The sequence below is a fragment of the Merops nubicus genome, unplaced genomic scaffold (genome assembly GCF_000691845.1).
Source record: "Merops nubicus isolate BGI_N331 unplaced genomic scaffold, ASM69184v1 scaffold14627, whole genome shotgun sequence".
NCBI classification, from domain to species: domain Eukaryota; kingdom Metazoa; phylum Chordata; class Aves; order Coraciiformes; family Meropidae; genus Merops; species Merops nubicus.
Window position 1 is genome coordinate 1 of NW_008618448.1, and position 57,662 is coordinate 57,662.

At 39.5% G+C, this 57,662-nt stretch overlaps 1 protein-coding gene across 1 annotated transcript; it reads right to left on the bottom strand.

Annotated features, from left to right (window-relative positions):
• Positions 1-4,908: 4,908 nt before the first annotated feature.
• Positions 4,909-55,022, bottom strand: INPP4A (inositol polyphosphate-4-phosphatase, type I, 107kDa). The gene is made up of 25 exons (XM_008943462.1): positions 54,962-55,022; positions 52,087-52,305; positions 51,204-51,248; positions 49,734-49,852; positions 49,502-49,618; positions 48,379-48,458; positions 45,664-45,775; positions 44,595-44,685; positions 43,799-43,946; positions 40,148-40,278; positions 39,704-39,808; positions 38,816-38,924; positions 37,137-37,154; positions 34,366-34,549; positions 33,493-33,711; positions 32,217-32,355; positions 28,589-28,621; positions 24,171-24,343; positions 22,619-22,742; positions 21,993-22,119; positions 19,581-19,721; positions 18,152-18,249; positions 13,951-14,063; positions 13,447-13,601; positions 4,909-5,535 (listed from the first exon to the last, which is right to left on the bottom strand). Exons 2-25 carry the CDS (start codon positions 52,190-52,192, stop codon positions 5,403-5,405), a joined length of 2,820 nt encoding a protein of 939 aa, XP_008941710.1. The 5' UTR covers positions 52,193-52,305; positions 54,962-55,022; the 3' UTR covers positions 4,909-5,402.
• Between the last annotated feature and the right edge of the window lie 2,640 nt (positions 55,023-57,662).

Sequence of the window (57,662 nt, forward strand, 5' to 3'; positions counted from 1 at the left end):
GTTCCTCAGATATTCAAGAACCTTGTCTTTGCTGACTGTGGGAGGGGCTTTTTCTTGCTGGTTCCTGCCTCATGGGCCATCCTCTTCAGAGCTGCAAGAAGTTCCCATTGAAGACTGAAACAGAAAACTTGTTCAGGACCTCGGCCTTCTCCTCATCCATTGTCACTAATTCCCTGTTGCTGTTCCTCAGGGAGGGGATGCCTTCTTTAACCTTCCTCTGCTGGTTAATGCACCTATAGAAGCCCTTCCTGTTTTCCTTTGCATCTTTTGCCACGTTCAGCTCCATCTGGGCCTTGGCCTTCCTCACCTCATCCCCACACAACCGGGCGGTGTCCCTGTATTCTCCCCAGGGTACCCAGGCAGAAGTCTGGGTGAAACACAGAAAACATCAGAAATCATAGGACCAGACTGGCAAATAACACGCACCTCAATATCGGCACAACTTAACAGCAAACTGGGGTGCTTGGCAGGGATACCAGGTTCTTACAAACTGTTCTCATGCCATCAACTGATCACATTTGGGCACCACTGAATAAGGTAGGACATGGCTCCACGTGTCACTGTCATGCTGCTAGAGGGAGTCAGGTGCAATAAGCAAAATATTTCATTAATTTGGAGCAGAGAGTTTGCCCAGCATTTAAAATAATATGAGAAAAAGATGCTGCTGTTGAGTTAAAGCTTTCCCATTCACAGCCTGGAAGTCTTGTCATTCGTCAGGGAGAGCTATTTTAAACAAACCTATATGCAGTCAGCAGCAATATATGGATAGAAAATTTATGAGGTGGGTCTTAGAATTGTTTAGGAATTCACTAAGTAGAAAACACTTTTCAAAAACCTTACTCAAGTCACCAAAATTACCTAAAATTTCTTCTGATGAGGATGATTTTTGTGATTTAAATGAGTGTTTTGCTATTTTAACTGGTATTCTTCTTGGTTTTCTATTATCTCAAGCATTTTTTTGTGTGGCATCTATTGCAATTTCCTTTCTTTTGTCAGAGTGAATGTTTCAAACTTTCAGGCATTACACCTGCAGCATCAGGTAAGCCTTTCTGAAGCTCAGCTAGCACCTGCACCAGAGCTCAGGTCCTGCCTGAAGGCTGTCCATGGTTGCCTCGGGTTTGGAATGGAGCAACCTTTATGGAGACATGAACGATAGCTTCAAGCAAATGACAATTTCTCTAGTAGTTCTGAACATCTCTTAAAGATGCTAACCCTTCAATCTTCTTGAAGACACCTCTTTTTAAATTAAAAGAACGAGGTAGATACGTTTTGGAGACAAAACTGAAATTTTTGCAATACTGATATGCACATACACACACGTGTATGCATATGTATTCTGCTTTTGCAGTTTAGGAATTCCCACCTGTCAAGCATCTTCTCTTCCTTTACTTTGAATCTCTCTGAAGTTAGCAGCATATTTTTGCAGACTGTCTGCCTCTAGCAGTGGTAAAGCTTGACGCTTACAGTTACTACCAAGGACTGGTGTGCAGACCAACATCACAGCTAAATCTCGTGTGCCACGCTGGCAGTGCAGAAAGTATCTCCTGTGGGGAGGAGCAGATGGGACAGGACCCTAAACTCACCAGCGAGGGATTCCATCCCATGTGTGTCATATTCAGTATAAAGCTGAGGGATCACAAGGGTCAAGCTGTCGTCTTCAATGGCCGGCATCCAAGGACTTTGTCCATTCTGCCTTCAATCCCAATCCATGTCTGCCTGAATCCAGTTCTGGAATCCAGCTCCTGAATCCAGTTCCCTTCTGCTGCTGAGTCCAGTCTGGGACCTCCCCAGTGCCTGCTTCACAGCAGTAGAGGTGATGATAGAGCTGCCATCGCAGGGGTGCGTTTGATACTGGGTTTGTATATATTCTATTATTATTATTATTATAGCAGTCTCAGTTTTCCCATCCATAAAACCTCTCCTTACTCCCTTTCTCTTCCCCTTTGGGAAGGGAGAGGGGTTAACAGAGAGCATCCATCACTCGTCTAGAGCTAAGCCAATGACTAGACCTTGACAGTCTGTTTAATTCATATAGAACTTATTTAACCTGACAGCAAAATGACAATCAACAACGACAACCTATCACTGCTGAAAAGACAGACAAATGCTAAAGCTGCTGGAGGGAGGAGCTGCCTGAAGGAGAAGCAGCAGCCAGGAATGAATTCTGCTAATGGAATGAAGAGTGAAAAACACAGAAAGAAGCTTGGGACACTCTTACAGAAGGTTAATGGAGAATGTATATAAAAGGAAAAAAAACCCAACATCTCATACTGCTTCTTTGTTTACTGTTGCTGCTCAATGTATAGCCCATGGGACAAACTGGTGCGTGACTTAACTATAGAAGATTGAGAGCAGCTGTACTTTAGCAGCCTTCAGGGGTAATTACTTCCTGACTTGCCTATCTGTGTGAAATATCTCCACACACTGCTCAGCTGAATACCATCTCCAGCAGATACAGCATATCAAGTCACGGAACCTGAAAGTGTTTTTCATTTGCTGCATTAAAAGTAAGCCACAATTTATTACTCTTGTCAGTTCTTTATTGGTTTTCATCCTAAAGACTAGCACATTTACAGCATACGTGGATTGGATGAACTAGAATATATAAAACAGTAGCCATATGTTTATGATATATTAATACTGCCCAGAAACAAATAAATAAAAATATTTCAATGCACAAAGCTTGGCAAATACAGTTGTGTTGGGACAAAACAGTGTTGTATTATACAATAATTTTACATGTATAAATGAAACAAAAGGCAACTGTGCTGTAGGTACTTTCACAGAACATACACAGAACATACTTGGCAACAGTTTTTTTTTTACCTTTGTATGTTTTATAATTTAAAAAATGTACTCAAAAAAGAACATTAGACAGAACTTCATTTTACAGTAATCCCTAAATTCGCCTCTCCTGTGCAACAGAAAAGCTTACTCCACCCTTGTGAAGCGTCCTATGTGGATTTCAAGTTTCACAGTTTTCCTTTTGGATGAACTCCTGGAGATCTGAGTGCTCCTCACGCCCTTTACACAAGCCCATCCGTGTGCATGTGCTGACGATGGCGTAGATAGAAAATGTTGCTGGACAACAGTGTTGTACATGTAAGCATAATGAAATCAGAGCATCTTAAACAAAATAACGTGGTACTTGAGACTGGTATTCCACCACTTTAAAAAGGCGAGCAAAAACCATGCACATAGAAAATTCAGCAACTTTTTCTGATTACATTTTCTCTGATTATATTGGTATACAAAATAAATAAGGATCCCTAAGCTCTAGAGTGGATCTAACGATTGCTGGCCACAGTCAAAGAGAGTGGCTCTGCTAACTGTTACAATAGACCTCTTGTTGTTTTCTTCTGAAGCTGAACATTTGGAAGATTTTTAGTGTAACAACACAGGACTTAAAATATAATTAACTATGTTTGAAATATACAAAATAAAATTATCAACCCATAAAAACTAAAGTATATAAAGAGTATAGTTCATACAAAAATAAATGTAGCTTTTAACAATGGGCCAGGGACTGAAGGTTGAGCAGAACTAATGGAATAACATGTCTAAAGAGATCCCATTGAAAAGGTTTTCACCATACATTTGTTTACATATTAGCAATAAAATAAAATCAACATTAGTTTATTAATTGTCAAACAAGGTCTGTAAAGTTCCCAAGGGACTGTGGTACTGTAGGTGATTTGTTCAGACCTGGGATAGGTACTACAATACACTGATTTTTGCACAGAATTCATTGTTTTGTTATCCTAGAGGAACTGAAACAGTGGTAACAACCTAGCTCAGCAGAACTCTCTGACCTGGCTTTGTAACATGCTGCTCAGTGTGAAACTGCCAAAAGCAAAATGCAAAAACTGCTGGACCTGGAACCCCCAAACCTGCATGGGAGCAGAATGAACATGACTGATTGATAGAGCAGTGACAGCACAGACAAACATCAGTGTGAGGGAGAAAGAAGCCAAAAATCAGCCATATACTTACCTGGCTGTTGCTATCTCACAAGAATAAGTGAGAAGATTTTTCTATTCTAAAGCTTATATCCTTAGAAATCGAGAAGGAAAGGGCAGTGTGCTGAACAAAGCTAGCTAGAGATGATTTAAAATGAGAGCTAAAATTTGGAAACTAATGTTTAGCTGATTTTTAAAAAGGTATCTTAGCTTCAAAGGCATTTGTTGGGAGACTATTTTTGAGGAGATCTGTTGAACGTTTTTTATGAAATGTTATCAAACTGACCACCTTGGTCATTAGCTGGAACACGTCTGAGGTTCTCATGCAGTAGCACATGAGCACTTCCTTTCTATCAACATGGGACATCACTACTTTCCTCAGAAATACCCCAAGAAGAGTCACACGTACCCCCCAGGATTCTGAACCTCTGCCCAGGTAAAATGCAAAGGTAAAGAGAAACCAGTTTGGGTTATGGAGTAACAGAGATGCGTTGGGCACTTGGAGAATTTTTGTATTAATGTATAAAATTAATTTGGGGAAAAAAATCAAAAGCCAATCAAAAAAAGGTAACCCCACCGAGATGCTAATGCTTGCAATCCAGAGGTGATATCAAAAGCCATGGGTAAAAACGTGTTGATTAACACACAGTACCATGAACAGACTGAATGTGTCTCGTGCAACATCAGCAGCCTGCTTGCTGCACTTGCCTTACGGGGGGAAGGGAGGGGGAACCCTTGCTGGCATTGATGGTTAAGCATCATTATAAATCAGTTAAGATGTGTGCCCAAGTCCTTATCTGCCAAAGAAGTCAGGAGTTTGTTTTATTTGGACAGAAGTAAAAACTAGACCCCATATACCTGGCCTTTCATGTGTTAATTCCATAGAAGAAGATGGCATCCTATATACAGTAACACATTTTCTACTCCTGGCTTTTATTGTGATGATTAAGTCAAACTTCTTTTTCTTGATTGTAATGATGCATTCTACAGTTATTAGACTGTCTAGAATCCAATCCCTTTTTATTTACAACTTTTGAGTTCTACTCGAAGTTTTAAAAAGTTTATGAAAAGCTCAATCTCAAGTCAACTCAGTATAAAAAGATGTTATGTGAAACAGCTGCCTCCATGCCGTTCCGGGAGTCCTTGCCCACCCAGGAGGTACCTGGCTCTTTGCATACAGGTCATTAGTAAATAGCACAATACCTCTTCCTTTTACATACACTGAAGGCTATTTAAACGGGCAGAGAGTCATCACACTATTCTCAAGCTAAGGTGTCAGAATAATTGTTACTATAGATTCCAATTCTGCAGGTAACATGCTCTGTATAACCTAGTGAAATGTACAAAAAAGGTTATTTGTCTCTTCTGGATGACAAGATCATGGATTAATCTAGAGTGCATCCACATGTTTTAATGGAACAGCAATTAAAGGACATAGTATGCTTAGGTTTCAACTTTTCCATAAGTTCCTTCTGGAGGCCTGTAATACTTTGGGAAAGCCTTCAGCTGCAGGGAATTAAACGCATACTTGCGACATCCAACATTCTTCATTGTATTTTCTCGCCGACAACCCTCACTGGGGAAAAAAAACAAGCACAAAAAATGACAGCAGTAAAAAGGAAAAAAAAAAAAAAAAGAAGACTTAAACTAAGATGAAATGAACTGGTTATTTTATAGCATTAACAAAAAGTTGGTTATATTTAATGAGCGTTTCATTAATTTGCCACTGCAAATATTAAAACGATGGCTCATCATACAATGCTAGTAAGAAGCACACACAATGGACACATGCTATGTCTGATTGCTAGTTTTGCATTTCTAAACAGCAGCAGTGCATCTACTGAGAAAGTCCTCTCGATGGTTTCATGTATTTCAGGGCACACTCTCGTGGAGTTCACATGCCGCTTCATTGCACAAGGGATCCCAAGAGATCGCTTACAAGCAGTTCTGCTAATTTATTAGTATATTAAGCTGAAAAAGAAAACTGCTGTTCTTTCAGTAAGAGCTTGAAAGTAATTTTATTGTTCCCTGTACGTCAGCTTTATCAGTAATCACTTAAAGATCTGATACAAAAATAATGACTTTCCAGTTATCTCTGCATGCATAAATCGACTTGAAAACCAACGCAGTCTAAAATAAAATACCTTTATCATGAAATAGCAGCTTTGTGTGGGTGCAAAAAAGAATGGCTGAGTTGAGTTACCACCCCAATGAAACAAAGCTGTGAAGAATTTAATTTTTACCCAGTGTTTTGGTGCCAATTCCCCACATTACAAAGAGGTTCTGTGCTACAATAAAAAAACCTACTCCACTTATAAGGCTTTTTGAACACTGGTAAATCTATTTCAGAGTTCCTTTGATTATATCCAAAAACAGACATACAAAGAGGAAGCACTATCTTTTAAATATAGATTATAAATAAATGTAGGCTTGCAGGAGAATGTACTTCCCTGATAGAGAACTAAAACCTAAACAATGACTTAATAGCAGAGCTTCATGGCAAAGTGTACAGTACAGCACCTCATGGTGGAAATGTCATGTTATTCCTGCCCTGGAGATGGCTGCAGCATCTACCAGCTAAACTGTGGTCATTGGACTCAAAAGGAGAGTTTGGATTCTGGTTCAGTTTGAAAGATCTCTGCTCTGACTGACCTCACCGTTCTTCTGGTTTTGGTGAACTAAAGTGACTGTAACTGTGTTCTGTCTGTACCATTCAGTGTGACTTAAACCATCTTACCTTTTTGCTCTAAGACACAGTTAAAATAAGTTTGAAAATTAATTTTCACAAATTATGGTTCAGAGTACTAATAAAACCAGTAAGTTTAACTAGCAAATACGGGGTGCTGGATGAGCATTTTCACCCCAAAGTGAGTAACACTGTTCATAAGTAATTCCACAGCATCTGGTTAGTGTCCACACCCCTCTGTGGCACAGGTGGGCCACAAACCACACATTTTCACACACCATTTCACTTGCCATGTTTCTCCTGCTGGAGGCACAGAGGCAGCATGCAGTACGGCATTTTAAATCTGAACGCCTGAGCAGAAGCACTGACCAAGCTAAAAAAGAAAGCTGAAAACTTGTCCCAACCAAAGTTTAAGGAAAAAAAGGAGAAAATCTACACTGTTTTAAAATAAAACTAGGCTTTCCTTCTAGATGGATTTAAGGCTGCAACCTTAATGATAGTAATGAGCAAAGCCTTCACACTTTATTTAACAGATTATTAATCTCAGGGAGTTCAGTGGAGATAAACTAAAGTTACTTTCACATGCTGTTAGCTTGAACCCAGGACACTCATCCCATTGCATGAACAAGGCCACAGTCCAACCTGACTTTTGTTCACTTTGTAAAAAGGTAGGTTTTGGTACCCATAGCAAAGGAACCGGTGTTAATCAGAAAGAAGAGATGATTTGTATGGAGACACAGTGGTACTAGGTATCAGCACAGGACAAGGGTATGTCCAGTACCACCTACCATGATTTTAAATGTCATCAGCAGTAATGATTTACCTAAATTCATTGCAACTAAAAATAAATAAGATACATGCTTAAATATATGTGTTTAAAAATATATCTATCTATATATATATGAAGAATAGTGAGGAAAAATACTAGGAGATAGTGTACTGTACAGTCTGATTTCATGAAGACATAAATATAAGCACATACTTTTCTTTTTTATTTAAAAGTATTTACCAAATTTAGGGTTTTATTCTAATATTTATTCTAACTGTGCTCTTCTGTTTTTAAGCTTATATGTCTCAGTTTTCAAACTTTAAAAATAAAATGGATAATAGAAGCTATAGCTACCTATGTTTCTTGAGCAAGTTAATAATAGTAGAAAATAGAAATCACAGTACTAGAAGAGTTCTCCTCAGAAGCCCAATTTTCTGTCGTTTCAGGCACCAAGCGAAGTAAATCCCTTCATGAATTTAGCAAACTACAATAAATGAGGTTAGTTTTTTTGATCAGCTATTGCTATTGACAAGCTCAGCCAGACCCCTGCATCAACAAAATCTTTCAGTTCAAATAAGCCTCTCCCAGCTTGATGTGATATATAAATGATGATCAAGTTTCATCTGCAATGATTCTGCGTTACTAAACTAGATAAGCCACTTCAGTCTCACCACTTAAATGTATGTTAACTTACCATCATTTATCTCTAAGCCACTATCAACATCATAACTTATTAAAGCCGTCCAACACTAGGAAATAACATTAATATTTAGTCTAGTGTCACTGAAACAAAGCCCAGTGGAAAAGCTCAAACCAGCCTACTGAAGGAGCTAACTGGTATCTCCCTCTTCTCGCCTGAAATATTAAAAGACCCGTATCTTTAACTTCTAGGATGATAATGACCCTGTTTCAGACTAAGTTCTACAACAGAGCATCTGAAACAGACAATGGATCATTAGCAGGCTAATGCCAATTACATCCCCTTCCTAACCACAAGGCATTCTCTTGATGTCTTTAATACATTACAAAATGCAGATCTACAAATAGAATGAAGTAATTCTGCATGCAGCGCACCGCAAGTTCTTTAGTGAGCAGGTACACTAGTCTATTAGAACATACTTAACCATGAGAAAGGAACAGGACTATGGTTCTACAAACTGTTCAGTAATGTAATTTGGATATTATGCTTTGAAAGGAAGGTAGATATTTGTTTATTTCTTTAAATAAATTTCTTACGATTTCTTATAAACCCCACCCGTGTTTTTATTTTTCTCTTCATACCTCGTAAAAATGAAAGGCAAGATTAGCATACGCCTTAAATATACAAAAAGATACAAATCCTTTTTGGACAGAGTTCCTTTCTCTGGAATACATGAAACAAGTAACACAAAACTGTATTTGGTAAGAGATCTTCAGGCCGGCTAAAGTAACGAGGTAACAGGCCAATGTCAGACTATGTTACAAGCACTGAAAGCAGAACAGTAATTTAAAGTTTCAATACAATTCTTTCTGATAAAATAATTTGATGTGTATTTACAGTTTAGTACAATAGTAACGTAAAATTGTAAGGCATAATAATAATTCTTGGCAGACAATGCTATGACACATTCCTTTGTCCAGCAGGTACCAAGTGGCAATATACATTCAAGCGCTTTTTTGTTTTTGTTTGTTTTTTAATCTTATCTTCACTTGCAACGTAATCTGGCCACCAGGTATGCTATGCTCAGAAACAGCCACACAATCAGTAAATTGGGGCTGAGAGCTAGTAAAGGAATAGAGTAGAGGAGGCTGGGATCTAGTCTGAAATCTCGGATGGGCACCAAGCCACTCAAGTTCTTCTGGGTGACTATCTCCCGTGTTCCAATGCTGTGAAAAGGAAGAAGGTTGGGAGGAGGGAAAATAAAACAGAAAGGAAGATGGACATGCAAATGAATGTATAAAAAGAGATGGCAACACAAGGTCGTCAAGAAAATGAAAAACCATGGAAGAAAGCACAACAAAACCAGAAGATGAAGTAAAGAAAGAGTGGGAAAACGTCTCAAAAATATGTATCAGCACAATTAGAAATAAAGAGAGGGAAAGAGAATAAAAGAGAAAAATAAGAAAGAAGTACTGTAGTCTACTGAAAATAAACACATGTAGGTTGAACATAAATGGTTTTCCATGTTCATTCTTTCAGATTACCAAGCAATAATATCCCATGCTGCTCTGCCATGCTTCGGCATGCTGCAAAGAAGTGGAGCTCTGAAAAGCAAGCTGAACATGAATAACCATTGTAGTATTTGACCCTTTCAAACATCTTTCCATGTATACTGCAGTGAAACAATTTAACCTCGCAACTACCTGCTCCCAAACCACCCACTTATTTTTCTGCTTCAGCATGAATTCAGGCGTGTATCAATACGCCTCCCGAACACACGTTTCTGAAGTGCCTCAGTTTATGCAAGACGTGCTGTGCAGCCCACCCCACCACGCCCCCGCCTCCTGCATTGCTTTGAACACTAAAGGCCTGCAGTGGAGAACACCTCTGCAGGTAACCCAAGGCTCTGTAGGGTGCTGTTTTGTTTTGGATCACATTTATACCCTGTGCAGTTCAATTCTATTTTTAGTTCACAAAGCAACAACTAAATGGAACCTGTGAGCCTGATGCTGTTAGAACAAGTGTACTCACTCCATCTGTGAAAGGTGATAGATAACCTTGCAGGTTGCATAGCAAGGTTAGGTAACCAACAGACAATGTCTTGGAAGACAGAAGAGATACTCTGGAGATAGTGAAAGAGAAAAAGAGTGTTCAAATGCTGAGGACACTTCAAATCAAATGGAATTAGGTGGGCAGTGAACTAAACGAACGGTATTTCTGACCTGGATTAACACAACCAAATTGGTGATCAAAATACGCTTTCACTTCTGGTGCCCACACTAGATAGGGGTAGACTGAATCTGTGATGCCTACAGATCATAATTATCTTTGTATCAGCAGGGAGCAGAGTGTGTGAGTGGCCAGAAGAACCAGTAAGTACAAAGCTAATGTTGAATGGATAAAGAATCAACAGAATAGTCTGGTATAAGAAAAGTGTTTTAGAATATAGATAAGTAAAGCACCGGGAGAGGTAAAGAAGGAAGAGACTCAAAATGACAAGGTGCCATTCTGACCACCACATGCCACATTCCTAGCATTAGAAATCAGCATCAAGCTACTTGGTTTTACAGAAAGACATATGCACAGACACATACAGTAGGAATGGAGGCAAGAGCTGGGAAGTGCCTTCCTTTCACTGTCATCTCACATGGATGCTTCTACTTGAGGGATGAGAAGCCACCTTTTGGAAATACCAAAAATAAGCTGGGCTACCTTAAATTTGTAAAGGACTTGGCTACCCAAGCTGATTTTGATTGAAACTGGATTAGAGCATATTCACAGAAAAAGCTTCACTGGTCTATCTGACAGGACAGTGATCTAGCAGGGGGAAAGAGGGCAAGGAGTCACAGCTCTAGTGGGAAGCACTGGCACTACTGCAGATGGAAGAAGCTATGTCATCCAGCTGGGCTTCGACTCTTGAGCTGCCTTCCTTGGCCAGGTAGTAACTTCTCCTGTAGCTTGGACTTCCAGACATATCATCATGATTTTACTATTTGTAGGCTGTGAGTTACCATATATTTGATTTGGGACTGGAAAAGCTGTGACTTATTTATAGAAAAGTGAGTTTATTCTGATAGGATACCAGTTCCTAAGGCAAAAGCCACAAACTTGCATATGTGAATTTCTACAAGAATCTACAACGAGCACTCAGTGTTCTCTCCCTGATGCCCATGCTCACTGAACATATTATGGATAGATAATTATCACAAGACCAGGAAGGGAAGGAAGTCCCTGAGGACAAGTAACTGTGAACTAACAGGCCTGAAGACCAACATCACATGGAAGAAGAGGGTGCTTTCTTAATCTTTCAAGAACAGTGTACGTAGGATGCTTTACTTCTCTGGAAAGTTACCAGTAGAGAAGAGATAAAATACTTGGAGTCCCACAACTTAATAGTGCTACTTCCAACTGCCCCAGAAATTTCAAAAGTTTTCAAGACTGAACCAAGACTACTTTCTCCAGTACAGTTACACAAATAAAAGATCTAACTTAAAAGAAAAAAGCCAAGTTTTCTGAATGCTCTGGAAGTAATTTGCTGCCTTTTCACTTCTTATGTCTGTCATCCAGGTCAGGTCACCCTGTCCAGGCTGAAATGGCTTAGGCTGGAGCTGGGCTCCTACATATTTGTTCTGTAATCCTACCGTTTGTTGAGAGATATTGGCACAATTCTGTGCCATTGTTCCTGAGCAGAATCTGCAAACAATTATAAAAAGACAACCACCTACCCCAAAGAGTGATGAGATCTGAGGAATAAAGTGATGGACTTGAAGAATGGTCTAATCTTAGTATTTCTTCAGGACTAGTCAGTATTTGTTCTACAGTATTTCTCTTAGTCGAGGATTTAACAGAAGAGAAAGTCATATCCTTGACCTGTCAGAGCAAGTCCCTGATGTTGCTAGAACACATGACCCAAAGGTTTTGATTGAATTGGCTCTCTTTCAATACCTCTGTATAGGTCAGCATAAAGCAATGCATTTCTTGGGTCAATTTTATCCTGTGTTATATTAAATCGATAGTCTGAAGGTCCAAACCAATGTTATTATTAACCTCTGTCTCTACTGTGTCCACAGCTGCATAAAACCCCCCAACATTAACTCAGTTAACTCATTTAAAGCAAGCAACAAGATTCCTACTATTATCCTAATTCAGATCTTATTCTAAGTAAACAATTGTGCAATAACCCTTTTTTTCTTTCAGGTGTCTAAGTCAAGTTGCGTAATTTAAATAAAGCTACTTGAGAGACACTTAGCTCCATTTTAAGTTGGTAACTTCTCCCTCATAAAGCTGTTCCAAGTTTTATGTCTAATGGCAAGGTTTAATTAGTTTCTGAATACAGTTTTCATGTACTGTACTAACTCGATAACAATGCAGCAAAAAGTGCAAAAAGATAAATGAAAATAAAAAAGTCCAGTGATGTCCAAAGAGATGCAGATATAAACCCCAAATTATTAGTGTAAGAGGCTGCAAGTGTTCTTATAGGACACATTTTCCTTCTAGGCAACTGAAGAGTAAGAAAGGGTCAAACAGCAAAAACATACAGAAAGGATAAGAGAATTAAACACTCTAGAGAATTTGGTGAGAAGACACACAGTACAGTACATTCAGTAAGAGTGAATGTTGAAAAACAGGACTGAACAGCATTGTTGAACTACACTGATAAAGACTAAAGCTAGATTTCTTATCCTTTCTTTTGGTATGTGAGTTACGGAGTTTTCCAGCAGTGCTTGAAACAAGGCATTGAACAACAGTAAACAGATTTTCTTTTTTTGTTCTTTAGGACAGTATCTAATTCTGCAAACATCTCTGCTGCTTCAGAATACAGAACATCATTATATTGATAGGACAACAGCACACTGACACGTTGTGATGGAATTTGGTTGCTGTATTGTGAAACACTCATAGTGACATTTTGCCTAGTGAGCAGTGTTTCACTGCTAAAGAATACACGTGGTGAACCAGTGCAAACTGCAGGTGTCCATGTTTCCAAGAACAAAAGACAGATCATCCCGGAGAAATCTGCCTGATCTAGCAGTAAGAAACCCAGTGCTATGACAGTTCAGGTAGCCACAACATTAAACAACTTTCACAGGAGCACCAGTTTCCTGTTCTGTAAGCTCAGCATTAATTGAAAACATGTTTTTACATGCTTCTCTGAAAACTCCCCGTTCACTACTGAGAACTAAAGTCTATCTGATGCAAACCTGGCAACAACGCAGCTTTAGCATATGCAACTCACTTATACATGCAAGGGAGGGATGAATTCTAGCAGTCAGTTTTGCAGTTTTCTGACTTTATCCTACTTTTCTCCCTTTTGATAGAAACAGAGACCGCTGCTCCTCTGCAGTTTGCATGGTTCCTCATTTAGGAATAAGTGACACATTCAAATTCTTACCTCCTCATACACTCCAGAGCCTGGGTGAAGACCTGTGGAGCCATTCCGTGCTCATGCTGTAGGATCAGACACTGCTCCAGGGTGACTGACATGGCAGTCCTGTCCTTGGCGCTCTTGCAGCTTGTAAATCGAACACCGTTGAGTCTGCGGCACACCTAGAAAGGGGATATGGAATTCATCCTTCCTGCCCCACACACAGCCTTCTGCCAGAGAACACACCTGTACTGCTCAGACAGACACAAACGTGGCGCAGGACTCTGCCCAAAGTCGTGATCTTTGAGAGAGCAGAACTTTGTTCCCTGAGCTGTGGGGGAAATACTGATGTGGAAAATAGATTTCATCTCCCCATGTCTCGTTCTAGGGGAGGCGTCACCTGGCTGCACCTCCAAGCTTCGTGCAAGCGCACGAAGCAATTCAAACATATTGGTAATAAAAAAGGGGAAAATACATATGAACACAGAAAATGAGCTGAACTATGCAGAAGTGCTTAAGATTGATAAATACCTCAGCAGCTTGCCAAAGGATATCAACATTCTTATTTTTCCTTGCATGTACATTTTGTCCCAGGAATCTTAACAGTTCAGGCAGGCACGTCTGACTACGAGATCGAGGTAGACCTATAAAACAAACAAAACCAACCCCACTTATTTATTTGTGCTCAACACTTCTACAAAGATAAATTACATGGGAAGTGTTCCTATATGCCTGTTATAAAAGCAATAGTATTTTCTTGAAGCTATCAAAGCTTACAACTAATCCAATCCTTAATGACTTAGTAGCACCAACAAAACAAATTTAATTAAACTAAGTTAAACTCATTCGGAAATATACTATCAAGTTACTTAAAATTTCACAAGATCAGAATCTGACAGAAATATAACAACAGGATGAACAAAGGAAGCAAGACTGGTGTAGTATCTTAGTTTGTGTCTCATGTACTTGCTCTCACACACTGCTCAGAAATGTATGCAAACAGGGACCTGCCTCTGATATCACCCCTAAGAGGTGACAGGCTATCATGCATGTCTCTACAGAAATTCTGAAGATATTTGATATTCTGCTCACATTTTCAATTTTAGATTTGCAAGTTGGCCAGTTTTCAGTTACAAGAAATGCTTACTCTGACAGAAGACTGCACTGCCACAATCTGTTTCTTAGGATTTTACTAAGTGGAAATAAATAAACGGATTTTTTTTTTTTTTTAATATTTCAAAGTCCTTTCAGTAGTCATATATTTCAAGCATTACAGATCATCTCTTACATAGGTAGTGAGATACTTAAAGACAACCAATAACAAGTATTAAATAGGTTGACTTTTTTGTTTGTTTGGTTTTGTTTTGTTTTTTAAAGGGCTAACTACAGAGGACACCAACTAAAGCTGCGACTGGATAAATAAGGATGTACACGCTGTTAAAAATGACTATGTGACAAAGAGAACCCCATATGGATGATGTATGAGGTTTTATTTTTGGACCACGCATCTTCTCACAGCAAACAGTATGTTAGACTAACCTAATCTTCCTTTATGCCAAGGTGACGCACTCAGTGGACAGGAGAAAGGCTGTGGATGTTGTCTACCTAGATTTCATTAAAGCCTTTAACACTGTTTCCCACAGCATTTTCTGGGACAAACTGGTTGCTCGTGACTTGGACAGGTGTACTGTTTGGTGGGTAGAAAACTGGCTAGATGGTCAAGCCCAAAGAGCTGCAGTGAATGGAGTTAATTCCTGTTGGTGGCCAGTCACAAGTGGTGTTCCCCAGAGCTCAGTACTGGGGACACTTCTGTTTAGTACCTTTTTCAATGATATGGATCAGGGGATTAAGGGCACCCTTAGTAAGTTTGCAGACAACACCGAGTTAGTTGGGTGTGTTGATCTGCCTGGGGATAGAGAAGCTACACAGAGGGTTCTGGATAGGCTGGGTCAATGGACTGAGGCCAGTTCTAGAAGCTTCAACAAGGCCAAGTGCCAAGTCCTGCACTTGGGTCACAACCCAATGTAATGCTACAGGCTTGGTGATGAGTGGCTGGAAAGGTGCGCAGCAGAAAAGGATCTGGGGGTGTTGGTTGACAGCCAACTGAACATGAGCCAGCAGTGTGCCCAGGTGGCCAAGAAGGCCAGTGGCATCCTGGCTTATATCAGAAGTAGTGGGGCCACCAGGACTAGGGAAGTGATTATGCTCCTGTATTCAGAACTGGTGAGGCCACATTTCAAATTTCCTGTACTCAGAACTGGTGAGGCCACATTTCAAATACTGTGTTCAGTTTTGGGTCCCTCACTACAAAAAAGACACCAAAGTGATGGAGCACATTCAAGAAGGGCAATACAGCTGGTGAAGGGTCTAGAGAAAAGGTCTTACAAAGGGTGGATGAGGGAACCGAGTTTGTTTTGTCTGGAGAAAAGGAGTTGCAGGGGAGATGTTATCTCTCTCTACAGCTACCTGAAAGGAGGTTGAAGAGAGGTGGGTGTCAGTCTCTTCTCCTATGACCTCCAACCCAACCCATTCTATCATTAACAATACTGTGCATATGCTGCTCTGCTTGAACTCTATACCTAGAAAGAAAATAGTTCCTATAAACAATAAGAGGGCACAGACCATCTCTCCAAGTATTTCTACAGACAAGGAGAGATAAAGGAACAAGAAGCTAATGAAGCTATGACAGTAATTCACTTCTTAGAAATTCTGCAGTGCTTACAATTAAGAGCACAGGGACAAGGACAGTGGATCAGGAATGAACTTTCCTCATACATTGTTCCTGAAGTGAACATTTCCTATAACCTGCCAGCAGATACTTCACTGGGCCTCCTGTCTCCTAGAATGCTCTGTGTTGTTTTTCTTTTACCTCTACTTACCACAGACTACACCATTGGCTGGTCATAATAAACACATTTCACAGGTAAACGTAAAATGTTATTTTCTCTTGTCAAGGTTTCATGAAAAAGTATGTCTCACTTTGCACATCCCAAACAGCATCAGAGAGGAGGTACAAAACACACCCTCAGACCTTCCTCCTGACAAGTACAGCCTCATATTTGTCCATACAGTCTCAGCTTTTCACAGAGCATCTCTAACAAAACTGCAATATGTTTTTCCCACTTCTAATCAAAACTTTTGCTGAATATTTATAACCACAAACCATTTGTCCAAGCTGGATTGCAAAACCAGACACAATATGTCTGCTTTTATGCAGGACAAACAGTGAAGCAGAAATAAGTTTTGGCACAGATTTTCCCCCCTTGTGGTATTCATTTCATGTGGCAGGGATCAGTATAGTGACAAGTAACAAGAATAAGGGAGAAAAAGCAGGTAGACACAAGACTTTTTTTTTTCCCACTGCTAAGGTGCATGTTAATGCCACCAGTCCAACACTGCACACCAGCCATATTCACAACTTCAAATTACTTGAAGAAAAACTTCTGGTATGAGGTGTGTTACTGGTAAATGAGATACTCAAGGTCGTGGCACTAGTGCTCCTTAAAAACAGAACAGTAAGTATAAAGTTAAAACAGAATTCAAAAAACATGAAAAGACATGGAACAAATGACAGGACAGAAACAGATTGCAGGATTAAAAAAAGTTTCAGGAAAAAAGGCAAGAGCTAAAAGATTATTGGATCAGCATAAGAGGTTTAGGGATGACAGAAGAGGCTGAAGTAAAAAAAAAAGCAAGCAAAATCAAAGAGGAAGCAGCTGAATGGGAATGGAGTGGGAAGACTAGACAGACATGAACTAGCAGGGAGAAAAGCAGAACAGAAATCACTTTAGATGGATTAGCTTTTGAACGGTACACAACAGCCTGATTCTAGACTACTATATAATAAAAATAAGAAAATTTTGCAGCTAAGATTTCAGAGAATTAAGTATACAAGATTATGAATGTCTGGAAGGAGGGAAACCACTTCTGCTCTCTCTTGTGTCAAAAAAAAATTCAGGGTAATTCGAAGTACAATAATGTACTTAGACAAAATTCTAACTACCTTGTTGAACGTTGCTGCATTTGTATTTCTGCAATAACATTGCAATTGTCAGACCCATTAAATTAGCTTACAGGAAGTTGGACATTAATAACAATGAAACAATGAATTTTCACCATTTTTGTGATCACATGTAAGTAACATTTATGCCACTGCTTCCCAAAAAAGCAGTAACAAGCAAGGTATCTTCCTGTATAACCACTAAAATTCAAGCTTGCAGCTACTGTCTGTCTTCCAGGTGCTAGACTTCTCTGTTGCTGCCTGCAGATGTAATAATTACAGGGAAGTGTCAAGGGATAAGCAGAGGGAAAGTGATTAAGTTCCTAAAAACTGGCAGTTGTTCTCTGTTGTAAGTGCAGAGAACACTTACATGTGCAGACCAAAAACTGCACATAAAAGTGCTGCTGCAATAACCTGTTGCTTTCATGCATTCCCCTCATGGCAATCTAACTGCCTAGCTGCATGTTTATACAGCACATAAAGCCACATAGAAAGAAATGTAAAGTAAAAGTAAATTAAAAAAAGGAAAGTTATTCAGACTGACCTTTAAAACTCTTGAATCTGCTCTACTTAGTACTAATTTATTAAAATAGAGTTGCAAGATTTCTTGGAGGTTACTAATGCTGGTGTATCATCAACGTTTAAACAACTAACACAGCAAAGAATTGAAAAAAAAAAAACAAACCAGCCTGAACTGTTCAACCAATTTGCCATTAGTTACCAAATACTTACAATCATCAGGCAAAACTTCCTTGAACTGCTCAAAATATGAATTCAATCGCACTAAACTTTCCATATTAATTATTTCTTGCAGTGAGGTGTCTCCGAACCTTGAAAAGGCAAAGAAGGGAAAAGTTAAGCTCAAGGTATAAGGTTTCTCCCCTTTGAAACAACTGCACTTGGCAACATGACTCCCAGAAAACTGTTTGAAGATTCCTCCCATTACATTCTTAACCATTCCAATGCACAGTAAAGTGTAAAAGAGAAGTACTGTAGCTATTCATTATAGAAAAACTATAGGAGCATGAAGGAAAACTGGGAAGGAAGTTGAAAGAAAAACACTGTAGAAGAGAGTATTTAAAATTCTTTGGCTTTTGTGTCTCTCTTTCAATATTAAATACTCACTTGGTCAACCATTTTGCATAAATTCAGACTTTTAATATTAGATGTACCAGTTTAGTTTATAAGCTTATAATAACCATAGCATCAGCAGATAGGATTGAGAACTTTGGTTTCAGGTATGTGAGGAACACGCATCTAGGAGTAATAGACCATGAATGTAACAAATAGTCAACAATGCCATGCTTCATCTCATCTAACTGTATCTACACACACAGATACAGACAGTGCTGATACCTGTATACTCTAGCCACCTTGGACTCCCTCTGCAGGCAACAGAGGACAACAGTAACTGCTGGAAGGCCTTTGTTAGAGTTTGCCTAGTTTTCCACCACCATACTGCACACTCCACCCCAGTACCAAGGCTGCTGTCACAACATGCATGTGCCTGACCTCACTGGAGTTCCCTGTTAGACCAGTGTCCTGTCAACGTATTCTTAACAGGATATGGCCATAACACAGGGATGCTCTGGTGGCTCTTCCAAAACCGAGCAGTTTCCCTACAAAATATAATTTCAAAATTACATTTTTCAGCTTTACAAGCACAGTGTTGCATTACATAAGTCCTGTAAAGATGTGTTAAAACAAAGGTCCATCTAGCCTATAATCCTGGTTTTTGACAATGAGTGAGTCTAAGGGACAGTGCAAAGCCAAGAGGGGAAATACACATCAATACTCAGAATGATCTCTCAGCCTCTAGTGATCTGTCACTGACAGCAGTCTCAGGTCACAAGCAGCCCCTCTGTGTTAAATAGCTCACGACAGATTTCCTCTTCTACAAATTCACTTCTGAACCACAGAAACCTTGTGGACTAGACTCAAACCCATAAGGTAAGGAGCTCCTTATCTATGTGCCAGACAAAGAAAGACCTCATTTTGTTTTGCATTTGATAGCTCCATTCAGTATGCCCTTGTTTGTGTACTGGAGAAACTGAATTGCCGTTAGTAATGCAGCAGTGCAACTCCACAGAGACATACTTCCATCAGCACAGGAGACTGCTGAACTGCCGTTAAGGTTGAGCCTGCATGACTGAATACATACTTCTCTGCCAGGGTTTGCTGCTCATTGATTCCCACATTGAAAAGAACAGGCTGGACCCTCAGTAACATGCCACTTTGAATCTCTCGCGGCAGCAAATCAAACAAGGCGCTTGGCAAAGGGATCCTCACGTTGAATCCATCACTGCAAAGAAACGAGCAGCTATTAGGCATGAAGATCACAAAGCTACGTTCTGAGATTGTGTTTATGTGAAGAGGAATAACATGTAGAACAAATTATGACTATTAAGAAAACAAGCTTCCGTCAAAACTGAGGACTTTAGGGAACTGTCACAGCTTGCTCCTAATCAGAAAAACTATTTTAGTTGAAAAACAAACCTGCAGCAACTTGCAACGTCTATTTTACATCCTCATGGACACTTCAAATCTGCCAATTTTCTGACAAAAGCTGATTTTGCTCTGCTCATCAATACTGCAGCTCTTGTACAACTTGTGTAGAAAATCTCCAATTTTGGCATGTGCCCATCTCAACAAGAGTAAAGTGGTAAAGGCTAGTGATGATGCAGATGCATAAAAGGATACATTTTTGGGTACAGTAGAAGTACTGACATTTCTGAGCAGAAGGATAGAGGCAACAGTAGCAGTGACCCAAGCATAAATTGAAAGGGGAGTTAACAAAAGCACTAATAAAGAAACTTCTGACTCTGGCCTAGAAGCTGTTCCTGCAGCACAGCAGGCTACCTTGCATCAGCTGAGCTACAGCAAAGAGGACTGTGAAGAGGACTGTGTGTCCTTTATCTCACGGCAAACGTGAGGTAACACAGCTTATGTTATCCCACAGCATCAGTGCAGACTAAGGTATGCCATACTGCCCTACACTGGAACTGTCAAGACACAAGTTACTGTGGTTTGTGTGCTGTGTTATCCTATCAGCAACAATACCTTGGTGTTACGTCCAAATCTTTACAGTACAGTATATACTCTCACAAGTATAGCAAAAGAGCTCTGAGATGTATAGAATAATCAAAACTGGTCTGTCTTCACATTTACATTGGACATACACACAAATTCTATGCTATGTCTGAAAGTAAAAAACCTATTTTCACCTCTAAATATAAAGCTTCCAAGAGTTTGCACGAACATAAATAGGCACTTCTCTTCCTTGAGTAAAATCTAGACAGCAAATTAATAAGCAACACTATCAGACCTGAAACTAATGAAGACTGGTTCCCTAATGATTAGTGTCCTATAGCTGATAAGTTTCAACTGAAAATCTTCCTTGAGAGGCATTTTCCATCAGCTCTCAGCCATTTCCACAGCTCTCAGCACTTTCCATAACATACATGATTGTATTGCAGACCTCCTTCAGCTGTGGCACTTTTCATTGCATATGAACCTTAAACAATTTCCTCTAAATGTTTTTATCTTTGAGAATTCTAGATGTTTTTCAGATGTGGACAAAGCTGGGCAAAGCTCCAGTGGAGCTTGATATAGCACACTATAATTGAATAAGCCTTATTACCTTCAGAAATCAGATTTGAAACTGAAAGATTCTAAAGGCTCCGAAATAGAGAAAAATTAAAACATCAGCTTTTGTGAGGCCTCTGTCCTTCCAGACCTTCACACCCATCTGTGAACTGGCTCCATCTGGGCAGGAGCTCTACGGCAGGGGCCTATCAACCCCCCAGGCCAGTGCAAGGCCAGCTGATAAGCAGGCTGAGGCAAACTGAAGCGTGACTGCTGCAAACACTTCCCAACATAATAGAGCTGCAACAGATCACTCCCACTCCACTTTACATGAGCATGTGAATGTTTGTTACTTCAGACTTTTAAACCAAAAATTGCTTTTAAGCTCAAACTTGAAAATATCTCTTTTGAGGCAAGTGTCCAAGATGAGCAGCAGTCTGGTGCTTCATGAGCACCTGTAAGTTAAAGACAGTTTGGCCATGACAGTTTGGAAACTGGTCCTAAATAGGCTTCACCACATCAGCAGCTCATTCACTGCCTGATACATGCTCTGTGCCCTGCTGTGGTAAAGGCAGCCCAGTACTCAGTGGCATACAGTAAAGCCCTGACCAACTGGTGAGCAGCAGTGAATTTCAGACACCGAGATCAGCCTCAAACGTCAGTCTGAAATCTAAAAGCAGCACAAGCGCCTAAGAAAATACAATATTTCTAGCTTATTATCGTAGAAGGCTAGGCCAAGATGATATTTATTCATAAAACAATACTGACACAGTTTGAGCCTTGCCATATATCCCCTTTCAGCTTAGCTCCCTGTAAAATGAAACGCCAGTAAAAATGAGTTAAGGCCACTTCAAAACATTTCTTTGAAGTTCTGAGGCAAAAACCAGAACAGTACAAGAGCACATAAACCATGTCAAGTGCAGTATTATTGCTTCTCCCATCTGCAGTCCCACACCACTTCCTCTCCCTCCCCCCAGGGACTTTTTACCGATTTCCAGTGATGACCGGCAGCATGTCAGTAGATGTATTTGATGTGGCCTGAGTTACTTTAAAGGTTACGTTCCTCAAGTCCATGATTCCCAAACTCATGTCCTCCAGCATTGCCAGCTCCTCACCTAAATCAAGGAGGAAAAAGTGGATCATAATCATTACTTGTTACGTACAACTTGCCTTTATCAGTTTGATGACGACTGCAGGTCATCATTCTCGTAAAGTCGTTCTGTGGATGAAGAGGGTCTGGAGCCCAGGCCTTCACCCTGACCCACGGATGGCAGACAATGTCATGACTGGCTTTGAGATTAGCAGGTTTAGAAAACAGCAATTATCTAGCACGGTCCAAGCTATTGCTCTTCAAGTACTGTAGGACTACAGGAGGTCACAAAAAATGAAAAAGCATATTTTGGGCACAGTTTCTCCCAGTTTACCAGAATTTTAATGGATTTCCTTTCTGGAAAAAAAAAAAATCTCTCTATCAATACGATACATTTCAGTGTTCAAAATCATTTTGCAGCTGAGCTGCAGATTGTTCCAAACACTCATGTTCTGCTGTAGCCAATTTAATGCAGAGTTTGCTGACTCAACAGCCAATCCCACCCACTTGCCCCGTGCCTTTACCATAAGTGCTCAGCAGGCTCTCAAACTGCGCCAGCAAGCCAATGGTGTAGAGCTGTCTTAGAAACCCATCATCATGCAGGCAGTTCCTCAGCTTGATAATGAAACCACAAATGAGAGCTGTCAGCTGTGGGAGAAAAAAACACACAGGAGTGAAATGATTCAAGACAAAAAAAGCCTCTTCAGCCCCAAACAGAAAGAATATCACGTATAAGATGTGCCATAAAATCTGTCAGATTGATGCTCTTTTGCCTTAGATGTCACTCTTCCTCGCAGCTGAACAGAGACAATCCACCAATAAACCCCCAAACTATTCATAAATCAAAAATTATTTAAACATAATCTGATGATTTAGAGCACACTGCCTTCATCTCACAAGCTCTCCCAAAATGGGACTGCTGTTGATCTCACACCTATTTGTTTCCTAGACACAATCACTTGTATTAGGATCTACAGCTTATGAATTACAAAAGTGTGTTCTTCGAAAATCGTATTAGTTACAGATGGAAAAAAAGCTAGTTCTAGGCCGTGAATTGTGACATTATGAACAATTTTTTTTTTTAAATGTCATTTTAAGAAAGCTTAAAAATGCAATACCTGTTGCGTTATGCAAAGATTCAAAACTCTAGTGTTACACGATACAAGGTCCTGAAGACCTAGTAATAAGATAAGTACTAAGACCTAAGATTAGCAATAGTGCTAATTCACTGTCAACAAAGGAATTTCACAGGTGATTCCCATACGCTGTTTATGCAGGTTTACAGTTTTCTCCCAGAATTAAACAAAAGGGAATAAAGTTCTGTTTATGATGGGTAAACACATTCCAAACATTAAGTTTAAAAATTATCTGCAATATGAAGTAGAATTTGTATAGAAAAATTCCCGTAATCGCTATGGGATACTAACTACATTTTGAGAAAACAGCCCTACTAAACAATGTCCAAGAGATAAACTGTTTGAAATAAATAAATGAGATACCGATTCCACAGGGAAGTAGATACACTGTGAAAGTGTAGTGGGCAGAAGAAATGTGGGAGGATTTTTTTTGTGCAGACAGTTGTATCAGTGGCTGAGAGAAGAGAACCCGGCAAGCCAAGAAACTAAACTTCTAGTAAAAAAAACAGCACTAATTTCTCTCCCTGTAGCTGGACTTCTCTCCTTAGGAACCACAGGTCGTCTTGGTTTTCTTGATGCATTAAACAACAAAAGGCAACCAAGGGAGTACGCTTTCCATTCATGTGCTTTTCCCTCTCTTTCATCTCTTTCTTCTACTGGAATGCAAAGGTTGTTTCTGTAGACAGCATTCTCAACAGTTCTGGAATAATTTTTTTTTTTTAGATGAGGTGTTCCCCTGGATATACATTTGCTAAGTTTGTCAAATGCATGTGAGTGACTAGGTAAGGACAGGACAGCACGGCCTGCGAGAGGAGATCACAGCATTAAACCCAAGAGTAGAACTGATGTGAAAAATTATGAAAACAGTAATCTTTCATACTTCATATAAACCCCTTTGCATGTGGAAGTGCAATCAAATCATGCATATCTGCTTGCTTACAGTTTGGCAGAAGACCACATCCCTGCGATACTGAAGGCTCAGGCAGAGCCCTATTGTTGGGGCACTGTCCTGCATTAATAAGAAGACCATGGCTTTCTTTGCCTTGTCACTCATCATGGCTACACAGTCTGTGAGTGTTGTCAGTAAGGGATAAAGAGCTTCACTCCATTCGCCTGGTTAAAAGAAAAAAAATTATCAGCACAGTAAGTACTTCATTTGAAAGACTTGCATTAAGAAGAAACTTCCTGATGCAAGCCAAAGTTGTTGATAATTCACATTTAGGGCTTGTTTTATTTTTTCTGGCTGGTTATTCCTTGCTTGTTATTAACTAAGCAATCTTACAGAACGGTTACTGCATGAGGAGAACATGGAAAATTTTACTCTGTAAGGCTGTTAGGACTTTTCCAACCACGTCGTAGCTCTCAGATTTGTGCCCAGAGAACAGGCTATACAGCTGATTTGGAAAGCATAACAGAAACATGAATATCTATATACATAAGTGTATATAACTACATGAGCCTGTTCAAACACACCCTTTCATAGTGCATACATGGACAGACAGTATGGAGTCCATCATGTAACAGAAATAGTGAACATCTGCTTAGCCATTTCTGTCAATGAGATTTCTCCCAAATATCTTGCCTTTGAATCTTTTGTGGACTCATAGGTGTATGATCCAAATGCTTCAGTATCTCATTGATCCTTGTTGCACCTAAGTGAGGTAAGACAATGCTGACCTTCCACTTGCAGCACAGGAATAAGGCAGAGAGGTGAAAAATTCACGCAAGTACTCTTTTTAAGTGTCCTGTGTCTGCTGAGTGGCTTTGAAGGCTTAGGGCTAGCTAGCTAGTAAGAAACACTAAGTATAATGATTTAGAGGGGAGTTAGTCAGATCCTTGGAAATAGTTCAGAGCTTGACTTCCACTGAAATACATGAGGTATGTCCCAGAGGGACTCTGTTCAAGGTCTTGCACAGGAAGCACAGAAATGAAACTGGGTTGCCCAAGTCATATTTTAATACCTTCCATCTCCCTAAGAGATGGCTCTGCCTTTAAAATGCCCCCAAGGCTCAGGTTTTTTAATTTCCTTTTTTCATCTTTTGTTTTAATTAACCACCAATTTTAAAGACCCATTTACGTGACTGCATCAAAAATCACTCCAATGCTACACCAAAACCCATTCTCACTGCAATATAAAAAGAAAACAGAACAGTGCTTCAGTTTTGTCCTTCTTAACGTAAGGCTGAAACAGAGGAACATTCTTCCTTTTAAAGGGAAGGACAATGTGTTTTATTTTTAAAAAAACACTGGTGCTCACAAACAGAACACACACAACCCCCAGTCTGGTTGGCTGTAGGAACAAGGCAAGACACAGATCAGAACCTGCATGAATGGGGCACTTCAAGCTCCTGAAAGGAAGTTCTTTGGGATTTTGACTCAAAGGCAGGACTAAAAGTTAGTAATAATAGTTTCTTTTATAACCAGCCAAAGGGGGAACTTTGGAATTCTGTTAACAGAAACATAACCAACAAGATTAATAGAACTATCCTTTTTGCTTTTGTTCTGTGCAGTAGACAGACAACCTAATAAACTACAAAAAGGGGAAGCTCTTTGGCTCTGTATTCCATTGCCATAAAAAAAAAAGGAAGAAGCAGGAAATGTCAAAAGAACAGGCATGGAATTACAGCATGTCTTTTATATTATATTAAGTATTTTCCCTCAAAGTAAATCAGATGCCATAACATGATCCTGTGAACACTTGAAAAGCAAAACACAGATGAAACTAACAGTGTTTCTCTTACTGCACTTAAGAGCTTTTCTATAAACAAATGAGAATGACAAAAAGAACTGAAAAGATCTTCCAGCACATCGTCATCATCTCTTTGCCTGGATATACAGACACATATTAACAGTTACTGACTTAGTCGAGATTTAAAACTGTAGTGTGTCTGCCAGCATTTTGCTTGAGAGGTATTGGTTATCTGTGGTAATCACAAAGTACACTGGTGGTATTCCAGCCTGCCTGAGGAGAAAGCAGTTGTTAGATGTTTTTTTTTTCTCCCAACACTCCCATGCAATGCAGTGGTTTATCCAGGGTAACCAGCAAAAATCCTTTGTGCTCTGTATTCTTTTGGTTTAAAATTTTGGCCTCAAAAAAACAAACCCTTTTCAGTCTGCAAATTTCTAAATGCTTTTTTGCTATCTGCTTCACAGAGGTATCAACTCTGTCCTTCTAATTTTTTTAGTCAATGTTTGCTGTTATTAACAGTAAACAGGAACAAAGGAAATTGCACTCCCAGGCTCAAATCACATTGGAACATTTCACTGGCAGCATTTAAATATATGTGAAAGGACTCCAGATATTCCAACTTTCACCTGGATTTCCCAGTCCTTCTGTCTTTCTCTCATTAATTTTCCTAACAGAACTTTATTACCAAAAGTATGTTTCTTATCAAATCAATGGCACCTTCAAACACCATAAGGCACTAAATCTAATGTGAAATCTACTCTGAGCTCTTTTGTTATGTTTTACGAGATGATCAGAACTTTTAAAAACTGTTATAGACTCCACTAGGTAGGTCCATACGGATGATTTGGTGTAGGGCCTGAAACAATGGAGATGCCAGCAAGTTGTCAGAAGTTTACAACATCCAGAGACCTAGTCCAAGCTAGCTGTTGGAAGGTCTGGGACACAAATCCTGCTTTTTAATCAAAGGTTTCTAGTTCATGTTAAAGGTTACTTCATATAAAAACTGGCATCGCAGGACAGGCAGGATGCCTGTACTTTGCTTCAGATGCTTTAGATGTACAGCCAGAGACAAATCCTGCAGTCTCCACTCAGACAGCTACAACTGAATTCTGGTTCTCATATAAGGGCCGGACTTGGCCCTGTAATTCTTTCCTATTTTTCTTATAACTGCTGCTGACCAAAGTCATACCTTGTAATGCACGCTTTAAAATGGAGCTTTTTGGAACAAAAAAAAAAAAAAGAAAAAAAAAGGGGAGAAAAAGAGAGAACTCCTGGGAAGGCCTAAAAGCTCACATAGTGGACCTTCTCTGACTCTACGCTATCAACTATTTTACAAAAAAAATAAAGTCTTGTTAAGAGAACCTGATACATAAGCCTTCCAGAGTAATAAAAGCATTATTAAAATAACTGTCTTCTGGAGACTTGAAAAGATATTTTTAGTCTTTTTATATTAATAAAAAAAAAAAAACACTAGCACCCATAAATCACAGTACTGGGCATCTGCAGTTACTCTTGGTGTAGGTCAGGGTTGCAAGGACTCATGATCTCTGAAAAAGAGATTTATTAAATAAGTGGCAGTTCCTCCAGTGAAGTATAACCAGAAACCCACTTAAGCACACAGTTATGTCACATTTGGCTTCAGAGGGAAGCAAGCATTAAATGTTCCACTACACTGCAGCTTCAGCCACTTAAGTTTAAGATGCAGTTTTGGGTATATCTGGGTATCTAGCTGGGGTGACCCAACTGCTGTAAATCACTCCCATCTTAAAAACAAATGAATTGCATTCATTTATACACCACATTCATATTCTGCAAAACCTAAAGAGATGTTCCAAGAATTAGAAACCTGTGGAGTCTTTTATTGATTAAAAACATTTTCTCAGTGACAGAAGGAAAGAAGGTGGACAGCTTAGAAGAATATTAATATACATTGTGAAGATGAAAATCATATCTGCACTGGGGTTTTATTTCTCATTGGTTCCACTAAACTCAGGAGCCCACGCTGTTCCAAGACTGAACTCAGGTTGAACTCCCCTCAAATGGGAGAAGTTACAGCCATCTAGCTGGGAGAGAGTGGTATTACAGAGGCGGATTATTCAGACCTTCTAAGTGCAACACAAGTGTGCAGAAGTACAAGGACAGAAGAAAGAAGGCTAACAGTGGGATGAAAGTCTCCTAAATTCTGTATTCTGAAATGTGAGGTCTGCAGTACCCAGCACTGCTGGGTATGCACCCGCAACAGAGATTTTTCCATGGGCCTTGTTGACTGCTCCATGTTCTGCTCGAGTCCTCCTTCAGAAAGGCCAGCTCAGCAGCAGTATGAAAGGGCATGTCTGAAATGTCAGACTGTCACAGACCTCAGTGACATCTGGAACAGGCCTCAAATCGTTGTCACCTACAACAGTCTGCTAAAACACATCAACTGGAGAAACCAAAGAGACCATGAACAAGTTCTCCCCCATATCTGGACATGAGAAGTTATCAGCTACCTCTTTGCACCATTATTTAAGAAATAATAACTTCCCAATACGCTGAGGTAACTCCAGTGATATTGCAGAGCATTACCATTTCAAAATGGTCAGTCTTAACAGCAAAGCACTTGTTCGGCTGTTAATTATGAACAAACCTCTGCAATTTTCAGAAGAAGCAGAAGCCATGAATGCACATACCTGGGCCAGATTCTTCCGGAGTAGGGCTGCAATCTGCACAGAAATGGAGGGGCAACATGCATGATTAAGGAGCAGCAACATAGTCTAAACATAAGCAACTCAAATGCTCAATGCCAGGGTTCTCAAGCGCTTCCAACGAGGGAAGAGGAGCTCAGCAGAGGCGCTCCTTTGCTCACAGGCACTGAGGGCATGGGCCACCTCCTCCACTCCACCGTTTCTGATCAGAGGAACACCTGGACAGGGACTGGGAGGAAAGTCAGTGCCTGCTAGCTCAGGGGCTCTCTGAGGATTACCAGCAAGGGCACTGTCAATCCCCAGCAATCCACAGGGCACATTTGAGAACCACCAGTTTAGTGCAATTATAGAATAAGCTGGCAGTAAGGCTGCTAAACAGAACAGTAAAAGACCAGCAGTAAGTTCAATGCATTTAACAAAAAAGACATTGGAGCACCCACCACACAAGAGTAAAGAAACAGTACTTTGCTATCTTAGACAAATTTCTGTTATATGAAAACTAAGATAGTTGACACAGGGATTAGATTCTATATTAAAGGCTGAAACCTCACCAGTGAAGACTAGGAGTGTTCCACACTCACTTCAGTGGAACAAGTTGTTAGATGAAAATACAGTGTAATGAGAACAGTCAAAAAAAAACCCCATCCTGTTATAAGTCTTGCATTAACAAAAAGTAGTTTATTAAGCTAACATGATTTAAAAGTCTGTTTATATCTAGATTCAGTAGCCAAAGAATTAGGAACTTGAAAATAACATAAAGTATCAAATTCAGTTGCATGCATTAGGACAACCAGCTGAGGTAGATAATCTGAGATAAAAACTTCTCAGTAAATGAAAACTCAATGTGTTAATTAAAGAAGCTACGTGCCTCCATGCAATTTTAGTAATGAATACCTAAGCCTTCAATAAAAATAAATTCTAAAATAATTTCTCAAAGTCTCCCTTCTACTATTTCAGGCAGTATTTTCTTTCACAAACATCCATTTCTACAGAGAACCTCTAAAGTGCTTCCATAACATTCTATTGTCTCTCTCTTACCATCGGTTTTAAAAAAAAAAAAAAAATCTAGCTGCTATCTACTCAGAATTACTAACAGAAAAAGTGTTCATGCTTTGAATATTTGACAAGTAAAACCTTTAAAATGTTGTGAGTCTGAACGTAGACAAAAGACTTTCTTTGTTCCTCAGTTATTCTCATGACCAGTTGTGGAAAATGACAGTGGAAGGGAGAGAATCATAAAAGAATTTGGGTTGGAAGGGACCTTTAAAGGTCATTTAAGTCCAACCCCCCTGCAATGAACAGGGACATCTTTAACTAGACCAGGTTGCTCAAAGCCTCATCTATCCTGACCTTGAATGTTTCCAGGTATGGGGCACCTACATCATCTATGGGCAACCTGTGCCAGCGTTACACCACCTTTATTGCAAAAAATTTCTTCCTTATATCTAGTCTAACTCCACCCTCTTTTTTATGTTTAACACCATTTAACAGCCCACGTTTGCTGTGAAGTCAAGGAAAGTAACTCAATGGGAATACTCCCATTGATTTCAGTGACAGCAGGGTTTTTTCATAGTGTTGAACCTGCTCCTCTGTCAAAAAAAAATGATCAGTCATTAGGAACTACACCCGATGAGAATGTATTCAAGAAGTCAGCTTCCCCTGTCTCACAACAAACTTCCCAAGTGCAATTCAAATTGCTCATTAAGTCCTATGAACAATGTTTGCGCTAGATGCCTGAGAAACATGATTTCCTCTCCAGGATTTTTAAAGTGAAATTCATTCAACACTGGCTGACAGCCAGACTTCAGATCTAGTCCTCACAGGTAGCACTGTGAAACAGCAGCAAGCCCCTTAGCTTTAAAGCTTATGACACTTCTCAATTCAATGTTTCTGTCCCAAGTTCTGTGGATTAAAGGGAAAGAACTTTTTCCTATTTTGGAGGAAAGCAGGGAAAAGTTACAGAAAGCCCTGGCACACACAAACCCTTTCGTAGGTAAGTGCAGCTAATTCCATTTTTAAATGGCGTAAGCGTCAAGATCCAGAGTAATTTTAAAAGAATGACTGAAAGTGAAAGAAAATTATTGCTCTAAGATGTTTTCAGCAATGAAGTGTCTTGAAAAAAGCTTCTGATATCACCCATCACAGATTTTTCCTATTTTTTTAATATTAAAAAGCCACAACTTTTAATCATTGGTATGAAGGTGCATTGAAGGTTACTGATAAAACTGTTGTGTAAATACATATAGAACTTCATGTAAACTAGCTAGCAAAAAAAAAAAAAGGCAAAAAAAAAAACCATTTAAAGATATCAAACTGGTAGAAGAAATTTAGTCAGATTAATAGACACATTCTGAAACAAGAACCAACTCTCCTATTCATTCACAATACAAAATTGTCAGTCTAATCTAGAAAAACACAGTCATTTAAGATAGTAAGCAGGGCATACATATATATGTACAAAGCTACACAAAAATATATTAACTTTACTTTAATTTCCTTCTTCCTTCTTTTTTCTTAAGGTACTGCCTTCCATTGCAACATTAACGATGGGATGGACATGAAGTCACAGACACACGTAAGAGGCAAAGGGCCATCAAACGATAAGACAGAACATGAAAAAGGAAATGAAAACAAATCAATCTTTCTAGAGCTTCACTTGGCAGACCTGCTCTATTAAATGGCCAAATCCTAGTGACCCCATAAAGAATGTGAGCATAAGTCAAATAAGTACATACATAAACTAAATAATCCTGAAATTTAATGCATGGCTGCAAAACTGTAAATCTAAACAGATAAGGATACCTTTAAGTCACATGCTTATGATATTACGCTGGATTCAATCCAGCACCTACTTTACCTCAAATTTTAATAGGGTTATTCCACTGAGAGCTTGCACTGCAAATCCCTACCTTCCAGCTACAAGAAGTCTAACTGGGTGCATCAGTACCACAGCTTTTGATAATCTGGGTTAAAATCTGCTTTAAAATCCAGTAGGTTCACCCAAGTTCAGCTCAGTCTAATGGGACTGCTTGGCTCCCCTCCTATGTTTTGGTAGACCAGCTGGGACCATTAGTGTTGCAGGAGAGCCTGCACTTCTCTCATGTTCAATTTATATTTTATCTTTCACCGTAATAAGCTTTGATTGCTGCAAAGCAGCTGAAGCCAACAGAAAAGCTACCAGAGGCAGCATTTGACATATGCTGACCCAAACACCTGTTTTACCAGCTAAAAACATCCACCACGAAAACCACATGCCACTGCCATCGATGGATTTGGCAATGATTTCAGTGGGATCAGGATTTCAAAATAAGTAGTGGGCTTAGCAGCTCCCCGTACACCAGCAGGCCCTGCTGCCTGACATCACTGCTTAACACCACCACTGAACTAAAACCACACAGAAGGATGCAGCGGGGGCTCGGGAATGCTGCCAGGGCACAGCGAGAGAGCAGCAGTGAGAAGCAGCGTCTGGCATACGCACTTGTCCTTCTGAGAGAATGGCATGCACAGGATGGTGTGGATGAAGGTGGTGGTGAGGATGATGAAGGTGGTGAGGATGATGAGGTCTCATTTAAATCTTCTGGATTTATCCAGTAGGCACGACTGTCCCGATTACCTTTCTTGCTAGTACAGCTGATGTCACACTGGAAAACATCTTCACAGCTGTCACTCTGCAAGCGCTCCTTCTGGAGAAGTTTGTCCACTCTCTGTATAATACACTCCAGACTTTTGTCAACATTCAGCCAAACTTTCTCCTTAAAAGAAAACATTTCTTCCTCAATTTAAAAAGAAAAGAGACATTGGGTAACAAATATCTTAGCAATATATTTCCTTCTGTGATTCTAGTCACAATTCCTCTGCAAAGTTTCCTCTGGGTTACTGTGTTTACATTTGTGTGCACACAAACTCTGGAGACATAAACTATGTACACCAGCATGTCAACAACATGTGGCGACACAACTTGTGTGGTAAATTGCACAACTATTTTCTAAGCAAATTTGCTGAACAATTTTGTGCCTTTTTCTGCACTATTATTCCAATTTCCAGTTAGCATTATTGTTTATTCTTGAAACTCATGTTTGACATAATAATTGTATGCAATCACACATTTTTTCCATATAACTCAGTGAATAACAGGTAAAATTACTGTATTGTATTATTAAATAACTGCATTGGCTTTATTCATATCTTATTACTGTGAGCTTGACTGTAAGCAAAAGTATGCCAAAACAATTAAACTAGCAAGGATCCATTTGCAAAATGAACTGGATCTCATTTCTAAATTATTTCACTATATTAGTAATGGATTTAATGGATTGTGACTACTTTTGAGATTTAATTCACTTCTGTTTATATTACACAATGACAGAGTTTACACAGACCAATTCTCATTTCAGGTGGCAGTGTGGTAAGAAAAACCATATAAATTCTTTGTGCAAACCGTTCTGAAATGCGATTAGTAATCAAAACAGGGATGGACTGCAAGTTCTAAATATTTACATGAAAATAAAAGCAAAGAAGGCTGACTTGAATAGCTAACACATGCAAAAGATGCTCTGTATTGGAGAAGTGTAACAGCCCTCTGTATGGTCAGGGTTTTTTTGCTTTAAAAGCTATTTAATTTCATTTGGATCTGATTTCATGAAAGCCACACACCTACTGTAATGATCTCCACTGTTTAGAAGATGCAGATATACTTATTAAGGCTTGTTTATATCCCCACACCAAGGAGTAACAGAGCATAGGATGGAGGGAGTGTCTGCTAGTGGACCAGTGTCTCCACAAGTCATTCTCCACATACTGGCAAGCAGTTACAGAGCTCACAAACAAAAGAACGCAGCAAACAGAAACTAAACCCAAAAAATATTCATCACTCCACTAGGCAAACGTACCCATTCCTCCTCATGCCAATCCACCTGCAGAGAAGATCGGCTATTTCTTCCCGTCCATCTGGCCACGAGTGTATCTTGATCATTCCTCAGCATCACTTGCTCCCCTTCTCCAGAGGTTGGAGATGCTTTTGAAGCGATATAGTCTGGCCTTGCAGCATTCAGTCCATGTATAGAATTTGCCAACAGCTTGCAGTCACAGACTGTGACAAGTTGCCGGGTCTAAAAAGCAATAAACCTCGCACATTTTAACAGCTTTTCATTGGCAAGTAAAACTGGTTGGTTTTTGTTTGTTTGTTTGTTGTTGTTGTTTTTCCCTTGTAAATAAGATTGTTTTCAGCTGTAAATCCAGTCCATTTTCTGTTAGCACTCACCAAGAAATAACTGATCATTATAATTCAAGCACAGACCGTATCACCACTGTTCCTTATATCACCAGTGGAAAAACACAGAATTGTTTCACTAACTTTATCCCAGTTGCTGCTGCCTGACAGATGATTCAGAGGAACATTGAAAAAAAAACAAACAAAACAAAACAAACAAACAGGACAAAAGGGTATAAAAGAAAGTGAAAAATGCATATTTCTGGAATATGATGAATGAATAGAGGAAATGGGAGGACACTGCTCTTCACTGCACTCTCAAGGAGGTGAAGGCAAGTGTGTGAGAAGCAGGAGAAAATCTAAATAAAACAGCAAATTTTAAAGGCTGGTCTGATTTTGCTTTTTCTTTAGGACTGTACACATTACAATACACGACTGAACAAGGTAAAAGATGCAAAATAGATGTTTCAAGAAAGCCTACTTTCTTGAAAAAGACAGTGACACAAGGGAAAAAAAAATTACACTTCAGAGTGGAAATGTATTGTTCTCCTACCTTGTCTGCTAGGATGGCAAGTGTTCTTTCAAGGCCATTAGCTGATCTGTCCTTGGCAGCTCTTGAGAGCCTTTCTGCATAGTAACTGACTTGAGTTTTCAGGGTGTTGATTTGTGCAATAATTTCCTTTGCTCTAACAATGTCCTGTGGGATGTATATTATAGACTGGGAACTTGTTGAAGTGCTGAAAAAGAAAGATTCATTTTCGGGGGAAAATTCATCTAAAGGTACATACATTACAGTGGCATGCTGGGGAATCAATGGCAGACAACAAAAATTTACCTAAGCCAGCAATCAACAGTGAAAGGCCAGTGGGCAATTGCACAGCAGGAACATGTTCCTAGAGCCTTCTCTGCCTTTACTGAAAGCACTCAGAGTTACTAATCCCTTACACCCAGGGGCTTCGGGCAGAGCTTGCATACCAGAGGGACAGTTTTGCTGAGGAGAATGTGGGTGCCAAGAAAGATTTTGCCATCAGACACAGACCCAGTCTTTGCAGAGACAGGCTGCCCCACTCTCCCTCTCCTCACGACACAGACAATTCACTGAGGCCTGGTTTACAAACCTGGTTTATCACATAGCTGCTAGCACCATGAAAAGAAAATCTGCACTCTAACAGAAATGCCACCCAGATCCTTAATGCAAACATGGTATTATTAACAAAAATGCCTTCTGCTAGCATATCCTTTCCTCCATTGCAGGCCTGAAAGCCATCTTAGGATATATAAAACCCAAAGTATATCTCCGGGCTAATCCAAGGGCTCTGTCCTTCATGAAGCTTCTGTTAATGCATACTTACTGTACTAAACTAGGGAAATTATATAATTCTCCCTATTATGAACTCAGCTATTACAATCTAAAGCAATACCAAATTTTGACCTTTCCCAAATAGTAAGGGAAATAAATTACACCAAAAACCCCTGCATCTTTATACTGGGACACTGCAGCTCTGCTACGACTGCTTACTTGGCAGTGGAGGAGAATAGTTTATGTCCTCTAAGTTTAGAGGCCTACAGAACTTGCTTATCCAGTTCAAGACAGATGCTTAGACACTCTCTGTAACTGCTGGAGAGAGAAAAGCACTTCTAAAGGGTGACTGAATTCTATGCAAGAAAAGCCATTCACAAAACCTACCTTTTAGCTTAGAAAAAAATACTTTAAGCTGAAGTTGTGCTTTTCGTTAACTATTTGGAACCAACCCACATACTCCCTTTGCCAGACAATATGCTGTTTTTCCCTCCCAGTAGGAAAGCTAAACAAAGGTCAAGCCTTTACATCAGCTCCAGCTGTGACAAGCGTAATGCCCATACTTGACACAGGATCAAGCATGAGATGACACCAATTGTACATTATCTTATTTTTTTTCCATTTTTTTCCAGTCATGAATGGCTTCACCATACTAAGTGCACAGAAGAACCTACTGTTTGCACCAGTCCCAGCACTGCTCAATGGACCCAGCTATGCTGAGACACTACACAGACAGGATTTTCTTTTCCAGGCAGTTACCTCAGAGCCTGACTTCTGAGGAGGGTGAATTTGTCTTGTTACCCTGAGAGCAATATTGTTAATTTCTGCAGCATGTCTGTGACGTAAGACAGGAGGGTTATGTGGGGCACACTTAAAAACCATTACCACGAATACCAATTCTTGTCCCCTAATTGATACAAAAGCAAGGGAGGAGTTTAATCCCAGTATCTGTCTGAGTTCCATTATAAGAAAAGATGGGATTTGTTTTCAAAGGATATAATGTTGAAACAATTTCTTAAAAAAGTTTCTTTATTTGTGTCCCTCTGGTCACCCACCTGAGTTGAGCAGAGAACAACCACTCCTCAGTGCTGCTGTGCCATACAGCAAATTAATCTTGGCTTTTAGGACTTTCCCTGTACATGATTTGTGCTCTCTATTGAACAGTGATCTTAGTGACAATTCCTCTGAGCAATTCCTTTCCACGACAGGGTGGTTAACATGCATAAAAACGTATTTGGCAGGAAAGGCCATGCAGCATATTGAGATCTGATTTAGAATTATTACATTTTTAAATCATAAATATTTGCTGGGATGATCAGGGGGAAAAAATTACGGTGTAAAGTTCACAGACATTTACTTTCCAACCTGCAATTGATTTTTCAAATGAACAGCTCTCATTGCACCATATTAGCAAACTGTAACACAGCCTTAAACTCTCAATGAATTAGGGGTTCAATGTTTAATATGAGTAATTTAGAGAACTTCTACACTGTTGAACCATCAAGTAATGTTTCCTTTTCATGGCATTGAACACCACAATATTAAGAAAAATAAACAAAAGTGCAAATTTTTAAAGGAAGACATGGGTTACACAAATATAAACCATGCCAAATCTATTATCACAAAGTTTTTAAAATACGTAAAGTGATCTTAATTATCCTCCAGCTCTGGCAGAAAGTTTCTTTCTCCAGGCATTTTTGACTGGAAATCACAGAGGAAAAGATATAAAATTCTTGTGTTCTGGTCCGTAGCTTTCTAACTTCCTATGACCACAGAGAGCCAGGAAGCTAGCTGTTCATTACAAATAAACATTGCAGATGAAATGAATCTCATTCACATATGTTCTATGAAGCAGCTACAATTACTTAGAGCACAATTAGGGATGCCATGATGCATGACATTAAAAAGCCCTGAACACTTTAAAACACACTGATCTTTGCCAAAGAAAGCAAAAAAAAAAAAAACCAAACCAACCCAAAGAACAGAAACCCTCTCTACAGAACTCTCAGAAACAGAAAACTCACCAACACTCCTCATAACTGCTAAAAAAAACAAAAAACCAAAATAAAATTAGCAGATTGTTAGCAAATACCAAAAGCAGAAAACAAAACAAAGGATGTTTGGGGAAATAACTTGAGTCATGTTTTCAACAAGGCAGGTACATAACAATTAAACTTGTAAGCAAAAAAACACAGATTGCCAGATGCCCATGTGTTGTTACGGGGAAATGTGGATGCACCAAGCACAGTTTTGTCAATGAAAGGAGAAAGAACTGAATGATATCCATGTAAGAGTGAAACTGAGAAGGTGGATCTCAGTTCTACTATACTGGCTTTCACGGTAACACAGAAGTACTTAAAAGTAAAGTTATTCTTCAAATGCTGAACCTGCAGTTTTAATGGACCCAGAAGGAACAGTTCTGTACAGCTTAGAGGAAAAGCACTGAATAAAAACTAAGCTCTCTGATCAGCTTAATTATTGGGTGAAGAGAACCACAAAAAGAAAACAAACAAAAAAGCCAGACGTGAACTTAGATCCTGCAGGAGTGAGGCCCACTTCAGCAGCCAAGCTGACAGAAGGAGGTTATTTCTGAAAGCAATAGTGGTACCAAAAGAACAGGAAGGGTAAGCTTAGCCTAGCAGAATTTCCAGTTTCCTCCAGTCCCATCCTAGTGCATGCTGTATGTCATGAATAATTACACCAGGCATATTTTTGTACCAATCTTTTTATCAGTACGTATCTGACTGATGTTCACAGGATGCTGCTGTCCATATCTCCACTGCCGAAATTAATTCTGTGGCTGGCAGAGCCTGGTTCCCCCATCACTCCCTCCTCCCATCAGCTCCAAATCCTACAAATCCTTTTCTTTGGAAGGGCATTATCAAGGTCTCCTTTTCCCTGACTACAGTGATTCCTTGTCCTGCTGCCCTTGTTATTTCTTAAATTCTCCATACTGCAGCAGAAGTAAAGCAGACCCAGACAGCACCCTCTCTTCCTTGGGAGCTGGAGTGGGTGTCATGCAGGTCTCTCTCTTTAGCATATGTGACCTTCCCAAATTCTGCCCCTTCGCCTGCTCGCTAGACAGTCCCAGAAGACAGGACTGTGGAGGTCAAGTATCCTGCCTGTAGAGCAGAGTGAGGCCAGATGCTGAAACCTAATCTCTGCATAAACCGAGAGGCAACACAGAAAAGCCTCCAGCAATAGCCCCAGAACTAAACCCAAGTTGTCAACAAGGAATCTGCCTATCAGGCTCAGGTGTTCCATACTAAGGAGTTAGGAACAGGACCTTGAAGCTAGGAGAGGGGTGAAAGTCACTTAGAGATAATGGGTTGAAAGAATGATGTAGTGCAGCTGAGCAGGTTCTACAGACAAATTTTTAAATCCACAATTAGGCAGAACCCAAACCCAGCACCTAAAATAACTGAACTAAATAAGCCAACAAGTATTCAGGAAAATTAAAGATTTCAATAAAAAGCCTAATAGAAAGGGCCCATCAGCAACCAAAGAAACGTGGTAATGAGAAGGGGAAATTGTTTTCACTCTCCTTCTTTGGAAAAAAAGATGGAATAATCTTCACAATGTATAGTAGAACTATTGAATGAAGTGCAACAAAAACACAGAATGGAGTGATTTTCCAAATTGCTGAGCATGGACCAGGAGGAAAAGGCAGGATAACATCTGACACAACAACACTTCTACTTACTGTTTCTTTGCCTCTTCAAATTTATGCAGCTTTTTCCGCAAGCCACCTGATTTAAAGCCTTGACAATGAGCTGCTGGTGCTCCTATGGTGACTATGTCATAGTTCTGATCTGGGATGGACAAAAAGGACTTACAAATGAAAACCTGTCATCTTTAATGTGGACAAACAATTGTGGAAATTAAAAAACTACTTTGAAAGTAATTTTTGTAAATCTTTGTGCAAGTGTTTTGAAGGACATCGAAAAATGAGTTAAGACACCCTGAAAGTCCATCAAATACTTTTGAGGTGAAAGAGCCATACTTGAATGCAGGCCCTCTGTTACTTAATCTAGAAGACTGACAACAAAAAAGAAGCCTTGAACATTGGCCTTTACACAAAACCTGCAAATTACTGGAATCCCTCAGATAGATACATGAGATGACTGTGTGTCCATTGTTAGTAGAAATTACTGCTAAAAGAAGGGAAAACAAAAGTAATTTATGAAGAAACCAGCTTGATGTGAACAACCTGGTGTGATTTTGCATAACGTGATGGTTCCAGAGAAAAAGTGCACAAGCTTAACAAAAACAGTAAGGACCTTTGCTGTTCTGCTACAGTTCAAAATGACTGGGACACAGTAGCTTAGTCCAATATATTCCCTAGTACAAAGGCTGACTTGCATCACCCAGGATAACTCCAGAACCTCCTTTTGCCACCTGTAGAATAGCAATAATTATACTTACAGCATTTGTTTTGCAGAGAAATTTGGACGTAGAAGGTGCTACAAAAATGCCAAGTAGCACTAGTACTACAGAGCAGTAGTTTGTAGAAAATTTGCTATATGGTTGAGTATGGAAATTAAAATATTAAGAGAAAAGTAACAGAATAAAGTGAAGAAAGAACAAATACCTGATCCTCCATCATCCTGGACTCTCATTCTCTGTATATGTAAATTTGTGGGAACAAATTCCAATTTTTTATCAGCTTTCAAGCTACTGGCTTTAAATGAAGGACCTGAGAAATACAGGAGAAAAGTAAGCATAAAAACCCCTCTGATTCTGCTTATGCTAAGACACTCAAGGAGCTTCACTCATCATTTGCTATGTGCTGAAAGTAAAGCAAAGAAAAAAAGATATCTTTCTGTTACTGTTCATAATTGCTCTCTACTTTCAGGGTAAAATAAGAGCATGAATAAAGGAGACAAGTATTTCCAAACCCACAATAAATCTCAATAAATAAATCTAATAATAGGATTTTTTATGCATCAGACTAAAACATTCTGAGTTCCCAATTTCAAAGAAGCACTAACAATAATGGTTGAGAAGTATCATGTTATTATGAAAAAGAAATCACCTTTATACTGGTGCAGGTCAGTTAGATTTTCCTGATAAGTTAAAATAATTGTTTGGTACTGAGTAACTATTTGTCGACGAAGGCTTTCCCAGCAAGGAGACAGTTCTCCCAATTCTTCTAGTTCACAAACTCTAGGAGAAAAAAAAAAAACAACACAACAAAATAACAAAAAAAAATCCAGAGGAAAAAAAAAGAGAGGTGTTTATTGTCCACTGGATCAAGAATGAGTTTCACTTTGTATCAGTGTAGCACCATCCTCAGCTTACACTTTCTCAATTCACTGTGGTCTAACTTACTCACCTGACTGGGAATGCTTCCACACATACATCCCAAAGCACAGCGGCTGAGCTCTACTCCAAGGTACAAAGGTTCTTCACAGGCAGAATACACCATATTCCCCCTAGGAGCCTCAGGTGCTGGTCAAAACCAAAAGCTTCTGACCTTTCTGCAGGAGGTTTCAAACTATATGATTTGCAAACGATGGGGACTGTCATCATCTCTGGTGACAGGGGACAATGAGGACCTTTCTAGGCCACTCCACAGAACTTTGGTAGCTCTCAAATTAAATCAGAGCTGTGACAAACGTTAGGTGGGAGATTAGCACCTATCTGACATTAGGTACAAGGAGTATTTGTGCTGGCCAGGTACCTACACAATGGTTTTCGTGGCCAGACAAGGAGGGCCTAAGAAGCGTTAAGTATTAGTAAGGGTTTGGAGAGACAAGATGAGCCAACAAAACCTTAATTGGAGAGTCAGGATTAAAGGCACTCAAGTTTCACTGTTTGTGGAATAAAGGACAACTGGACACCCCTAGATGAGAACAGGACAACCTCTGGCTTTCACATTGCACCCTGACTGCTAGGTTTTCCATCACACAGGGCAATAATGTGTTCCATACTGTTCCCAACAGTACTGCTGACAAAATATTCAGTGTATTTCATGTCATGCTTGTATTACTGTCTTCTTGGATTAAGATATTTAGAATAAAGGAAGAAGGGGGAAGATCAACACCAAATGCAACTCAACTGCACATTACCCCAGAAAAGGCAGAACAATCACCTGCCAAAAGGATCCACCCATTCTTTTTTCAGTTCTCTCAGTATCCCTGGTCCATAGCTTTAATCAATTGTCTGTATATAATTTAAGACAGCATTGCAGAACAGTTCTACTCTGCAGTGTCTGGGATATTATGAGAAGGAAGCAAATCTCCAAGAAAAACATCAGACTCATTTGCCAATAGGCAACAGTGTGAACTAAATTTATCAGTGACTTGGAAAAAGACACTTCCAGTTTCATCTTGTAAACTGCTTCTTTATAAAATGCTATTCTGACTGCCTTGTCAAACTCTCTGCTCAAAACTAGCCATGCATCTGAGCCCAGATCTTCCTGAAGCAAATCCACACTTAAGTTTACTCGTTTGTCCCATAGGGCGAAGACAGCAGGGGTTGTGCTGTCATAAATAAGTAGGTAGTCAAAATATCCCCCGGGTTAGATGCTTCCTTTCAAAGAGCTCTGGTCCAGAAGAGCTTTATGTAAAAGCCAGCAGTTGTGATTATTCAAGGACATTTAAAAAGTCATTGGGATGTTAAGACAGAATCATCTGTGCTTGTGCAGCAGTCCATCATTCCTCTGGGCTGTAACACAGAGTGGAGAACAGAGAGCTTCACCAGATCTGAGAGAGCCTATGAATACAAAGTGGGATTGTGCATGTCATTGAGGGTCACCTCAACTGAACAGACAGAAGGGAGTCTTTTTTGCTAATTATATTTACCTTTCAGCCACACAATTCAGAGCATATAAAGTCCTGCTAGCAACCACCCGGGCTTTATTAATCTGTAACAGTATGTATCCATTGATCTCTAGATGACTTTAGCAAGAGCCTCTGAACAGTCACATTTCATGGCTAATGCCTTAAGAAACTGCACTGTCCACAGTCTTGCAGAAAGCTGCATCTTTTTTCTCCCATTCACCCTAAATTCTCCTCTTATGATCTTCAAGTCCTTAAACTACATCCATCACAGAGAGCACCTTATGGGTAAGCTTGCCAACTCTTTACATTATTCTGTCTGCAGCTCATAATGAACAGGTGCTTTTAAACACACTGTGAGGAAAGCTGTAGAGAAACAAAAACATAAAATAAGCAATGAATAACCCATGCCAAAATGTGTAATGGCATACCTCAAGCCCTCTCCATCAAGGCTGGAGCAGGACAGATAGGCAAGATAACAGCATTCACTCTCTAGAAGCTAAGACCTGCCTTCTCTTTAGTGCATGTCAATAAAAAACAAAACACAGCAGTTGCAAAAAACAAAAGCCAAACCAATGGAGTTCATAAACTCAGTCATGTCATGCATTAGTTTCTCCATACATTATAAAAAGTCACAGCCATCTTCCTGTGATGATTCATCATTTTTGCAAAATATGAAAATACCTGCAAGCACGGTAGACAACTACCGCTCCTCTGCTCACTCATATGCATTAACTCATTATTTTCTTTCACAATATCCCAAAGGAATTGAAATGTATTAATATAGGACAATGGAGAGCACTAGATAGTTTTAATTAAGGTCAGGCTTAGTTAGATCTCCAGGATTTGATTCAAACACAGTCAAAATAAAAAAAAAAACCAAACTCAGAAATACAGCTAAAATTACTTTACCATCGCAATCTTCACTTTTGTAAAAAAAAACACAAACCATGATGTTTACAAATGTAGGGAAGTAAAACTCATAAATATGTTGCCTGGAAGAGAGTTAACTGCTTCAAAAAAGCAAATTCAGAATAAACCTACAAAACATTTAACAGATTTTCTTCTCCCTTCCACCTCCTGTCCTTACTGTCCTACAGTGTCTCATGTTACTTGCTTTTCTTTTGATTGTTTTCCATTCAGAACTGCTCTTCTGACTCTCAAAGCCATATCTTAACTCACTGAGTGGATTCAGTGCTCCTGTCACCTATCCTTGTTTTGCTTTCATAGAACAGATGTCAGCTGACTTTTTCAAAGTTGCCCTTCAGTGTGACTAGCATCTTTCTCCCCTACCTACTACTCTAGTTACTCATTCCACTCAGCTGGTTTCTGCATTGTCTCCATTTCTTTCTCACAGTTCTCAGCCACTGGAGTTATTACTCTCTCATTTATGCTGTCTCGTCTATCCAGACCTCCTCCCAGCAATGTAACATTGGGATATGTTTTATTTCTAATTCAACCACATTTTTTTCTTTATTATAAATAAACTGTGTTTAAAAAATAAAGTGTATTGAAGTATATAAATATTTACACATATAAAAACATAATGTGTTCTAATGTCCTAATACAGTCATGATACTATGGAATAATATGTTCTGTGAGCTTATCAATACTTCTGTGATAGGAACAGATAACCCTTAAGTGCAGCTAACTGCAGTACAATCCTAAGTGTTCACTATATCAACAATTGTTGGCATCAGCAGCTCTCTCTGTTCACGTTACTATACACTCAAGCCCCAATTCTATATTCTAACATGAAATTTTATTCACTTTACAGTCAGCAACTTGCTGCTTCTCCTATTTTTTCCTCAGTGTCTCAACACAGATGCATTCCTTGGTAACTCAATAACAGCCGTATCACTGCTGTATCACTCCACGTGTAAACTGGCCCAAACTCAACTCACCTTGCTGCATCTTCTTCTAGCAGAAGCTTCACAAATTGCCTGGGAATGTGCAGGGAGAGGATGCTCTCAGCCATCTGCTCCAGGATTCTCAGGTGGTTCCCATCGGTGGTTGGGAAGCGATACATTCGGCAAATGGCGCCACCAAACACTACAGAACGGAAATCCCGTTATTTAAGTGCAGGGTTTGAGCTAAAAGCATAAAAAGTCTCTCCTTATGTAAAGTAAATGGCTTCGATTCACTGATGTGCTATAAAGACCTGGTGTAACCAGGCATCATTCTAGCTTTTCCAAGCATGGTCATTCTGAAATGATCATTTTTCCAGTGTTTGCCAGAAAAGCCTCCAAATGATTTAAAACACTGGTAAGGAAATCAAATACATATTCAACTTTTGAAATACTTTTTTTTTTTTCTCTTCTGTACATTTTCCTCTCATGAAATCACTTACTGGAAAGTTTAAAAAAAAATATACTGAAGAAAGGTTAAACAATCAATTTCCTTTGTCCCTCCCCTCACCCCTCAATGATTGCTTAGGAACAGACTTGGCAAATTGCACGGAAAATTTTATACTACAGTCAACTTAATGACAAATGTTTGCTTCTGCTGGTTTTACTATCTAAAATAGTGCAGATGATAAATTAATTTATTCTTCTGTGATCCTCAAAGGGCTGCTCAATCAGCTGCCTGCTCCTATTCAAATGAAACATCTGCTTAAATGCCTGGGGCCACAGGCAGACAGCAAGAGATTAGCTTTTCCTGATGCCTAAAGCTTACTTGTCACAGCCCACAGCAGCTTACCAGATTTCAGTAGTGCATCCTTCCGTAATGAAGCATATTTGGATCTGATTCCTAAAGATTCTGTTAAACTTTCATCAACTGGCAACACAGTCTAAAAAAAACCAAACCCCACAAATAGTAGGGAATAAAACGTCAGTGCCAGGGCAACACGCAGCGATGACCCTAGTGCATGGACTTGAAAGGAATATTCAACAACACACAGTTGAAATAAATATTTCAAATATGTTTACTGTGGACAAGAAATACTGCAGGCTGAAACAGTAAATCCACTTAAACTCTCCAATCTAAGCATTCCTCTTTATTTCTACTGCACAGTTCAAAATGCTGTAAAAAGTTTCATCCAGCCTTTCAACTATTTTATGTTAGCACAGCTCCATAGTCCTTAAAGATACTGCACCAATGTGTGGCAGCTACAAGTCTGTCTGGATACCAAGTGATACTAACCCAGGCTGTGCCTGTGATACACAGATACCAGTGTAATTACCACCAGCATACTCAGAACACAAGGTTTATAGAATGAAATATATGTCTAGGCTGAGAAAACACTATTAATATATGCTCCCAGACAAATATTTGTGGATTAGGAGGGAAAAAAAAATACCCAGTATTTGAGTAACCTGTTCAGTTTTAATAAAATCTTTCAAGTTGCCTGTGAAAATTCTGTAAATTCCCTGACCATCTCCCTTACAACTTTACTTAATTCCACTTTCCAATTCACACTGTGAACTGGAATACCACATCTTTGTGGAATTGGTTACTGAAGCATCAAGTGCACCAACAGGCAGTACCATAAACCTATTCTGATGAAGGGCATGAGCACTTGAAGCTAAAGCTTAGTGACCATAAACTAAAATTTTCCCCAGGACTTTTAAACATGAGCACCAAGAGCTCTGCAAAGTACAAAACCACCTCATCACCATTAGGCTGCTCTCTACGGGATTTTGAAATTGTAAAGCACTACTAAATACCAAGATGGACAGGAAAGTTGACAGCAGATGTCAACACAGCTTATCTCAAGGCTGGCAATAAATGTGCATTTTTCTGAGTTTGATACAATGGTCATACTCACCCTTCCATTAACTGTATCAGGTGACCTTGTCACTGGAGGCCTTTGGTCAGTTTTTTCCTCCATTTGCCATCCAATAACTGTAATGTTACCTACACGGTCACTTTCAGCCGACCTGCAACAAACACTCTGCGTTGAGATTTTTTTGGAGGTGGACCTGTTTATCAACAAGGGAACACTTATAAAAGGCTATTAATCTTCAAACTTAATGAACATTTTAAATAGGAAGTCTTTCAACTTCACTTTACATATTTTATAATGTATTATTACAACAGGAAAACGCTCCCCTCATCCTGCAGGGATGCTGTACAGACTTTCTGATTGAAGGCAATCTAAAACTATGAATGTGTTTCAATATTTCTGTAAATCCAGAGAGAGTTTAGATTTTACAGTGGGACTGTTGCTGGCAAAAACAGCTTAAGTTGTGAATATTGACAAGGTGCAGATAATTGGATGTATGTGCAAATATCTGTGTGTGAGTCCATGTGTGTGAGTGTCTGAAACCAAACTTCTAAACTCCCAATCAGAAGCCTGATACTTACTAGCTGAAACCAGTACAGTTGCAACTGGTAAATTTTGATAATATGGGGACTAAACAAAAGCAGCCATATCCCAGATCTTTCAGGCAAGGTGACCAGTCAGAAGGCTGATCACATCTTGTGCTTCTGCAGATAGATTGCATAGATCAGAAACACTGGGGGCCTGATATTGCAGAAAGAAAAGCTGATGCTAAAAAGAAGGATCCTGACCAGAAGTGGTCTAGGGAAGAAGGTGGTGCAGATTTTTAATGGAAGAAAGATCCCTGAGGTGGAAGAAGATCCTGCAGGTCAGGGGATTGGATGGAAACAAATACCAGAGAACCCCAGGGATCTGGCTGCTATAAGCTGCGACAGGCAATTCACAGCTGAGGAGATGCACAGCACAAACTGAGACAAACTTCTGTCACACCTTCCCAGACCAGCAGCCATCTCCCAGCTGGGGAGGGAAGCTGACACCATATGAACACAACTGAGGGGGTAGTCAGTGAGTGAGTCAGACAGAGAATCAAGTGGGATAAAAGTTTGAATCTTGCTGGTTTTTAAATAAACACCAGTACCAGGATCTACCATGTCTGTCACATATTTTTGTCTCACCCATGACACATAGTGACATTGGCAGAAACTTTATGTTAAGATTCTAAATGGTACTTTCACATTGTTGTTTACATGTAAAAATATGCTGGGACAACTAAGAAAAAAAAAGTCTCTGGAACAGACAATACTGGGGAGGCAAAAGAAGCACACAAGATGACTACCAGAAAAGGTTTAAGTATCCAAATCATGTAGCATGTTCATAGACATTGTTCCGCATCCAGTTTATACATGTGAGCGATAATGTGACAATAAGACATGCACGTATTCACACACTTTGATAATCAGCATACACTTGATATCAAAACAACAGAGTTTAACAAAGTCCATTTTCAACTTAGTCATGAAAGAATAAACCTAACAATAACTATGTTTAACACACAACCATGAAACTCTTGTCATCACGTTCCTCCTCTTTCTCATCTGCCTCAAAACACCCTCATCTTCACACTTCTGATAAATTAGACTATTTTACCCACCATAAGCATCACACTTCTGGTGTCTTTTCTGATTCATTTTCCTCATCTGCTGCCATCATTAAATTTTTTCAATTTTTTTTTCTTTGCAAGACATTGCAGAAAAAACTGAAAACTTCACCCATTTCTTCTAGCATGAAAAGCTTTGCCCATGTTTTGTTAGTTGTGTCTGGTTAAGAAATTTCTGCAACTTTATCACAGTCACTATTTCTAGTGCTGACTATGCCAATACTATCAACACCCTCTTCCTCGGCCTCTCTGGTTATGCTTCCACCTCTCAGCTGACTTCCCTTTGTCTTCTTTGACAGGGATGCCTGCCCTAGTTTCAACACGTGCAATGTGCATTTACACATCACAGTTCTCTTTCCTTAATGTCACTTAGCTTTCTTCACTCTTCCCCAGCCCGCCACTTAACATTGTCCTACAGTGGCTTTCAAGAGCATGGTTTGATTCCTATGATTAGAACTACCTTAACGACTGGTATTAAACTCACATTCTCTTTTTCTTTCCCACCTGAGTCACATTCCTTCTGCAAAAATTTCTAATATGAACTAAACTAGAAAATCACATCAATGCTATTGTAATGTGACTCTTCCTGTTCTTAGTTCATTATATTGATAAATACACTGTTTAGCAACAAATACACAATTAAGCAACAGGTAGGTGCTGAAATAGTAAAGAGAACCTAGATTTAGCTAAGCCAAGGTATTCCAAACAGTCAAGATAAGACTGTTTCAGTGTGTTTCATTCTCGCCATCAGAGGCTCTTTATACATCAGCACAGTTAAAAATATTCTATTTTTCCATTCCTCACAGACATATTTGCTGAGTTGACAGGCTGAAATGCACAAAAATGAAAATGGTCTTGACAATACTTTCTTGACTTGCAGAACCAGAACCAACGTCTAACTTTATGTCTTCACATTGGAAAGGTGTTGTTATACATGTTTTAATTATTATGCAATATAAAATAGTTTTTCCTTTATAGTGTTCTACAATTAAAAAATTCAACCAACCAAATAAAGTATTTCATCACATCTCACAGTTTTCATCACATCATAAGCATGTTTTCAAGAATTAAGAACTAAATCTTAAATGGAGAATATTACAAACCTTAGTGTTAAGTGCAACCTGTGATACTTCTCCTGAAGAAGTTCTTTTACAGTGAACGTCCCAGAACCCAACAAATACATCTGAAAGAAGATGAATACCAGAGTTGTAATTATTTACCTTTACAATGAACAAAGGCTTTGTCCACAGCACTAAAGCCCAAAATACAATTATAATGCACAGAAGTCTGAGAACAAAAATATAATTATACAGGCCCACATATAACTGATTAAAAAGCTTTAAAATTCAATTAATCAAAAATCCTTTTTTTACTGGAGGACAATAAGCATTTTTCTTTTTCTAGGACTGGAGTGCACGTACCTGAATGTATACAAGCTTAGGCACAGCAACACAGGAACACTGAAAGCAATGACGGAATGGGGCTCAGACTGACTAGGTCCACACACAATTCAGTCTCTCCCTGACCTTGGCTCCTCCTAGAGAACTTACCTCCTCCAGAGGCATTGCTTTTTCCCCAGAGCCTCCCCATGGAGCACTGTACAGAGAGGGACAGCTCTGCTGCCCCTGAGGAAGCCATGGAAAAGCAGACACGTGGGGCCTGAAACTGTATTCTGGGCAAGAGTCTGAGAAGAAAGGGCCCGAGTTGCCCACAGTTCCAAGTAGTTACGTGGGAGGGCTGGCACTCAAAAGTCCTTTCAGAAAAGGAACAAATCTTTACCCCTGAAAAAAATCACTACGTTATCAGGGAAGGACAATTTTTGGAATTTAGCAGTTCTGTTCAAAAGGACTGCTTGATTATGGGCCCAACAAGGCCAACATTTTGGCAGAGGTTAGGGGCCTCAGTCAGGCGTATTTGATCCCATTCATTATCTAGTTCAGTGAAGAGGTCAAAAATGTAACAGAAATGTGACAGAATCACTTATTTTAAATCAGTGGTTCCTAACCATGCTGTAGACAAGCCTTATTTGAGCAAACTGGCAATGCTCCCCACTTTGCCAAGCCCATCTCATGGCATTTGTCCCTCTCTCCCCTGTCCGTCTTGCCTTCTCTAGGAATAATGCTGCTAACCCTTTGCTTTCTTCCACAGGAGTTAATGGTTTCATTTCCTTCCCTTGTTTCCTTGCTCCACCCTGACTGGGCAGTCAACAGAATAAAGGAAACTTACTGTTCCCTGAGATCTATCTTTGACGTCGTACACGGAGAGCTTGATTTGTGTCATTTGATTTATAAGAGAGTCTTGGAAAAAGGCAATGCTGCTTAGAAAGATAGGATTACTTGTTCCCTGTAATCATAAACAAAAAAGGCAAAAATTAATGCAAGGTGATATTTGTTGGGAAGAAACGCTTCCTGTTTTAGCTTCAACTTTAAATCTAATCCAGTTGTACGTCACTACTTACCTCAATAATTTCTGTCTGTGCATGCTTCGTCCAGAAGGCCTGAGGAGGTGTAGTTACACTCACTGCTACAAAACTATTTGGTTTTCGATCTAGCGATGGAGTCAGGAGCTCACTGCAAGCTTTAGGTATGCAACAGATACATAAATTTAAATTCGGGATCTTTTTCATATTGCTGTAAGACTCTACATTTTTACAAAAGCATTTTTCATACCCTGAGCAATAAAGCCACGGAGGGCCTCATATCAGTTCCCGTTTCCTCCTAAGCCCTGCCTATCCACCCCCTGGCCCAGCTCCTTGGAGCAGCACACATGCACAGGTTTCCCTCTGGGAACCTCATGAGCACGGCTGCATTTGATTTGAAGTCACGCTCCATTAAGCCCATTACCAAACAGCATATTGCCATGGAGAACCAACAGAAGTGCTTGAATGTCAATCAAGCAGCACTACTATGGGGAGAGCTAGCTGATAAATGTAAAAGGACAGCAATTTATTTTCTCTAAAATGTTACTGTGAGTTTAACTGCTGGGAAGGGAACATGGTGAGTAGGAAACAACTTCCGGAAATATCAGTGAGCCACTCTACACAATCACACTAAACTTCAGAGCCAAATTCTATCTAGCGAGGTACCTGTAACTACAGTTCTGACTCTGCTTCAGCAAGATGCAGAAAGTTAATTCTGAAATTTATGTAGGCAACCAAAATGTTTAAGTGTACACTAAACAGCTTTGCAGTTCTAGATATTTTTCATTTATTGGAAAATATTTAAAGTATCTTATAAGAATTTCATGTTAAGATTATTATTCATAACAGAATTACATACATCTGAGAAAATGTTCTAATTTTTCCATTTCAAACATAACGCTGAGAGCGGAACCTTCCAAACATCTACGCACTATTAAGCCAAGGAAACAATCCTGCAGTTGAGATTCCATGAAGAAAATATTCTTCATCACTTCTTCAAGTGAGGTTAGTCAATGCACAAGCTTCTTGTCCAAATTTAACCATCTCAGAAATTAGGTCACTTCTGCATCTCACATTGTCACTTGACAGCAAAGACCACAGGAAAGAACGTATGTGTAACTCTTAGAAAATATTCTGTCCTAAAACGGTGTTTGCAGCAAATTTTCACTTTGCTAGAAGACCTGAGCTGCGGCTATACTGAGACCAAAGACAGTTTCACTGTATCTTCTCATAAACAAACATTTACAAATAACACTCACATAGCAAACATTTTAAATTTCATAACACAGATGTTTTAATTACAGACTTTTAAAACCATCACAACATCAAACTGCTGACTGCTTATCAAAAGATATTGTACAGGCAGCAAGAAAACTGTACCCCATCTCCACAAAAATCAAAGCAAAGTTTCAATCTGTACCACGTGGAAGGCACTTCAACAATTAAAAAACCCCACACATACTCAATAGCATGTATAATCAAAATTAGCATAAAAATCACTAAACCTACCTAAACTGAACTCTAAAATTGGCTCATCTGGATCCTGGATGTTTCCTGTAAATCAGAAATATTAACAAAAGATTAGCCAAACACTGCTGTCATGTGGATCCTTTCCTGAAGCTGCAGTCATACAGAGAAAGAAATTAAATTTTACAGAACAAAAATAACATTTTTAATTTAGTGAGCCATGACTGGTATTTAAAATATGTATTAGATAATCTTTGGTATCTAAAAAGAATTTGAAAAACTTGAGATATCTCATTTTATAAAACATGTTAAAATATGTAAAACTATGCAAGATTATATGGACTATGGGAACATAAAACACAGAATCTCAGTAGAAAACAACAGGAAAAAAGCCACTTAGTGTCTGAGCTACTATTAACTCCAAATTATTAAATCAGATATATCTCCTCTGTGATTAGTGAACAGGGAGAAGTTTGAAACTACCTGTCTCTCTCACTAATCAAAGAAACCCTCTGGAGGTTACAATCCTAATTTACTCACCATAAAAGATGAGGGAGATAATTCTCAGTTCCCTGAACTCTCTTGAAAATTTTATACAATGTCAAAAAAGGAGGTTGCCAAAGACTCTTCCTAGACCTTGACATTCTTTTGCTGTTTTCTTCCCCACTGTCTATTTTTGACTGACACATAACGGCATAAAATCTAGTTTAATATATTTTTTTTTCTTCCCTGTCCATTTTTAATGTCTTCTCTAGTTTAAAAATGTTAAGACTTCTTAATTTTTTACTGTAAGTTCCTTTATCTCATTCCCTCCAGATAACTATGCACATCTAAATCTTCTAGCAATTAAAAGAACAAAAGTGTGCTAGCAGAAGGTAGATTCTGAGAGGAGCAGCAGAGCAGCAGCTGATGGGAAGGTGCATACCTGCTAGAGAGAGACCCAGCATGTCAGAGGTGACATCAATGGTGGAGGCCCGCTGCACGGTGCGGGACTTGGCACCATGGCGGGGACTGTGTTCTCTTGCTGTCATTTTGTCATGAAGAACTCTTCTTTTCTTGCTGCTTGGCTTTACTGCTGCTTGCCTTGCAGAGTAGCAGAGTGCAGCAGGTTGTCTCCAATTGCTATTCCTCTAACATTACCGCCCTGAGCAATAAAAAGAGCAAAAACATACACCAAAATTTTAGGTCCCTATCAGCTACTGTTCAACGGAAGCAACCTATTGCCATAAAATTGCTTCAGGTCATCCAAACAAAATGCAGATCCAAGGCACAGTAACTTAATTTGCATGAACTGTACATCTGTAGCATTTTACTGCAAATTGTTGAAGACTGTACCACATGCAAGAAAGGCTCTTCTGTCGGAGAATGGGGGTTGAGACTCATTAACAGACCAGCTGCCCTTCTCCTTTGTCTAAGTTATTAAACCATCCTTAATGAAGTTTCCTGGTTTTCATAATCTCTGGGGAGCACAAGTAAATTTGTCAGATGGGGCCTCTGTCTGCAGAGGTAGGACAAGGGATAAGGACAAAGAGACACTGGGTCAGCAGGCTGAAGAACAAAAGAGCAGGAAATGTTGTTAGTGTCAGCACACTGTGCCTGTCCAGGCTCCACTGCCACGAGAAAGGGATATTGAAAACTATAAATAAAACCTACAGGGTCAGAGGGAGGCTGAAATTCTGGGATGGCCACACATGGCAGTGTCTGTGCTTCTCCTCCACCCTACACTTTATTGGTCTGCAGACATCCATGACAAGCTGGTCTTCCCCTCACAACGCCTATAAAGTGAAACCTTATGGTAGCAAAGCCTATTGAAAATTTAGTCCCATTGTTAAATGTGGTGCTTTTGGTTTGGCTGATACATTTGAATGCTCCTTCTGTCAGTCACATTAGCACTGCTGTTACAGAACTTTTGTATTCATTTCATATTATACCGACAAACTCCATTTAGTAAGGTGATTAGGAGTAAAATCCAATAAAGCAGAAAGGTAGTAACACAGTGACTAATACTTTCACAGCAGTCCCTCATATATTTTACAAAACATTCAAACCATGATGCATAATGGGAGCATTTTTTTTTTCCTCTTAGGTTGACAGACCTAACAACAGGTAAGATACCTTCTAATTCAATAAAGCACCTAGCTTTTACTTGTGTTTTAAATAGCCATTTTAAAACAGGTAACTCAAACATTTGCTTAACTATCACCGGCTGACTGGACATCTAAAATCGAGATGCAAGTTAAGGATCTAAGACAGCTGAATCAAAGACAATTCTAGCCATCCACGAGAGCTTAGGAATGTGATTTTAAAGGGGAAGCTCATTCTAGGGAGGAAGGAATTTGTGTCATGTCCACCAGATGGGCCAATTTGTTGCCACTCAGAACTAACAATTTGCCTCAGTCATTCAGCTCAGGTTTAAACAATATAATGTCATAAGCCAATTCCAAACTGGGAAAATAAAAAAAGGGAATTCTCGAGTGGAAGAAGCAGAAATTGAGATTTCTGAACATCCCACCCCCAAAATCATTGAAACTCAGTGATATAAAACAATACTCTGTTTATAGCTCTAATTTATGATTACCAAAAATTAAAGCAGGTAGTTTTCCAGTTCATACAGAATCACAGAATTATTGAGGTTGGAAGGGATCTCTAGAGCTCATCTGTCCTGGTTCCGTGTAAAAAGGGGTTCAGGGCAGGACCCACACGGAACAGAACTGTGTACTCGCCTCTCCCCCACCCCCTCGAGAGAGAGAGTGAGAGACACTTTTAAAAAAAAAAATGAAGTATATTGTTCAACAAGGAACAGAAAACGAAAAAGGGAGGTAAGGAAAATAATATATATAAAGATCAGGGGAATAATACAAAAGATAAAATATACAAAACCCCTCAGAAATGGTTCCAGGGTCCCCCGGAGGGAAAGGAGAACTTTCCTCTCTGAGCTCCAAGGCAGGAGTGAAACAAGAAACCACTCCCTGCCTCTTATCAGAGTGTGTGTGGGAAGGGGAGGGAATACAATGGTTTCACCCCCACCCGGGGTCCGCCCAGTTGCTGGAAGGTCACGCCCCCATTCCAAGCCTCAAACCACAACATCATCTAATCCAAACCCTCTGCTAAAAAGCACGGTTCACCTAGAGTAAGTTCCTCAGGACTGTGTCCAGTTGCTTTTGGACAAGAATATATCTCTCTGGCCGTAACCTCTCTGGCCAACCTGGCTGTTGCAAAGTTTGATCACTGACAGCAAAGAAGAGGCTTCTGAGCCACCATTCTTTCTTGAATACAACTGGATGGCCTAAGATTTGTTAAAATAAAATTTCCATCAATATTCTTTGCCAGCTTCCAAGTCTTTCCATTATCCTATTTTTCCCCCTTCTTTCAGCAATAGATTTTCCTTGGTTTGTTCCTTATGTAATGTGAATGTTTTTTAAATCCATTAAACCTAACTGCTTAATGAAACAGAACACCTACAAAATGTGCTTGCAGAGATTTAGACAGGATGCCACAGCCCCTTCCCCCACATCCTACAAATACCTCCATTAGAGAATAACTAAGATGTTCACATAGGTACAGGTCAGACAGCAGTCAGTTTAGAGAGTTCAGTTGGTTTTCAGCTAAAATCTCCATTAGTTGTTGAAGTTAAAATAGGGTCAGATATTTTCTTTGTTTTACAGCTCTTTCTATTTAAATATTACTGAGCATAATAATTTTCCACAGCTCCCGAAGTTCTCAACTATTCAGTTAAAATTGCAATATTAATTTCTCATTTAATGATGCATTCTTAATATACTTACACCAATCATACTCACAGAGGGCTCTTTTTGCCATGTGTGGAGGGATTTTGCGTATCATAACATCAGCTAAGTCCACATCTAAAAAATTAACAAAATAATCAGTATGATTAATCAGTCCTTTTATACAGTATAAATCACAGCCAACAGGCAGGCACCATTGTCAGATAAACTGTAAATAACTTCTGATTACTGGCTCTCACATTAAAGTTTACTGAAAACAGAAAAAGAGTATGAACCTCTGCTGGGTCTCACTCACCAAGCAGTCATAGCAATAGCCAGTCAAGAGCAGGATCACAAAGCAATAACCTTATGCTGAGAAGGAATGACTTCAGGTCAGCATTTGGTGAGTAGGTAGAGTAGGTATAAGAAACACAGGTTAACCTGTTCAGTGAAAGTCTTGCTGCTTTTAAGAAAAAGGAATATATACACGTGGAGTATGATACAGCATTTATTACTATGCTTGCTTTTCTACAGTTAAACTTTCAAAATTTTCTTGTTTGCAAGAGTTTCAACCACCACTGTCAGGAGAAAACATCCCGTGTCAGAACACAGAAATCAAAAGATCAGGATGAAGGGCTCTTTCTCTACTGAGTGAAATTACTATGTGAGGTTGGATTCTATGAAGAGCTAGCAATAAACATACAGGAAAACAGAAATATTTTCAGATTTACTACAGGTTAACTAAAGGTTTGTATTTTCTAGTGGTACTATCTCACTGAAGTACATTTGCACTGATAGGATATGCCTTGCAAGATTTCCCATGTATATCATACTACAATAACAAGAGATGGGAAAGTCCAGTCTGAGTTTTTCAATTTAATCTCCAGCTGTACCAATTAACCAAGATTTCTTAAGAACACAGGTATGGCCTCTTACCACATAGGGGAAGGGTTTTATCTAACCTGAACTGCATAGGAAGCAAGTATCTGATCTCAATTCAGCGGCCAGGTTCTCTGTACAGTCAGAGTTGAGACACAGGCACTTCCAGAGAATGAGTCACCATTTTCCAAGGTAGGTGGGATGAATCACCCCATGAAGATACCTCTCTCCCTCTCTAATTATAGAAAAAGTTTAGATGACTAGCTTAGGCCTGGTGCTGCAGCTGGGCCTACTGGATGCCTCCCACAGTGGTGCTAGCTCAGGCAGGGATGACTTCTCTCTGTTCACTGCACAGCCCGACAGACTCAAACGACAGTGCTCTGATCACGCTCTGGAACTACAACCACTGCAACAATTACAACTTCATGATCACGTTTTTGATAAAAATCAATGGAAGTAGGATTCTTGCTGAATTCAAGGTAGCACAAACACACCAGATAGTCTCCCTAGATGCTATCAAGGACTGGTACTACTCCTGCAGCCAGCAACTGCAAAGGCTGAGGTAATTCATGTCCAGGCAAACCCTATCCTGACGATGGCATGAGACATCTACACACAGCCTTGGGCTTTCCCCTTACTGAAACTGCAGACAGTGGACACTGGCAGTATGGGCAGATTTGCACTTCATGAGGTTTTGCTGCAAGTTCCGTTTTCAACTGTGGCTTCAAGAGAAGTATGAAAAGTTGTTGTTGACCCCCAATACCGGTAATTGTCATTACCACTGTTCAGAAATATCTTCTGAACAAGTCTCCCTTCTGTATGTGAATATTTATTTTGTGCTCTAAAAGCACAAAAGCATATGACTATTAAAAAAATCATCTTTATCAGAAGCACAGGAAGTACTAAAAACATTTACCACCATCTCAAAAAGGGAGTGAAAAAACAGTTGTACTTATGGAACTGCAATTAGTTTTACCACTCTGGAGACTGTAAGGCCCACTCTCTGAACCTTCCAAATTAGGGTTCCCATGCCTGAACAATTCATTCTGAAATATCAGGAGGGCTCCTTCAGCCAATTGCATTCTTCAGATAACATCTTATTAAAAATTTCTCTTGCTGAAAATGTTTCAGCAATACAAAAAAAAAGTGGAAACACTGTCTGAAACAGTAAGTATTTAGGATTTGCAGGTTTCCAACTAACATCCTACTACCTGTATCATTATGGAGAAAACAAAGGAAAGAATGACATGCCAGACTATGTTGGCTTCCATGGAAAAGCACCATCTCTAACATAACTAGCATATGGATATATATATTTTTTTACCTCCAATCATAGAAAACCTCAAGAGTGAAACAAGATTTGCCATGTCAGCTCAAGACCAATCTTCCAGCAACTCCAGCATTTCATCTCCAACAGCTATTGCAAAGAACATGCATGGAACTTTATTAACCACACTTCAGGGGCTGACATGAAGGTCTGGATCAACCCTATCACTCCTAGCTGCAGAGGTAGCCCAAGAGCAGAACATCAGCTCCAAGGACAGCAGCCCCTAGCTAAAGACTGCTAAGACTGATACTGGTTAAGAGCTGGTTTATTTATGTCTCATAAGCACTTTGCTCTTCTGTCTCATTTAATGAGAGACTGAATGTCCTGACTTACAAAGATCACAACAACAGGAAAGTCACAGTCAGGAGCTCGACACCTTGAGTCAGTCTTCCTTCCAGCTAAACTCGTGGGGGCGGCAACACAGACTGACTACTGATGATCCATAAGTTGGCAACAAGAGTTTTTCTCCACTCACTCCATGATCTAGGACATCCCCCTTACCATGCCCATTGGGAAGGTAAAAGAAAGCAAGTGGTACCAGAATCCAATACGGACCCTTGCCTCCTGCTG

Coding starts and splice junctions, on each gene's coding strand:
- INPP4A (XM_008943462.1), bottom strand. CDS start 52,192: ATGACAGCAAGAGAACACAGTCCCCGCCATGGTGCCAAGTCCCGCACC. Junction 38,925..39,703: donor CCAGGATGATGGAGGATCAG/GTATTTGTTCTT, acceptor TGTCCATCCCAG/ATCAGAACTATGACATAGTC. Junction 14,064..18,151: donor GGAAGTTTTGCCTGATGATT/GTAAGTATTTGG, acceptor TTTGTTTTATAG/GTCTACCTCGATCTCGTAGT.